At 43.9% G+C, this 72,089-nt stretch overlaps 1 long non-coding RNA gene across 1 annotated transcript; it reads right to left on the bottom strand.

Annotated features, from left to right (window-relative positions):
• Positions 1-43,178: 43,178 nt before the first annotated feature.
• Positions 43,179-62,265, bottom strand: LOC120991393. The gene is made up of 2 exons (XR_005776659.1): positions 62,191-62,265; positions 43,179-43,338 (listed from the first exon to the last, which is right to left on the bottom strand). It is a non-coding gene; the product is annotated as an uncharacterized LOC120991393 (long non-coding RNA).
• Positions 62,266-72,089: the final 9,824 nt, after the last annotated feature.

The raw sequence follows: 72,089 nt of genomic DNA, 5'->3' as shown, positions 1-72,089 counted from the left end.
AGAGTAATCTTAGAAAGATGAGTGAGAAGTATAAGCGTGTTGCTGATAAGAGACGTGTGCCTGGTCCGGACCTGAATGTGGGTGATCTGGTGTGGTTGTCTACAAGAAATATTAAACTGAAGGTTCCCTCCTGGAAATTGGGTCCCAAGTTTATTGGGCCTTATAAAATCTTGTCAGTCATCAATCCTGTTGCCTTCCGTCTTGATCTTCCACGGGTTTGGAAGATACACAATGTATTTCACAGATCTCTCTTAAAACCATATGTCCAGCCCACGGTACCCTCCTCTTTGCCTCCTCCTCCGATTTTGGTTGATGGCAATCTGGAGTTTGAGGTTTCCAGAATTGTGGACTCTCGCATTGTCCGCGGTTCTCTTCAGTACCTCGTTCATTGGAAGGGTTATGGTCCTGAGGAGAGGATGTGGGTTCCGGTGTCGGACATTAAAGCCACTCGTCTCATCAGGGCATTTCATAGGGCTCATCCTGAGAAGGTGGGTCCTGGGTGTCCGGAGTCCACCCGTAGAGGGGGGGGTACTGTCACTACCAGAGTTTTGAGACGTTCTCACAGCTCTGTTTCTCCACCCCTGTGATGATGTCACTACTAGAGCTTGGAGGAGTCCTCCCAGCTGTTCCTCCTGCGTTTGATTTCCCTGCCCTTAAATCACCCCTCCTCCTTTCTAGGTTGTGGATTATAGTTCTCATTTGAGTTGTAGCTCTTGCTTGAGTATCTTCACTTGTTAGCTATCATTTCACTGGACCTGTGTTCTGCTGCAGCAAGCACTCCGGATATTGCCAGCTGTCCTTGGATCCGTCTTCTCTGCGGCTGCAGCACCTTCAGCTAAGTGGGCAGACATTGTTGTGTACCTGTTTATTTTCTGACTGGATCTGAGGCGGCCACGGTTCCCTCCATATTCTGAGCAGGGCACCGGTGGCCGTGCACCTTCCACTATTGTAGGGGTTACAGTGGTCATCAGTCTTAGGTACGTGGGCACGCCCCGTTCCACCATTTGGATCCGGGCATGTGCTTTAGCAGCATAGGGAGAGCTTTGAGGGTCTGACAGGGGTTACCCTTTATCCTCCCTAGTTTGGGTCCGGTCAGTAGCTCTATTAACTGTGTATGCTTTTGTTGCTCACATACAGCCGTGACACCTGCTCCCTAATCCTGTCGTCCTGACCGAGCCGCCTTACATCTTCGTGCATCGCACAGCTGAGGATTTTCCCCATCCTCAGCCGTGACAGCCAGATTCTCTGTTACGGGACCTCTCTCCTCGGCCTGTGTGCCTGGGCCTAAATATCTGACAATGGACTGTTCCAGTGTTGGGTGACGTAAAGCCTGATTCTCTGCTATGACATGCAGACTGATTCTCTGCTGACATGAAGCCAGATTCTCTGTTACGGGACCTCTCTCCTCTGCCTGGGTGCCGGGGCCTAAATATATGACAATGGACTGTTACAGTGGTGGGTGACGTGAAGCCAGATTCTCTGCTATGGCATGAAGAGACTGATTCTCTGCTGACGTGAAGCCAGATTCTCTGCTATGGGACCTCTCTCCAATTGATATTGGTTAATTTTTATTTATTTTATTTTTATTTTTATTCATTTCCCTATCCACATTTGTTTGCAGGGGATTTACCTACATGTTGCTGCCTTTTGCAGCCCTCTAGCTCTTCCTGGGCTGTTTTACAGCCTTTTTAGTGCCGAAAAGTTCGGGTCCCCATTGACTTCAATGGGGTTCGGGTTCGCAATGAAGTTCGGGTCGGGTTCGGATCCCGAACCCGAACATTTCCGGGAAGTTCGGCCGAACTTCTCGAACCCGAACATCCAGGTGTTCGCTCAACTCTACTACCGACCAATTTTCCCAAAAAAGGCTATATCACAAACAAATTACACCACTGAATGGCTAATCAACGTAATTCAGTCCATAAAGAAGAAAGTCAACAATCACTCATCAATTTTCCGTATTCTTTTTCATATTAATACACCCCCAAAAAATAAATGTAACAATCACAATTTACCACAGAACGGCTAATAGGACTTATGTATCTATCCTATTAATACACCCTGTAAATGGCTGAACAATGGAACTTCACCACTCAATGGCAACTACAGGTATATTTTTTTTTTGCCACTAATATATGCCAAAAAGCGCTTTAGAACATATAACTGCACCGCTGAAAGGCAAATAATATATTTTTTTTGTGCCACTAATATACGCAAAAAAGGCCTTTAGAACAGATAACTGAACCGCTGAACAGAAAATAGGCCCTTTTTTTGCCACTTATACACACCAAAATAGGCTTTAGAACATATAAATGCACCGCTGAACGGCAAATAGGCCCTTATTTTTTTCCATTTATACATGCCACAGAAGGCTTTCAAACATATAACTACACTGCTGAACGGCAAATATATTTTTCTTTTGCCACTAATACACGCCAAAAAGGGCTTTAGAACATATAATTGCACCGCTGAACGGCAAATAGGCCCATATATTTTTCCACTCATACACGCCACAGAAGGCTTTAGAACATGTAAGTGCACCGCTGAACTCCAAATATATTTTTCTTTTGCCACTAATACACGACAAAAAGTCCTTTAGAACATTTAACTACACCACTGAATGGCAAATATATTTTTATTTTGCCACTATTACACGCCAAAAAAGGGCTTTAGAACATATAACAACACCGTTGAACGGCAGATAGGCCCTTATATTGTTCCACTTATACACGCCACAGAAGGCTTTAGAACATATAACTGCACCGCTGAACAGCAAATATATTTTTCTTTTGCCACTAATACACGACAAAAAGTCCTTTAGAACATATAACTACATTGCTGAACGGCAAATATATTTCTATTTTGCTACTAATACACGCCAAAAAAGGGTTTTAGAACATATAACTGCACCACTGAACTGCAAATATATTTTTCTTTTCCAACTAATACACAACAAAAAGGGCTTTAGAACATATATCTGCACCGCTGAATGGCAAGTATATTTTTCTTTTGCCACTAATACACGACAAAAAGGCCTTTAGAACATATAACTGCACCAATGAACGGCAAATATATTTTTATTTTGCCTCTATTACACGCCAAAAAATGGCTTTAGAACATATAACTGCACCGCTAAACGGCAAATAAGCCCTTATATTTTTCCACTTATACACGCCACAGAAGGATTTAGAATATATAACTGCACCACTGAAAGGCAAATATATTTTTCTTTTGCCACTAATACATGACAAAAAGGGCTTTAGAACATATAACTGCACCACTGAAAGGCAAATATATTTTTCTTTTCCCACTAATACACAACAAAAAGGCCTTTAGAACATATAACTACGCTGATGAACGGCAAATATATTTTTATTGTGCCACTATTACACGCCAAAAAGGGCTTTAGAACATATAACTGCACAGCCGAATGGCAAATAGGCCCTTATTTTATCCACTTATACACTCCACAGAAGGCTTTAGAACATATAACTGCACAGCTGAACGGCAATTATATTTTTCTTTTACCACTAATACACGACAAAAAGGCCTTCAGAACATATGACTACACTTCTCAACGGCAAATATATTTTTATTTTGCCACTATTACACGCCAAAAGGGCTTTAGAACATATAACTGCACCGCTGAACGGCAAATATATTTTTCTTTTGCCTCTAATACACAATAAAAAGTGCTTTAGAACATATAACTGTCACGCCGGTGACAGGTTTGAGGAGGTCTGAAAGAATATCTGCACATTAGTTATCTGACAGCCTCTTTTGGTTTCACTTTGTCTGTGTGTTGCGATGTTCGGTCCGCCCCCTATTCGTCATCATTGTGTAAACTTTGACCCTGTACCTCACAGTCAGCAGACACATTCCAGCCAATCAGCATCATACCCTCCCTCCCAGACCCTCCCACCTCCTGGACAGCATCCATTTTAGATTAATTCGGAAGCTGCAGTGTCACAAATTTGACAAAGTTGTAATCGCAATGCGATTAATACAGGTTATATTAATCGCATTGCGAATTCAACTTAGAGCTGGGTTCCTAATGGTTGTATTGATAGAATATAACGAAGATTGAGAATATAGTGCTATATTCGTTATATTCGGCAATTCTAGCAATACAACCATTAGGAACTCAGATCTAAGTTGTAATCGCAATGCGATTAATACAGGTTATATTAATCGTATTGCGAATTCAACTTAGAGCTGGGTTCCTAATGACCCTGTACCTCACAGTCAGCAGACACATTCCAGCCAATCAGCAGCTTACCCTCCCTCCCAGACCCTCCCACCTCCTGTACAGCATCCATTTTAGATTCATTCGGAAGCTGCGTTCTTAGTGAGAGGAGGGACAGTGTAGCTGCTGCTGATTTAATAGGAAAATCGATAGCTAGGCTAGTGTATTCAGTGTCCACTACAGTCCTGAAAGACTCATCTGATCTCTGCTGTAAGGACAGCACCCCAAAAAGCCCTTTTTAGGGCTAGAACATCAGTCTGCTTTTTTTTTTTTTCCTGTGTAATCTAATTTCAGTTGCCTGCCTGCCAGCATGTGTGTCAGGCTCACAGCGTATACTGTGCCCACTTGCCCAGTGCCTCCACTCATATCTGGTGTCACAGTAGCTTGCATTTAAAAAAAACAAAAAACTTTTTTGACTGTAATATAATAGCAGTCAGTTGCCGGCACGAGCGTGTGTTTCATGCCCTGCAAGTGCACAGAGTCACCAGTGCAACTCATATCTGGTGTCACATTCGATTCCATTTAAAGAAAAACAACAATTTTGACTGTGAATAAATAGTAGTCAGTTGCACACACGTGTTTGTGTGTTTAAGGCCCAGCTGCAAGTGCATAGTGTCATTTCAGCGCAACTCATATCTGGTGTCACATTCGATTCCATTTAAAGAAAAACAACAATTTTGACTGTGAATAAATAGCAGTCAGTTGCACACACGTGTTTGTGTGTTTAAGGCCCAGCTGCAAGCTCATAGTGTCACTTCAGCGCAACTCATATCTGGTGTCACATTCGATTCCATTTAAAGAAAAACAACAATTTTGACTGTGAATAAATAGCAGTCAGTTGCACACATGTTTTTGTGTGTTTAAGGCCCAGCTGCAAGCGCATTGTGTCATTTCAGCACCATTCATATCTGGTGTCACATTCGATTCCATTTAAAGAAAAACAACAATTTTGACTGTGAATAAATAGCAGTCAGTTGCCCACACGTGTTTGTGTGTTTAAGGCCCAGCTGCAAGCGCATAGTGTCACTTCAGCGCCATTCATATCTAGTGTCACATTCGATTCCATTTAAAGAAAAACAACAATTTTGACTGTGAATAAATAGCAGTCAGTTGCACACACACGTGTTTGTGTGTTTAAGGCCCAGTTGCAAGTCCATAGTGTCACTTCAGTGCAACTCATATCTGGTGTCACATTCGATTCCATTTAAAGAAAAACAAAAATTTTGACTGCGAATAAATAGCAGTCAGTTGCACACACGTGTTTGTGTGTTTAGTGCCCAGCTGCAAGCGCATAGTGTCACTTCAGCGCAACTCATATCTGGTGTCACATTCGATTCCATTTAAAGAAAAACAGCAATTTTGACTGTGAATAAATAGCAGTTAGTTGCACACACGTGTTTGGGTGTTTAGTGCCCAGCTGCAAGCGCATAGTGTCACTTCAGCGCAACTCATATCTGGTGTCACATTCGATTCCATTTAAAGAAAAATAACAATTTTGACTGTGAATAAATAGCAGTCAGTTGCACACACATGTTTGTGTGTTTAAGGCCCAGCTGCAAGCGCATAGTGTCACTTCAGCGCAACTCATATCTGGTGTCACATTCGATTTCATTTAAAGAAAAATAACAATTTTGACTGTGAATAAATAGCAGTCAGTTGCACACACGTGTTTGTATGTTTAAGGCCCAGCTGCAAGTGCATAGTGTCACCAGCGCAACTAATATCTGGTGTCACAGTAGCTTGCACGCATAGTACAACTTAACGAATCTAAAGAAAATTACAGGCAGAGGCAGGCCACCCCGCAGGGGCCGTCGTGGTCATGGTGCTGTGATTCCCTTTGGCCCTAGAATAATGCTTAGTGTTCAGAGGCCACGTCCACTGACCTCAAAAAGTTCTAAGGACATAGTTGACTGGCTAACACAGGACACCCAATCTTCTACAGCTTCCGCTCGGAACCTTGACGCACCATCCTCCTCCAGCTCAGCTTCGGGCACCTCTCAAGTTACCACTCGCCCGCCTGCCGCCACCACCAACACTAGCGCCACAGCCGCTTCACTTGATCTGTCAGAGGATTTATTTATACATCAGTTGGAAGAAATGAGTGATGCACATCCATTATTGCCAGAGGATGTAGATAACAGGGATATGTCTCAGTCAGGCAGCATTACACACATGGACGTACGGTGTGATGATGATGATGTTGTACCCGCTGCTGCTTCCTTTGCTGATTTGTCAGATACAAGTGAAGCAGTTGATGATGATGATGTGTCCGTGGATGTCACGTGGGTGCCCGCTCAAAGAGAAGAACAGGTGGAAAGTTCTGATGGGGAGACAGAAAGGAGGAGGAGACGAGTTGGAAGCAGGGGGAGGTCGTCACAAGGAGCTAGTGGCACAGTCAGACTGCATGCATCGGCACCCGGGGTCAGCCAGACAGCACGCCAATCAACGCATGCTGTTGCCACCACCAGAATGCCGTCATTGCAGAGCTCAGCAGTGTGGCATTTTTTTGGTGTGTCTGCCTCTGACAACAGCGATGCCATTTGCAACCTGTGCCAAAAGAAACTGAGTCGTGGGAAGTCCAACACCCACCTAGGTACAACTGCTTTGCGAAGGCACATGATCGCACATCACAAACGCCTATGGGATCAACACATGAGTACAAGCAGCACACAAACTCAAAGTCACCATCCTCCTCCTGGTCAAGCATCTTCAGCCACGTCAACCACTGCTGTCCTCTTTGCCCCCTCTCAACCGTCCGCCACTCCGTCTCTCGCCTTGAGCAGTTCCTGCTCATTTGCCCACAGTCAGGTGTCTGTCAAGGACATGTTTGAGCGTAAGAAGCCAATGTCACAAAGTCACCCCCTTGCCCGGCGTCTGACAGTTGGTTTGTTGGAACTCTTAGCCCACCAGCTTTTACCATACAAGCTGGTGGAGTCTGAGGCATTCAAAAAAATTGTAGCTATTGGGACACCGCAGTGGAAGGTACCCGGACGAAATTTCTTTGCACAAAAGGCAATCCCCAACCTGTACTCGATTGTGCAACAGGAAGTAATGGCATGTCTGGCACACAGTGTTGGGGCAAGAATCCAACTGACCACTGATACCTGGTCTGCAAAGCATGGTCAGGGCAGGTATATCACCTACACTGCGCATTGGGTAAACCTGCTGACGGCTGCCAAGCATGGAATGCGTGGCTCTGCAGAGGAGTTGGTGACACCGCCACGACTTGCAGGCAGGCCTGCTGCCACCTCCACTACTCCTCCTACTCCATTCTCTTCCATAACCTCCTCGGCTGAGTCCTCTTCTGCTGCTGCGTCTTGCTCCACATCAACGGCACCCCCCCAGCTCCCCAGGGGCTATTCCACATCCCGGATATGACCGTGTCTCGCCGTCTTGGGGTTGACTTGCCTAAAAGCAGAGAGTCACACCGGACCAGCACTCCTGTCCGCCCTGAACGCACAGGTGGATCAGTGGCTGACTCCGCACCAACTGGAGATCGGCAAAGTGGTGTGTAACAATGGAAGCAATTTGTTGGCGGCATTGAATTTGGGCAAGTTGACACATGTGCCGTGCATGGCACATGTGTGTAATCTGATCGTACAACGCTTTGTGAATAAGTACCCAGGCTTACAGGACGTCCTGGAGCAGGCCAGGAAGGTGTGTGGCCATTTCAGGCATTCCTACACGCCATGGCGCACTTTTCAGATATTCAGTGGCGAAACAATATGCCACTGAAGCGCTTGATTTGCGACAGCCCGACACATTGGAATTCAACACTCCTAATGTTCGACCGCCTGCTCCAACAATAAAAAGCCGTCAATGAGTATTTGTATGACCGGGGTGCTAGGACAGCCTCTGCGGAGCTGGGAATTTTTTTGCCACGTTAATGGACGCTCATGCGCAATGCCTGTAGGCTCATGCGTCCTTTTGAGGAGGTGACAAACCTAGTCAGTTGCACCGAAGGCACCATCAGCGACATCATCCCATTTGTTTCTTCCTGAAGCATGCCCTGCGAAGAGTGCTGGATCAGGCGGTAGATGAGCGTGAAGAGGAAGAGGAAGAGTTGTGGTCACCATCACCACCAGAAACAGCCTTATCAGCATTGCTTGCTGGACCTGCGGCAATGCTGGAAGAGGAGTCTGAGGAAGAGGAGTCAGAGGATGAATGTGGCTTTGAGGAGGAGTAGATAGACCAACCACAACAGGCATCCCAGGGTGCTCGTTGTCACCTATCTGGTACCCGTTATGTTGTTCGTGGCTGGGGGGAAGAACATACTTTCAGTGAGATCACTGAGGATGAGGAACAGGACATGAGTAGCTCAGCATCCAACCTTGTGCAAATGGGGTCTTTCATGCTGTCGTGCCTGTTGAGGGACCCTCATATAAAAAGGCTGAAGGAGAACGACCTGTACTGGGTGGCCATGCTACAAGACCCCCGGTATAAGCAGAAAGTGCCTGAAATGTTACTGAATTACCACAAGTCGGAAAAGATGCAGCAGTTCCAAAATAAATTAAAAAGTATGCTTTACACAGCGTATAAAGGTGATGTCACAGCACAATGGGAATCTAACAGGGGAAGAGGTGAAAGTAATCCTCCTCCTCCCACGACCACGCCGGCAAGGACAGGACGCTTTACAGACGTGTTGTTGATGGAGGACATGCAGAGCTTTTAAAGTCCTACGCATCGCCACAGCCCTTCGGGGTCCACCCTCAGAGAACGACTCGACCGACAGGTAGCAGACTACCTCGCCTTAACTGCAGATATCGACACTCTGAGGAGCGATGAACCCCTTGACTACTGGGTGTGCAGGCTTGACCTGTGGCCTGAGCTATCCCAATTTGCGATAGAACTTCTGGCCTGCCCCGTTTCAAGTGTCCTGTCAGAAAGGACCTTTAGTGCAGCAGGAGGTATTGGTCAAAAAATTCTAGGTCAAAAAAGTCTAGATTACCTCACCTTTATTAAGATGAATGAGGGATGGATCCCGAAGGGACTGACAGTGGGCTATACATTCGACTTAAAAAGGCCTGATGAGATGAGCTGCCTTGGGCTAAAAATTGTCCACACGCTGCTGTATTTTATCTCTGAATGCCGGATGACTTGCGTGACTTATCCGCCACCAACTAGGGTTTAAGCCGCAATGTTTTAGGGCACCTTCTGCCTGGGAAACATAAATTTTTTTTTTATTTTTCAGGCATGTGTACATGCCTAATTTTTCTGGCCTCTGGTGCTGCACTGTGGCTTTAAAAAAAAAAAAAAAAAAAAAAAGCACATACATGTGTCAATTCCCCTTCGTGATCGTTACCTTGTTGTGGTGAAGGGGCTTGCGTATCACAATGAAGCGACCACCTCTATGAGTGTGGTGGCAATGGCAATGTTGGCACACCCCAGATGAGATAAGGTCGTTGCTTCATTGTGAACAGACCAAAAGCGATCGGCTAGATAATTTTGCATAGAAAAAACATTAATTTTCTTTGTGATCATCTAAGGTGATCATTAAAGCCTACTAGGCCAACAATGGGCCCACACTGCAGAATCATTGTTTTCTTGGTCACTTAACTGTCACTGAACTACCTCAGCACGACCATAAGCTTTGAAAACCCCCATCGCCTGCAATCTCCCAAACGTGTGCACGAGCAGTCATCACTACACCAAGATTGACGCATAGAGGTATAAAATTTATGTCATGAGTGTGTCAACTATTGACAACTCTTTGCAGTTGTCTAAAATCTATTCCATACACGTCCCCTGATAGGGGACGTAACAGGGATTAAACTGATAGGAATAGTACTACTTAACACACCTTATAATAATAATAATAATAATAATAATACTAATAATACTAGTGGACGTAACAGGGATTAAACTGATAGGAATAGTACTACTTAACACACCGCTCCTATCTGGTGGCACAGTAGATTGCACGCGCAGTGCCCCAAATTGGACGTAGGAGGACCGACCAAGCATCTTTTCCCATCTCCCGGTTCCTAAAATCGATTCCATATACACGTCCCCTGATAGGGGACGTAACAGGGATTAAACTGATAAGAATAGTATTACTTAACACACCGCTCCTATCTGGTGGCACAGTAGATTGCACGCGCAGTGCCCCAAATTGGACGTAGGAGGACCGACCAAGCATCTTTTTCCATCTCCCGGTTCCTAAAATTGATTCCATATACACGTCCATGATAGGGGACGTAACAGGGATTAAACTGATAAGAATAGTACTACTTAACACACCTTATAATAACGCAGAGAGAGGCAACGCAGAGAGAGGAGTCTGAAGAAGAGGAGTCAGAGGTGGAAGGTGGCTTTGAGGAGGTGGAAGACCAACCACAGCAGGCATCCCAGGGGGCTTGTTGTTACCTTTTGGGGACCCTTGGTGTTGTACGTGGCTGGGTGGAGGAAGAGACCTTCAATGACATCAGTGAGGACAAGGAACGGGACATGGCTAGCTCGGTATCCAACCTTGTGCAAATGGGGAGTTTGCGGTTGTGCAAATGAACTGTTTGCGGTTGTTTGCGGTTCGTTAAACGGAGAGTTTGGTCTGTCACTGTGAAGCGGGCGTAACCCTTACACTACCTGATCGTTACAACATCATACCTGATGTTTTAAAGTACGTTATTCCAAACAATTTAGAAATGTTAGGTGATTTATGCCCTTTATGGATTAAAACCAGACTCTGCGTCAACTATGTAATTTTCCATGGGAGTTTTGCAATGGATCCCCCTCCAGCATGCCACAGTCCAGGTGTTAGTCCCCTTGAAACAACTTTTCCATCACTATTGTGGCCAGAAAGAGTCCCTGTGGGTTTTAAAATTCGCCTGCCTTTTGAAGTCTATGGCGGTTCGCCCGGTTCGCGAACATTTGCGAAAATTCGTGTTTTCCGTTCGCAAACGGAAAATTTTATGTTCGCGACATCTCTACTGGTATGTCCACACCCCCTGTTCAGGTGTGGATCATGTGACCTTCACCTCCCCCTATTTAGTCTGACTTTACCCATCACTCCTTGCTCTGGATAGCTTCATTTGGTTTTTGGAAGAGCTGGAGTGTGGTTCATGGTGAAGTCCTGTTCGTCCATCATCCATCAGCCTCAGAAGTTAAGTGTTCCGCTTGTTGTGTTTTGTATTCCCCCCCACCTTTGTTGTTTACTAGGCCTCAGCCATACGCTGGTTCCTTCACCAGGGAAGGAGCGGGTTGTCTCTGCCTGGTAATTACTATTAGGGCATCTGAGGGCCAACAGGGTTTTCTAGGTTCCTGTGTATGGGCATCTCTACCATTGAGAGGTGCCCATACGGATAGGAGTTAGGGCCAGGATCAGGGTTTTATAGGTGGTGACCCTTTTCCTTACCTAGCGGTGAGGCCTAGTGTCTTTTTCCTTCCTACTTGTTGTCCTTTGGTGTTCTCTCCTACAACATCCGTGACAATAACTGCACCGCTGAACGGCAAATATATTTTTCTTTTGCCACTGTACATGCCAAAAAGGGCTTTAAAACATATAACTGCACCACTGAATGGCAAATATATTTTTCTTTTACCACTAATACACGACAAAAAGGCCTTTAGAACATATAACTGCATCACTGAACGGCAAATATATTTTTATTTTGCCACTATTACACGCCAAAAAGGGCTTTAGAACATATAACTGCACAGCTGAATGGCAAATAGGCTCTAATTTTTTTCCACTTATACACTCCACAGAAGGCTTTAGAACATATAACTGCACAGCTGAACGGCAAATATATTTCTCTTTTGCCACTAATACACAACAAAAAGGGCTTTAGAACATATAACTGCACCGCTGAATGGCAAATATATTTTTCTTTTGCCACTATTAGACGCCAAAAAGAGCTGTAATTTTCTCACTTCACCGCACAACGGCTAATAAGCAATTTTTTTCCCACTAATACAAGCAAAAAAATGCTTTAAAACAGGGATGCTCAACCTGCAGCCCTCCAGCTGTTGTAAAACTGCAACTCCCACCATGCCCTTCTGTAAGCTGATAGCCTTCTGTAAGCTGTCCAGGAATGATGGGAGTTGTAGTTTTGCAACAGCTGGAGGGCCGCAGGTTGAGCATGCCTGCTTTAGAACATATAACTGCACCGCACAAGGGCAAATAAGACGTAGAAATATTTCATTGTAATAAACCCTGTTAATGGCTGTATCAAACAGCACTTGCACCCTAATAAGAATGGTTTGCTGGAATTACAGAGCTGTATAATGGCAATTTGGGTCCCCAGTCAGTGCAGCAAGGTATAATAGGATTGCTCCTATTACCCAGGCTGTAACCTCTCCTATTGAACCCTGTTTTACATAAATGCTGTGGAATTATTCCTCCCTATCCTTTCCCTACACCTTGAATAATATTTCCCTGCACTTGTAAATCTTTATTTATTTTTTTTAGCACAATAAAAAAAATAATATTACTGTCCCTAGCGCCTGCTGACATCTCTCCCTGCACTAAATATGCTGGTAAATGGCAGAATCCAAGATGGCTGAGGCTCTTTATAGGGCTGTGACATTACAGGGCTGGCTGCTAATTGCCTGCATGCATGGCATTATGGGTGATCCCTGCGTTCCCAGAATTTTTTGCTCCATGTCCTCACGGGTGCAGCAGACATTTTAGGAAAAAATGTGATTCGTTACAACGAAGCGTGAGGAAATTTGGATTCGGTGCAAATCAAATTTTTCCTTAAATTCAGATCGAATTCCATTTTGTCAACTTTGATTGGCTAATCTCTAATTATAATGCGTATATGACGTCACCCTTAGGACATCTTTTGCACCTAACTAATGCAGATCAAGGGCTTGAATCACGTGGTGAGTCTGGCACGACAGTGGTGTCTCAATATCCCCCAGATGTTAGGGTAAAGAGGTCTGGCCTGTTAAATTTGATTTCTGCTAATCCTTTTTTCTCATGAAAGATAGGCCCATTTCCAGATTGCAGCCTCATTGAGAACACGTGAATACTTGGCCTAGCCAAACAACCTATTGCTTTTGCAGATGTATAGCCTTAAGTGAGATATCTCAAGAACACATATTGACAGACATCTTCCCTTTTTGTTAAAATCTCTAAATTTCAATGGAATGTCAATTATTTAGATTTTTTTCTTCAATATTGAGAATTGCCAATCGGCAACCCTTATCTGCAAAAGATTTTTTTAGAATAGAATAGTGTTCATATCATCTTTCTATAGCAATACAAATTCAGATATTGAACATAAACCACCTAGCCAGAAGAATGTAATTAATATATGCTTGAAAGCAGTTACTTAAAATAATAATTTACGCTTCCCATTATGTTTTAATGGTAAGTGTAAATTTCTTTTTGAACCATGCTTTAACATTTTTTCTCCAGTTACATCAAAGAGTCTATAAATAAGTGATGCGCTCTGCCTGCCAGATTCTACATGCATACCAATTACCTCTGTTGGTTTCATAACACGTAGTCAGTACTTTAAACAACCTAGATAATATTGCCAGCTGAAATATTCAACATCTCCATCTTGGTATTCTGTCGCCATGCAGGAAATGCATATAATTAGTAATCAGTTTCACTGCTGGTAAGCTGAATGGCATGATGCATTTTGTATCCATTCACATGTCAAACCCAATTAGCATTCCAACTCAGTAGGTCGCAAACACACAGCTTGTCTTAGAATGGAAATATCTTCTATAATGCTGATGATAAGCATTTGTTAAAGTGTGTGCAAAGGGAATTATTATAGCACTGAAATAGTTATCTATCTATTTGTCTATCTGTACGCAGGAGTAATTCTGGTTTTGTGGTTGATTTGTCTATTTTCCTTTAAAAATTCTTATAAAATTCTCTGAATGTGTCTTCAGAGAATGACCAAAAAATTTGGACACAATTGTTGGTACACCTGTGTTAAAGTAAAAAAAAAAAAACACAATAGTCACTGAAATAACTTGAATTTGACAAAAGTAATAGTAAATAAAAATTTACTGAAAATCAGCTAATGAAAATCAGACATTGCTTTTGAATTGTGGTTCAACAGAATAACTTTAAATAACAAACTAATGAAACTGGCCTGGACAATAGTGATGGATTACAAGTCCAAACACAACTATTTCATTAAAAAAAAGTATATTTGCATGTCAAAGTTTTATATAATGCTATTATGTGTTTTATTATGCTATTATGTGCTGTTATTTAATTATGATTAACAGATCTCAAACATCCTTGTGACAGTGTACACAGCTTTTTCATGTTACCCACACAGGTTTGTGGAGATTTAAGGGGCATGCTCAACTGATTTCACACAACTCAAACGCACAATGGGCATTCTGGGGCGGAGGAATGATGGAGCCAGAACACTTGTACTATTGGTTGTGAGAGATCCTGCAGTGCTTTCAAATGATGCGCAGTGGGTGAAAAGGTGGCGGGGGGGGGCACGCGTCTGTTCACAAAAAGCTAGGTGTACAGTTATCCTAATAATAAAGCAAGTTGGCCTCCTTTTCTTCAACAGGAAAGCATTCACCCATTTTGCTTTGATATCAAAGGTCTAAAAGCATGGCTAGCAAATAATTAGAGATGAACGAAGTTTTGAAAAATTTGGTTTTGCCGATTCTCCGAAATTTGCCAAGAAATTTGATTAGTTACAAATTAATTTGTCACAAATTACTATAAATCAGTTATACCCATATATCACGGTGGTTGAGGGAATGCCTGGAGCGGGTGGCTGCAGTGAACCGCTCCATACGCGACAGTAACAGTGAAGGTAGTGGCCCCATATACTGTATAATATGTAGCACTTCAGCCACCTGTAACAAATGCAAGTCCACACCGTGAGCTCTGCTTAATCCAGCACTGACCGTCTTTCAAACATGCAGACTTGTGTGTGTATTCTTTTTACCTCAATGTGCCAATATTATATGTAAGTGAGAAGTATAGAAGTCATACTCACAAGTTGATGGTACAAAACTTTTTTTTTCTTTTTATTTCTTTGAATTATTCCAATATAAAATGGTACATCATGACAGGACAACATGCTAAGACAGACATCATTCACACCTTCTCCCCTCCATGCGATGTTTCAGGAGAACACGCCCCCTTACTCATGCATGTACCAGCAACTTGTGAGTTTGACTTTTATTGCTCACTCACATATAGTAGTGGCCCCATGACACAGTAGGGAGTGTGTCAGCAGGAGCAGTGATACCCATGGCAATGTATGACAACTGCCGAGGCACACTAACTGTATCACTAAAATAAAGATTAACTCTAAATGTTGATGCACTGCACACTGAGGCACATGGTAAATCACTGTCCCTGTAGTCTTCCTGCACTCTCCCTGCAGTCTCCTTGCACTTTTCCTCTCTAATGTAGTCCTACTAACAGTTTGCAGCAACACTGTTCCTAGTTCATGAGCTCTTGTCATGTCTCTCCCTATGCTCAAGACAATGGTTGAGACCACGCGGGATAAGGTTTTAAAAGTCATAATGTAACAACAGGCAAGTCAATAATTAGAACAAGAGTAATGAGGGCCCTGTTCACAAGAGCTTACAATCTATGAGGGGAAAGGGGTGACACAAATGGTAAAAGTGGTTGTTTTGTACAATGGTCCAGCAATCCTGGGAAAATAATGGAGTAGATATAAAGCTGCATGAGCCAGTCACCAGCTGATATCTGTAGTGCTTTTGGGTGCATGGGTGCAGTGGAGAGTTTGGTGGAAGATGAAGTTCTGGAAATGATGATACATGGGCTATATATGGAGAGGAGTTAGATCAGGGGATGTCATAGGCCACCCTAAAAATATGTGTTTTTAGGGACCGCCTAAAACTGTGTATATTGTGATTGAATCAAATTTCTTGGTAGGACATTTCTGGTGCAGCTCAGGAGAAGTTTTGGAACCGGGAGTGAAAAGTTTGATTATGGTTGATATCAGTCGTAAATCCTTTGCAGAATCATCAGATAGCTTGATTTTAACCCCTTAGGGACACATGACGTACCAGTACGGAATGTTTCCCCAGTCCTTAAGGACCCATGACGTATCGGTACGTCATGAGTTTAAAATGAGATTGCGGCGCTGCGGGGGTTAATCGAAACAGGGTGCCCGCTGAAATCATTCAGCGGGCATCCTGTCACAACGCCGGGGGGTCATATGACCCCCCCGTATCGGCGATCGCAGCAATCCGCAGGTCAATTCAGACCTGCGGTTTGCAGCGCTTTCTGCAGTTTCTGATCAAACTTTAAAATGCCCAAAATAAAGTTTTTTTCACCCCCCCTGCACCCCTACATGATTTTATGCCGGCGGGTGGTGAAGGGGGGGGGGTTGCAGGCGGTGTGGGCGGTGTGGCAGGCGGGATCGCGATCCCCCGCCCGCCTCCTCTTGAATATTCATTGGTGTCCAGTGGGTATGCCAGAGTGTCAGCACATTCTTGACACTCTGGTATAAACGGCTGACATCTGTGCTGTGATGTCAGCCGTTTAACCCTTTCCATACCATGGTCCGTACGGACCGCTGTATGTAAAGGGTTAACAGTCAGGGAGCTCCCTCTCCCATCGGGGGGCTGCTGTGCCTTTGCAGCCCCCAGACAGGATGGGGTCACAGAGGGAGGGAGCCCCCTCCTTCCCCTTCCCCGTCTGCTCAGTTGTGGCAGACGGAGAAGGTTCCCATGGCAACAGGACGCCTTCTCAGGCATCCTGCTGTCCATGGTGCTGAACAGATCTGTGCTAAAGGCATAGATCTGTTCAGACAAAGTGTAAGTAAAATACAGTACAATACACTATATAGTGTACTGTACTGTATTATACAGACATCAGACCCACTGGATCTTCAAGAACCAAGTGGGTTTGGGTCAAAAAAAGTTTAAAAAAAAGTGAAAAAAGTAAAGATAAAAAAAAAACACATTTATCACTGAATAAAAATTTAAAAAATAAAATACACTACACATATTAGGTATCAGCGCGTCCGTAACGACCTGATCTATAAAACGGTCATGTTACTTTCCCTGCACGGTGAACGCCAAAAAAATAAAAACTATGAGGAAATTGAAATTTTGCCCACCTTACTTCCCAAAAAAGGTAATAAAAGTGATCAAAAAAGTTGCATGTACACCAAAATAGTAGAATGTTTTGTCATCTTACATCACAAAAAGTGTAATAGCAAGCGATAAAAAAGTCATATGCACCCCAAAATAGTGCCAATCAAACCGTCATCTCATCCCACAAAAAATGAGACCCTACCTAAGATAATCGCCCAAAAACTGAAAAAACTATGGCTCTCAGGCTATGGAGACACTAAAACATGATTTTTTTTGTTTCAAAAATGAAATCATTGTGTAAAACTTACATAAATAAAAAAAATTGTATACATATTAGGTATCACCGCGTCCATGATAACCTGCTCTATAAAAATACCACATGATCTAACCTGTCAGATGAATGTTGTAAATAACAAAAGAAAAACGGTGCCAAAAAAGCTATTTCTTGTTACCTTGCCTCACAAAAAGTGTAATATAGAGCAACCAAAAATCATATGTACCCTAAACTAGTACCAACAAAACTTCCACTCTATACCGTAGTTTCTAAAATGGGGTCACTTTTTTGGAGTTTTACTATAGGGGTGCATCAGGGGGGCTTCAAATGGGACATGGTGTCCAAAAAAACTGTCTAGCAAAATCTGCCTTCCAAAAACCGTATGGCATTCCTTTCGTTATGCGCCCTGCCGTGTGCCCATACAGCAGTTTACGACCACATATGGGGTGTTTCTGTAAACTACAGAATCAGGGCCATAAATAATGAGTTTTGTCTGGCTGTTAACCCTTGCTTTGTAACTGGAAAAAAATATTAAAATGGAAAATCTGCCAAAAAAGTGAAATCTTGAAATTGTATCTCTATTTTCCATTAAATCTTGTGCAATGCCTAAAGGGTTAACAAAGTTTGTAAAATCAGCTTTGAATACCTTGAGGGGTGCAGTTTCTTATATGGGGTCACTTTTATGGAGTTTCTTCTCTAGGGGTGCATCAGGTGGGCTTCAAATGGGACATGGTGTAAAAAAAAAACAGTCCAGCAAAATCTGCCTTCCAAAAACCATACGGCACACCTTTCCCTCTACGCCCTACTGTGTGCCCGTACAGTAGTTTACGGCCACATATGGGGTATTTCTGCAAACTAAAGAATTGGGGCAATAAATATAGCATTTTGTTTGGCTGTTAACCCTTGCTTTGTTACTGGAAAAAATTGATTAAAATGGAAAATTTGACCAAAAATTTAAATTCTCTAATTTCATCTCCATTTGCCAATAACTCTTGTGCAACACCTAAAGGGTTAACAAAGTTTGTAAAATCAGTTTTGAATATCTTGAGGGATGTAGTTTCTAGAATGTGGTCATTTTTGGGTGGTTTCTATTATGTAAGCCTCACAAAGTGACTTCAGACCTGAACTGGTCCCTAAAAAGTGGGTTTTTGAAAATTTCTGAAAAATATCAAGATTTTCTTCTAAACTTCTAAGCCTTGTAACATCCCCCCCAAAAAAATATCATTCCCAAAATGATCCAAAAATAAAGTAGACATATGGGGAATGTAAAGTAATAACTATTTTTGGAGGTATTACTATGTATTATAGAAGTAGAGAAATTGAAACTTGGAAATTTGCAATTTTTTACACATTTTTGGTAAATTTGGTATTTTTTTATAAATAAAAATGATTTTTTTTAACTTAATTTTACCAGTGTCATGAAGAACAATATGTGACGAAAAAACAATCGCAGAATGGCCTGGATAAGTCAAAGCGTTTTAAAGTTATCAGCACTTAAAGTGACACTGGTCAGATTTGCAAAAAATGGCCAAGTCCTTAAGGTGAAATAGGGTTGAGTCCTTAAGGGGTTAAGGATGCACCTGTCTTTATGTAAGTAACCAAGCATATAGATTTTCATTCTCACCAGAATGCCTAAGGACCGAGTTCTTTCCAGCTCTGCCACCTACTGATATTTTTTGTGTCATCAAGGCCAGTGTCGCCATTATCATCATCAGTAGCACCTTTTTGCTCCTTCATAAGCGACTGCTCCTCCTCCTGCTGCTCTTCCTGTCTTCGAACTACATGGTATGATTGAGTAACATTTTTACTAACATGAGTATAAGTGCAATTTTTACAGTAAAATGTCTTTGAACTACACGTTCTGTTACAGTAATGTAACTCTAACACGAGTATAAGAATGTAATTTTTGCAGTAAAATGTCTTTGTACTACATGGTCTGTTGCACTAATGCTTTCACTAACATGGGTAAAACAATACAATTTTGCAGTAAAATGTCTTTGACCTACATGGTCTGTTGTAATAATTTCAATAACATGGGTATAAGAATGCTATTTTAGCAGTAAAATGTCTTTGAAGTACATAGTCTGTTTCAGTAATTCATTCATTAATACAGGTATAAGAATGACATTTTGCAATAAAATGTCTGAACTACATTGTCTGTTGGACTGTTAGATTAATGTGTTCACTAACTTGGGTATAAGACTGCACTATTTACTATAAAATGTCTTTGAACTACATGGTCTGTTACAGTAATGCTTTCACTAACATAGATATACAAATGTAATTTTTGTAGTAAAATGTCTTTGAACCACACAGTCTGTTGCCGTAATACATTCAGTAACACAGTAAAATGCTATTGCTTTAACTACCTGTTTTCTTGTAGTAATAATCAATGTATTCAGTAACATGGGTATAATGCACTAGAATAAACAATTAGAAGCAGTAATGCCTTTCCTGATCAAAGTAACTAAAATAAACACAATTATATTTCTCAGTTCTGTCACTATACTCTGCTTATAATGTCCCTATTTTCTCCTGCCTACAGCAAATGTCTCTCACTTTTTCCACATCCAAACATCTTGCCCATCACTCAGCCTCACTCCCTATCCTCTTTCCCACTTCCAACATGGCCGCGCTGCCCTCAATGATTCCCATACCAGCCTGACTACCAGAGGCACCTGATATCTTGCGAAACTAAGCTGGATTTTGCGTGCTTTTGCTTCCTGATACGCCTACATAGACGCTGCTTTTGGTGTCTCTCTCCTACATGCCTCCAACCTTCCCCACAGCGCCCACATGCTGTACTACGGGGACCACCTTGGTTTCCTCTTCCTCCCACTGGTAAGCCTTCTCTGCCGTCACTGGGGCGCCTCCATCCCCCCTTCTACTTCATACACTGCTCAAAAAAATAAAGGGAACACTTAAACAACACAATGTAACTCCAAGTCAATCACACTTCTGTGAAATCAAACTGTCCACCTAGGAAGCAACACTGAGTGACAATCAATTTCACATGCTGTTGTGCAAATGGGATAGACAACAGGTAGAAATTATAGGCAATTAGCAAGACACCCCCAATAAAGGAGTGGTTCTGCAGGTGGTGACCACAGATCACTTCTCAGTTCCTATGCTTCCTGGCTGATGTTTTGGTCACTTTTGAATGCTGGCGATGCTTTCACTCTAGTGGTAGCATGAGACGGAGTCTACAACCCACACAAGTGGCTCAGGTAGTGCAGCTTATCCAGGATGGCACATCAATGCGAGCTGTGGCAAGAAGGTTTGCTGTGTCTGTCAGCGTAGTGTCCAGAGCATGGAGGCGCTACCAGGAGACAGGCCAGTACATCAGGAGACGTGGAGGAGGCCGTAGGAGGGCAACAACCCAGCAGCAGGACCGCTACCTCCGCCTTTGTGCAAGGAGGAACAGGAGGAGCACTGCCAGAGCCCTGCAAAATGACCTCCAGCCGGCCACAAATGTGCATGTGTCTGCTCAAACGGTCAGAAACAGACTCCATGAGGGTGATATGAGGGCCCGACGTCCACAGGTGGGGGTTGTGCTTACAGCCCAACCCCGTGCAGGACGTTTGGCATTTGCCAGAGAACACTAATATTGGCAAATTTGCCACTGGCGCCCTGTGCTCTTCACAGATGAAAGCAGGTTCACACTGAGCACATGTGACAGATGTGACAGAGTCTTGAGACGCCGTGGAGAACGGTCTTTAGACTAAGACTTATTACTGACTAAGACCCTATATGAGACATAAATTTATCCTTTATGTCTACCTGCTTTTGCCTGTCTCTCTGTCTGTATCCCTATTCTCCAACTGTACTTATCCAACATAGGATAAATGGCCGTAAATATCTTTAAATTAGAACCGATTGTGGTTCATTATACTCAGCTATACTCTCGTTTGTCCGATCGATTGTATTTTGCAGAGTATCAAGAAGTAATTGACATCTGAACTGCTTCTCATCTCTTCTGCTGTTCTGTACAGCCTCCGCGATCTCGCGATATCTAATGCGAGCTCGCGCATGCGCAGGAGTGCGTTCCGTATCAGGCACTCTGTCTGCGCTCCAAGCCTCTTTTCCATTCCGCGATGTGCGCATGCGCTACGCTTACGTGCAGGCGAGTAAGCACGCTCATTGGCCCTCATTACCGACGGCAGTGGCGGGAATCAAGGCGTATTTAAACAAGGAGGATACACCAGGTTAGTTGGCGTCCCATATGCAGTCACTCTCATCTGAATACTGCATTTCTGTTTAACCTCTTATCAATGAGGTAGCCCACGAAGGGGCCAAATATCTTTGTGCACCTTATGACCATTTGACTGACCGTGTCAATTTTGGTCTGTAGGCTTGTCTGTTTTATCTAGGATTGACTTGCCTGTCATTACATCATCTCCCCTGATGAGCTGCCCTTTGTCCCGGCAGCGAAACGTGCATGTAGGGATTTGCCTATGCATATACAGGGACATTTAGTATTGTAGAATCAGGGACAGGTTCCGGACGGGGTCGTCCTTTTAAGGACGAGTGCCCTGTGGTCAGGCTGCTACCATACTTTTAGTATCAGGGTTTATAGTCAGACAGCTATAGGGTTTACTATAGGGACCCTACATGCATTTGTTTGATTTCATCTACTTCTCTTTTCCCTGCTATTCATCCGACCATCTATACAGGATGAACTACTACTGAAACATCGTGTGGAGTTGCTTCTGACGACCTTCCCTGGGTACCGGTAGGACACACTGGTTACCTACTCAGTGCCGCCGTGCACTTTTTATTTTTGATACTGGGATGACCATGGACCACTTCACCTAGCGGTCTATATCTATACTTATCCCTTGTATCTGATTTTTTTGCACACTAAATTTAGGATTTTATTTAGCATAAAAATTAAATGTTATGTTTTAGGATTATTCTCTCTGAATGTTGCTTATACCCCAGATAATCCAGAGCGCAGACACACCCAGATCTGACCGCTTTAATTCACTGATTTTTGATCATCTCTGTTGCACTAATGCTTTCACTAACATGGGTAAAACAATACAATTTTGCAGTAAAATGTCTTTGACCTACATGGTCTGTTGTAATAATTTCAATAACATGGGTATAAGAATGCTATTTTAGCAGTAAAATGTCTTTGAAGTACATAGTCTGTTTCAGTAATTCATTCATTAATACAGGTATAAGAATGACATTTTGCAATAAAATGTCTGAACTACATTGTCTGTTGGACTGTTAGATTAATGTGTTCACTAACTTGGGTATAAGACTGCACTATTTACTATAAAATGTCTTTGAACTACATGGTCTGTTACAGTAATGCTTTCACTAACATAGATATACAAATGTAATTTTTGTAGTAAAATGTCTTTGAACCACACAGTCTGTTGCCGTAATACATTCAGTAACACAGTAAAATGCTATTGCTTTAACTACCTGTTTTCTTGTAGTAATAATCAATGTATTCAGTAACATGGGTATAATGCACTAGAATAAACAATTAGAAGCAGTAATGCCTTTCCTGATCAAAGTAACTAAAATAAACACAATTATATTTCTCAGTTCTGTCACTATACTCTGCTTATAATGTCTCTATTTTCTCCTGCCTACAGCAAATGTCTCTCACTTTTTCCACATCCAAACATCTTGCCCATCACTCAGCCTCACTCCCTATCCTCTTTCCCACTTCCAACATGGCCGCGCTGCCCTCAATGATTCCCATACCAGCCTGACTACCAGAGGCACCTGATATCTTGCGAAACTAAGCTGGATTTTGCGTGCTTTTGCTTCCTGATACGCCTACATAGACGCTGCTTTTGGTGTCTCTCTCCTACATGCCTCCAACCTTCCCCACAGCGCCCACATGCTGTACTACGGGGACCACCTTGGTTTCCTCTTCCTCCCACTGGTAAGCCTTCTCTGCCGTCACTGGGGCGCCTCCATCCCCCCTTCTACTTCATACACTGCTCAAAAAAATAAAGGGAACACTTAAACAACACAATGTAACTCCAAGTCAATCACACTTCTGTGAAATCAAACTGTCCACCTAGGAAGCAACACTGAGTGACAATCAATTTCACATGCTGTTGTGCAAATGGGATAGACAACAGGTAGAAATTATAGGCAATTAGCAAGACACCCCCAATAAAGGAGTGGTTCTGCAGGTGGTGACCACAGATCACTTCTCAGTTCCTATGCTTCCTGGCTGATGTTTTGGTCACTTTTGAATGCTGGCGATGCTTTCACTCTAGTGGTAGCATGAGACGGAGTCTACAACCCACACAAGTGGCTCAGGTAGTGCAGCTTATCCAGGATGGCACATCAATGCGAGCTGTGGCAAGAAGGTTTGCTGTGTCTGTCAGCGTAGTGTCCAGAGCATGGAGGCGCTACCAGGAGACAGGCCAGTACATCAGGAGACGTGGAGGAGGCCGTAGGAGGGCAACAACCCAGCAGCAGGACCGCTACCTCCGCCTTTGTGCAAGGAGGGACAGGAGGAGCACTGCCAGAGCCCTGCAAAATGACCTCCAGCCGGCCACAAATGTGCATGTGTCTGCTCAAACGGTCAGAAACAGACTCCATGAGGGTGATATGAGGGCCCGACGTCCACAGGTGGGGGTTGTGCTTACAGCCCAACCCCGTGCAGGACGTTTGGCATTTGCCAGAGAACACTAATATTGGCAAATTTGCCACTGGCGCCCTGTGCTCTTCACAGATGAAAGCAGGTTCACACTGAGCACATGTGACAGACGTGACAGAGTCTTGAGACGCCGTGGAGAACGGTCTTTAGACTAAGACTTATTACTGACTAAGACCCTATATGAGACATAAATTTATCCTTTATGTCTACCTGCTTTTGCCTGTCTCTCTGTCTGTATCCCTATTCTCCAACTGTACTTATCCAACATAGGATAAATGGCCGTAAATATCTTTAAATTAGAACCGATTGTGGTTCATTATACTCAGCTATACTCTCGTTTGTCCGATCGATTGTATTTTGCCGAGTATCAAGAAGTAATTGACATCTGAACTGCTTCTCATCTCTTCTGCTGTTCTGTACAGCCTCCGCGATCTCGCGATATCTAATGCGAGCTCGCGCATGCGCAGGAGTGCGTTCCGTATCAGGCACTCTGTCTGCGCTCCAAGCCTCTTTTCCATTCCGCGATGTGCGCATGCGCTACGCTTACGTGCAGGCGAGTAAGCACGCTCATTGGCCCTCATTACCGACGGCAGTGGCGGGAATCAAGGCGTATTTAAACAAGGAGGATACACCAGGTTAGTTGGCGTCCCATATGCAGTCACTCTCATCTGAATACTGCATTTCTGTTTAACCTCTTACCAATGAGGTAGCCCACGAAGGGGCCAAATATCTTTGTGCACCTTATGACCATTTGACTGACCATGTCAATTTTGGTCTGTAGGCTTGTCTGTTTTATCTAGGATTGACTTGCCTGTCATTACATCATCTCCCCTGATGAGCTGCCCTTTGTCCCGGCAGCGAAACGTGCATGTAGGGATTTGCCTATGCATATACAGGGACATTTAGTATTGTAGAATCAGGGACAGGTTCCGGACGGGGTCGTCCTTTTAAGGACGAGTGCCCTGTGGTCAGGCTGCTACCATACTTTTAGTATCAGGGTTTATAGTCAGACAGCTATAGGGTTTACTATAGGGACCCTACATGCATTTGTTTGATTTCATCTACTTCTCTTTTCCCTGCTATTCATCCGACCATCTATACAGGATGAACTACTACTGAAACATCGTGTGGAGTTGCTTCTGACGACCTTCCCTGGGTACCGGTAGGACACACTGGTTACCTACTCAGTGCCGCCGTGCACTTTTTATTTTTGATACTGGGATGACCATGGACCACTTCACCTAGCGGTCTATATCGATACTTATCCCTTGTATCTGATTTTTTTGCACACTAAATTTAGGATTTTATTTAGCATAAAAATTAAATGTTATGTTTTAGGATTATTCTCTCTGAATGTTGCTTATACCCCAGATAATCCAGAGCGCAGACACACCCAGATCTGACCGCTTTAATTCACTGATTTTTGATCATCTCTGTTGCACTAATGCTTTCACTAACATGGGTCAAACAATACAATTTTGCAGTAAAATGTCTTTGACCTACATGGTCTGTTGTAATAATTTCAATAACATGGGTATAAGAATGCTATTTTAGCAGTAAAATGTCTTTGAAGTACATAGTCTGTTTCAGTAATTCATTCATTAATACAGGTATAAGAATGACATTTTGCAATAAAATGTCTGAACTACATTGTCTGTTGGACTGTTAGATTAATGTGTTCACTAACTTGGGTATAAGACTGCACTATTTACTATAAAATGTCTTTGAACTACATGGTCTGTTACAGTAATGCTTTCACTAACATAGATATACAAATGTAATTTTTGTAGTAAAATGTCTTTGAACCACACAGTCTGTTGCCGTAATACATTCAGTAACACAGTAAAATGCTATTGCTTTAACTACCTGTTTTCTTGTAGTAATAATCAATGTATTCAGTAACATGGGTATAATGCACTAGAATAAACAATTAGAAGCAGTAATGCCTTTCCTGATCAAAGTAACTAAAATAAACACAATTATATTTCTCTGTTCTGTCACTATACTCTGCTTATAATGTCCCTATTTTCTCCTGCCTACAGCAAATGTCTCTCACTTTTTCCACATCCAAACATCTTGCCCATCACTCAGCCTCACTCCCTATCCTCTTTCCCACTTCCAACATGGCCGCGCTGCCCTCAATGATTCCCATACCAGCCTGACTACCAGAGGCACCTGATATCTTGCGAAACTAAGCTGGATTTTGCGTGCTTTTGCTTCCTGATACGCCTACATAGACGCTGCTTTTGGTGTCTCTCTCCTACATGCCTCCAACCTTCCCCACAGCGCCCACATGCTGTACTACGGGGACCACCTTAGTTTCCTCTTCCTCCCACTGGTAAGCCTTCTCTGCCGTCACTGGGGCGCCTCCATCCCCCCTTCTACTTCATACACTGCTCAAAAAAATAAAGGGAACACTTAAACAACACAATGTAACTCCAAGTCAATCACACTTCTGTGAAATCAAACTGTCCACCTAGGAAGCAACACTGAGTGACAATCAATTTCACATGCTGTTGTGCAAATGGGATAGACAACAGGTAGAAATTATAGGCAATTAGCAAGACACCCCCAATAAAGGAGTGGTTCTGCAGGTGGTGACCACAGATCACTTCTCAGTTCCTATGCTTCCTGGCTGATGTTTTGGTCACTTTTGAATGCTGGCGATGCTTTCACTCTAGTGGTAGCATGAGACGGAGTCTACAACCCACACAAGTGGCTCAGGTAGTGCAGCTTATCCAGGATGGCACATCAATGCGAGCTGTGGCAAGAAGGTTTGCTGTGTCTGTCAGCGTAGTGTCCAGAGCATGGAGGCGCTACCAGGAGACAGGCCAGTACATCAGGAGACGTGGAGGAGGCCGTAGGAGGGCAACAACCCAGCAGCAGGACCGCTACCTCCGCCTTTGTGCAAGGAGGAACAGGAGGAGCACTGCCAGAGCCCTGCAAAATGACCTCCAGCCGGCCACAAATGTGCATGTGTCTGCTCAAACGGTCAGAAACAGACTCCATGAGGGTGATATGAGGGCCCGACGTCCACAGGTGGGGGTTGTGCTTACAGCCCAACACCGTGCAGGACGTTTGGCATTTGCCAGAGAACACTAATATTGGCAAATTTGCCACTGGCGCCCTGTGCTCTTCACAGATGAAAGCAGGTTCACACTGAGCACATGTGACAGACGTGACAAGGTCTTGAGACGCCGTGGAGAACGGTCTTTAGACTAAGACTTATTACTGACTAAGACCCTATATGAGACATAAATTTATCCTTTATGTCTACCTGCTTTTGCCTGTCTCTCTGTCTGTATCCCTATTCTCCAACTGTACTTATCCAACATAGGATAAATGGCCGTAAATATCTTTAAATTAGAACCGATTGTGGTTCATTATACTCAGCTATACTCTCGTTTGTCCGATCGATTGTATTTTGCCGAGTATCAAGAAGTAATTGACATCTGAACTGCTTCTCATCTCTTCTGCTGTTCTGTACAGCCTCCGCGATCTCGCGATATCTAATGCGAGCTCGCGCATGCGCAGGAGTGCGTTCCGTGTCAGGCACTCTGTCTGCGCTCCAAGCCTCTTTTCCATTCCGCGATGTGCGCATGCGCTACGCTTACGTGCAGGCGAGTAAGCACGCTCATTGGCCCTCATTACCGACGGCAGTGGCGGGAATCAAGGCGTATTTAAACAAGGAGGATACACCAGGTTAGTTGGCGTCCCATATGCAGTCACTCTCATCTGAATACTGCATTTCTGTTTAACCTCTTACCAATGAGGTAGCCCACGAAGGGGCCAAATATCTTTGTGCACCTTATGACCATTTGACTGACCGTGTCAATTTTGGTCTGTAGGCTTGTCTGTTTTATCTAGGATTGACTTGCCTGTCATTACATCATCTCCCCTGATGAGCTGCCCTTTGTCCCGGCAGCGAAACGTGCATGTAGGGATTTGCCTATGCATATACAGGGACATTTAGTATTGTAGAATCAGAGACAGGTTCCGGACGGGGTCATCCTTTTAAGGACGAGTGCCCTGTGGTCAGGCTGCTACCATACTTTTAGTATCAGGGTTTATAGTCAGACAGCTATAGGGTTTACTATAGGGACCCTACATGCATTTGTTTGATTTCATCTACTTCTCTTTTCCCTGCTATTCATCCGACCATCTATACAGGATGAACTACTACTGAAACATCGTGTGGAGTTGCTTCTGACGACCTTCCCTGGGTACCGGTAGGACACACTGGTTACCTACTCAGTGCCGCCGTGCACTTTTTATTTTTGATACTGGGATGACCATGGACCACTTCACCTAGCGGTCTATATCTATACTTATCCCTTGTATCTGATTTTTTTGCACACTAAATTTAGGATTTTATTTAGCATAAAAATTAAATGTTATGTTTTAGGATTATTCTCTCTGAATGTTGCTTATACCCCAGATAATCCAGAGCGCAGACACACCCAGATCTGACCGCTTTAATTCACTGATTTTTGATCATCTCTGTTGCACTAATGCTTTCACTAACATGGGTAAAACAATACAATTTTGCAGTAAAATGTCTTTGACCTACATGGTCTGTTGTAATAATTTCAATAACATGGGTATAAGAATGCTATTTTAGCAGTAAAATGTCTTTGAAGTACATAGTCTGTTTCAGTAATTCATTCATTAATACAGGTATAAGAATGACATTTTGCAATAAAATGTCTGAACTACATTGTCTGTTGGACTGTTAGATTAATGTGTTCACTAACTTGGGTATAAGACTGCACTATTTACTATAAAATGTCTTTGAACTACATAGTCTGTTACAGTAATGCTTTCACTAACATAGATATACAAATGTAATTTTTGTAGTAAAATGTCTTTGAACCACACAGTCTGTTGCCGTAATACATTCAGTAACACTGGTGTGATAATTTGCATTACTGCAGTAAAATGCTATTGCTTTAACTACCTGTTTTCTTGTAGTAATAATCAATGTATTCAGTAACATGGGTATAATGCACTAGAATAAACAATTAGAAGCAGTAATGCCTTTCCTGATCAAAGTAACTAAAATAAACACAATTATATTTCTCTGTTCTGTCACTATACTCTGCTTATAATGTCCCTATTTTCTCCTGCCTACAGCAAATGTCTCTCACTTTTTCCACATCCAAACATCTTGCCCATCACTCAGCCTCACTCCCTATCCTCTTTCCCACTTCCAACATGGCCGCGCTGCCCTCAATGATTCCCATACCAGCCTGACTACCAGAGGCACCTGATATCTTGCGAAACTAAGCTGGATTTTGCGTGCTTTTGCTTCCTGATACGCCTACATAGACGCTGCTTTTGGTGTCTCTCTCCTACATGCCTCCAACCTTCCCCACAGCGCCCACATGCTGTACTACGGGGACCACCTTGGTTTCCTCTTCCTCCCACTGGTAAGCCTTCTCTGCCGTCACTGGGGCGCCTCCATCCCCCCTTCTACTTCATACACTGCTCAAAAAAATAAAGGGAACACTTAAACAACACAATGTAACTCCAAGTCAATCACACTTCTGTGAAATCAAACTGTCCACCTAGGAAGCAACACTGAGTGACAATCAATTTCACATGCTGTTGTGCAAATGGGATAGACAACAGGTAGAAATTATAGGCAATTAGCAAGACACCCCCAATAAAGGAGTGGTTCTGCAGGTGGTGACCACAGATCACTTCTCAGTTCCTATGCTTCCTGGCTGATGTTTTGGTCACTTTTGAATGCTGGCGATGCTTTCACTCTAGTGGTAGCATGAGACGGAGTCTACAACCCACACAAGTGGCTCAGGTAGTGCAGCTTATCCAGGATGGCACATCAATGCGAGCTGTGGCAAGAAGGTTTGCTGTGTCTGTCAGCGTAGTGTCCAGAGCATGGAGGCGCTACCAGGAGACAGGCCAGTACATCAGGAGACGTGGAGGAGGCCGTAGGAGGGCAACAACCCAGCAGCAGGACCGCTACCTCCGCCTTTGTGCAAGGAGGAACAGGAGGAGCACTGCCAGAGCCCTGCAAAATGACCTCCAGCCGGCCACAAATGTGCATGTGTCTGCTCAAACGGTCAGAAACAGACTCCATGAGGGTGATATGAGTGCCCGACGTCCACAGGTAGGGGTTGTGCTTACAGCCCAACCCCGTGCAGGACGTTTGGCATTTGCCAGAGAACACTAATATTGGCAAATTTGCCACTGGCGCCCTGTGCTCTTCACAGATGAAAGCAGGTTCACACTGAGCACATGTGACAGACGTGACAGAGTCTTGAGACACCGTGGAGAACGTTCTGCTGCCTGCAACATCCTCCAGCATGACCGGTTTGGCATTGGGTCAGTAATGGTGTGGGGTGGCATTTCTTTGGAGGGCCGCACAGCCCTCCATGTGCTCGCCAGAGGTATCCTGACTGCCATTAGGTACCGAGATGAGATCCTCAGACCCCTTGTGAGACCATATGCTGGTGCGGTTGGCCCTGGGTTCCTCCTAATGAAAGACAATGCTAGACCTCATGTGGCTGGAGTGTGTCAGCAGTTCCTGCAAGATGAAGGCATTGATGCTATGGACTGGCCCGCCCGTTCTCCAGACCTGAATCCAATTGAGCACATCTGGGACATCATGTCTCGCTCTATCCACCAACGTCACGTTGCACCACAGACTGTCCAGGAGTTGGCAGATGCTTTAGTCCAGGTCTGAGAAGAGATCCCTCAGGAGACCGTCCGCCACCTCATCAGGAGCATGCACAGGCGTTGTAGGGAGGTCATACAGGCACGTGGAGGCCACACACACTACTGAGCCTTATTTTGACTTGTTTTAAGGACATTACATCAAAGTTGGATCAGCCTGTAGTGTGTTTTTCCACTTTAATTTTGAGGGTGACTCCAAATCCAGACCTCCATGGGTTGAAAAATTTGATTTCCATTTTTTTATTTTTGTGTGATTTTGTTGTCAGCACATTCAACTATGTAAAGAACAAAGTATTTCAGAAGAATATTTAATTAATTCAGATCTAGGATGTGTTATTTTTGTGTTCCCTTTATTTTTTTGAGCAGTGTAATTGTCTGCATACTACTTCATTATTGTCTGCATACTTCTGCATCATTGTCTGCATACTATTTAATTGTGCTACCCTCCATCTTGTACCATTATCCCCTTTTCCACTACATAATTGTCTGCATATCCAGCTTTTACCATGATATGTCCCCAACATCTTCTTGCCACAAAAAATATGCTGTATTCATTAGCTATGTGTTTTATTTATTTTGCAATATCTAAGCCTCACTCTGAATTATCTTCCTATTACGATCCTCATCTGCACCTTCAAGGTGATCCCACTGCAGGGAGTGCAGAATTATTAGGCAAGTTGTATTTTTGAGGATTAATTTTATTATTGAACAACAACCATGTTCTCAATGAACCCAAAAAACTCATTAATATCAAAGCTGAATATTTTTGGAAGTAGTTTTTAGTTTGTTTTTAGTTTTAGCTATTTTAGGGGGATATCTGTGTGTGCAGGTGACTATTACTGTGCATAATTATTAGGTAACTTAACAAAAAACTAATATATACCCATTTCAATTATTTATTTTTACCAGTGAAACCAATATAACATCTCAACATTCACAAATATACATTTCTGACATTCAAAAACAAAACAAAAATAAATCAGTGACCAATATAGCCACCTTTCTTTGCAAGGACACTCAAAAGCCTGCCATCCATGGATTCTGTCAGTGTTTTGATCTGTTCACCATCAACGTTGCGTGCAGCAGCAACCACAGCCTCCCAGACACTGTTCAGAGAGGTGTACTGTTTTCCCTCCTTGTAAATCTCACATTTGATTATGGACCACAGGTTCTCAATGGGGTTCAGATCAGGTGAACAAGGAGGCCATGTCATTAGATTTTCTTCTTTTATACCCTTTCTTGCCAGCCACGCTGTGGAGTACTTGGACGCGTGTGATGGAGCATTGTCCTGCATGAAAATCATGTTTTTCTTGAAGGAAGCAGACTTCTTCCTGTACCACTGCTTGAAGAAGGTGTCTTCCAGAAACTGGCAGTAGGACTGGGAGTTGAGCTTGACTCCATCCTCAACCCGAAAAGGCCCCACAAGCTCATCTTTGATGATACCAGCCCAAACCAGTACTCCACCTCCACCTTGCTGGCGTCTGAGTCGGACTGGAGCTCTCTGCCCTTTACCAATCCAGCCACGGGCCCATCCATCTGGCCCATCAAGACTCACTCTCATTTCATCAGTCCATAAAACCTTAGAAAAATCAGTCTTGAGATATTTCTTGGCCCAGTCTTGACGTTTCAGCTTGTGTGTCTTGTTCAGTGGTGGTCGTCTTTCAGCCTTTCTTACCTTGGCCATGTCTCTGAGTATTGCACACCTTGTGCTTTTGGGCACTCCAGTGATGTTGCAGCTCTGAAATATGGCCAAACTGGTGGCAAGTGGCATCTTGGCAGCTGCACGCTTGACTTTTCTCAGTTCATGGGCAGTTATTTTGCGCCTTGGTTTTTCCACACGCTTCTTGCGACCCTGTTGACTATTTTGAATGAAACGCTTGATTGTTCGATGATCACACTTCAGAAGCTTTGCAATTTTAAGAGTGCTGCATCCCTCTGCAAGATATCTCACTATTTTTGACTTTTCTGAGCCTGTCAAGTCCTTCTTTTGACCCATTTTTCCAAAGGAAAGGAAGTTGCCTAATAATTATGCACACCTAATATAGGGTGTTGATGTCATTAGACCACACCCCTTCTCATTACAGAGATGCACATCACCTAATATGCTTAATTGGTAGTAGGCTTTCGAGCCTATACAGCTTGGAGTAAGACAACCTGTATAAAGAAGATGATGTGGTCCAAATACTCATTTGCCTAATAATTCTGCACGCAGTGTATACCTATATACAGCCCAAAATACCCCTCTATAACCTTCCTATCTAGGATTCCAGCTTTGGACATCTATAGTAGCTCCATTACTGGCCACAGTCTTGCTATCTTACATACAGGCTCTACCTGTTACCAAACCTCCCCCCATCCAACCCTTTCTGCTGATACATCAGACTTTACTCACCCCTCCCCTATAGCAGACCAATCCACCTTTGTTTCTCCTTCCCTTATCACTAATGTGTTCTTCTTTCCTTTTAGTGACTCTTGTGACCAAGGTCCGTCAGTGACCGAAACGTCAAAGAAAATAGTAAACTTAACTATTGGCAATTGTTCCACTTTTTGCCTTCTTCTTTTGGAGGATTTATTATCATATAATAAAATAAACTTTATTTGGCATACAAGCCTCTAGTGTGAGGTGGTCTTTCTCTTATTGTATAATGTCCCTATCAGATTAGATTACTGACTTGTGTTTGTAATAGCTTTTTGCCAGACACTGCAGCAAGACATCCTTTCAAGCGGCAAGTTGAACAGGAAGAACCTGGATGCATACTGCTCCCTGATTGGCAAGACCCCCCCCCCCACTTCCGCCTTGTGTCAAGTGATCCTCCATCTTCCTCCTCCCTCATGCTTTTTCTTGGAAATATTCACAATAAAATAGCAGTCGGGGGTCCGTTTGTACGTAATTTATCTGAAACAAATTGTCAAAATTTCGGATTTGTTTGCTGATTAATTCTTTGGGAAACTCATAACAGATACGATTTATTTAAAATCTATTTATTAATTTCTATTCTGGCATTCTTCCTGTACCCATACCGATCTCTTCATATTGTTGTTTAACCAAATTTCTTGGGGTAGGGCATTCCAGAGAACTGGTGCGGCTCAGGTGAAATCTTGGAGCTGAGAGCGAGAGGTTTAATTATGGTGGATGTCAGTAGTAAATCGTTTGCAGAACGTAGAGCACGGGTAGGGTGGTAGACAGAGATGAGGGAAGAGATGTAGGGTGTGCAGCGTTGTGGAGAGCTTTGTGGGAACAAGCAGTTTAAATTGGAAAATTAGATTCTATACTGTATGGGCAACCAGTGCAATGACTGGCACAGAGTGGAGCCATCAGAGTAGTGGTTAGACAGATAGGTAATTCTGACTGCTGCATTAAAGATAGATTAGATAGGGGAAAGTCTGGTGAGGGGGAGCAAATGAATAGTTACAGTAATAGAAGCTGGAATGGATCAGGGCAACAATGAGAGTTTTTGTTGTTTTCATAGTGAGAAAAAGGCAGAATCTAGAGATATTTTTAAGTGCAGGCGACATTATTTATTCATTGCTATTCTGGCATTCTTGCCTACACCCATGCCAATCTCTGTACAACCCGGTCTCCTGTGATGATATCTTGTTCTATAGAACCGCTGCTGCGAGTCCGATGCAAAATCTGCATCAACAATTATTCCTGCAGGTTTTTATGTAGAAAATAACCTCCCCGCATAAATTAAAGGCATTTTCTGCATGAAATCTGAGCCAAATTTGCGATAAAAATCCACATGGCAGGTCAATTTGCATGTGCAAAATTTCTGCAATGTGTAAATGATATTTTGTCATTTTTATTTAGAATAGAAGCGGGAATATAGTATAGAATCTAATTTTCCAATTTAAACTGCTTGTTCCCACAAAGCTCTCCACAACGCTGCACACCCTACATCTCTTCCCTCATCTCTGTCTACCACCCTACCCGTGCTCTACGTTCTGCAAACGATTTACTACTGACATCCACCATAATTAAACCTCTCACTCTCAGCTCCAAGATTTCACCTGAGCCGCACCAGTTCTCTGGAATGCCCTACCCCAAGAAATTTGGTTAAACAACAATATGAAGAGATCGGTATGGGTACAGGAAGAATGCCAGAATAGAAATTAATAAATAGATTTTAAATAAATCGTATCTGTTATGAGTTTCCCAAAGAATTAATCAGCAAACAAATCCGAAATTTTGACAATTTGTTTCAGATGAATTACGTACAAACGGACCCCCGACTGCTATTTTATTGTGAATATTTCCAAGAAAAAGCATGAGGGAGGAGGAAGATGGAGGATCACTTGACACAAGGCGGAAGTGGGGGGGGGTCTTGCCAATCAGGGAGCAGTATGCAGCCAGGTTCTTCCTGTTCAACTTGCCGCTTGAAAGGATGTCTTGCTGCAGTGTCTGGCAAAAAGCTATTACAAACACAAGTCAGTAATCTAATCTGATAGGGACATTATACAATAAGAGAAAGACCACCACACACTAGAGGCTTGTATGCCAAATAAAGTTTATTTTATTATATGATAATAAATCCTCCAAAAGAAGAAGGCAAAAAGTGGAACAATTGCCAATAGTTAAGTTTACTATTTTCTTTGACGTTTCGGTCACTGACGGACCTATTTGGTTGATGTTGCATTTCCCTGTAGATTTTCCGCACAAAAATCCATGTGCAAATGTGTGTGCAATCTAACCTTTTTTCAGTCAAAGGCAGAAATGGATTCAAAAGGCCTTATACGTACTTCTCCTTCCTGCTGGATCCATTTCTGTCTTTGGTTAAAAAAGTTGCAGGAAAATCTGCCTCAAAACTGCCTGTGTGAACCTACCCTTGAAGGTTTAATGGGATATGCCTAGTAAGGGCATAAAGGTGTTAGGGTGGGTTCACATCACATTTTTGCCATCCTTTTGGCATATACAGAAAATTTATACGTTAACGGATGCCTCAGACTGATGCCATACAGTGGCAACTGTTCACCATAGTGTTTCATTGTAAAAACTCTTTTATATCCTTTTTTTCCCAATGTATATGTTAAACATATGCCAAAAATGTGATGTGAACCCACCTTTATAGTTTTAAAATGGCCAATCCTGCACTGGTATATGACGCCTGTCCACGCATTACATGGTTGGCCATTCATTTTCCTTGTAGTGCTGTGTTACAGCTGAATTACAGAGTAAGGGTCCATTCACACGTCCGCAATTTCGTTCCGCATTTTGCGGAACAGAATTGCGGACCCATTCATTTCTATGGGTCAGCACGATGTGCTGCCTGGACACGGAATTGCGGACCCGCACTTCCGGGTTCGCAATTCCGTTCCCGAAAAAAATAGAACATGTCCTACTCTTGTCTGCAATTGCGGACAAGAATAGGCATATTCTATTAGCGCCGGCAATGTGCGGTCCGCAAAATGCGGAACGCACATTGCCACTGTCAGTGTTTTGCTGATCCGCAGATCCGTGGATCCGAAAAACACACACGGATGTGTGAATGGACCCTTAAAGTTATCTTCTAGTGATTCAAGGGTTGTGGTGACTCTTTTAAGGTAAAACTGCTTGCCTATCGTTATATAAAGATATGCGCCTACTGCCAATTATAGGAGCACAGAATTATGGTATATAACCTACTCCCCCTCATCCTCAAGATGCTTGGATTTGGGAATTATGCATAGAGGTTGGGAAACTGCATAATAAATGCTTTTAGAGTCAAATTCTGACCTTAACAGAAGGGTCTTGATATTTCATTTTTATTTATTTTATGAAACATTTTCATTTATTCAGAAAAATATGTTATGTAAAGCAAGACAGCTGGTTGTATCCTAAACTTCGAAATGATATATTTCTTTTACTATTCTTAGTGCCTAGTGCCCTAGCTATTTCATGCACACTATAACAAAAGCCGAGAGGCAGAAAACTGCTCAATAAATTGAATGCAATGAAATCAATGCCATTGAAGCAACAGAAACTCTCTAGCATACATTCTGCAATGTTTCTTGGAATGATATGGGTGAATGCATCTAAACACAGTCAAACCAGTGGTCTTCAGGACTTGCAAAAATATCTCATCAATACTATTTTTTATGGAGCTATAGCTTTAGGGAAAGTAAGCCGATTTAAGGCACACATTAAACTATTGATAACTGAATGTATGGGCAGCTCCCACCAGATGATGTTTAGGGGAAAGATGGATCAGTCACACTGAACTTAAACATCCAATCCTTTTCTTCTCCTGGAAGATAAGCCACCAGAGATATCTGGCATTGTCTTAGTCCTCTCTCTCCATTGTAAACACATACAAGTTCAATGGAAAATGGGTGTGGGATTATTCCTGCTAGAAGTTTACTAATAAATTGACAACAGTCTACAGTAAAGGTACCACTGGGTGTTATCAGTAGCTGGTGTGTCTGACTCTATCCGATCAGTGCTGCTGGTATCAAACTAGCAGGGACACATCCCAAATAGTAACACCCATCTGTATCTTTACGGCAAGCTGCTGACCAGTAGAGATGTCCTGAACTATTCGCCGGCGAACATCGCTTGTTCGTGTTTGCCGCGGCGGGCGAACATATGCGATGTTCGGTCCGCCCCCTATACGTCATCATTGGGCAAACTTTGACCCTGTACCTCACAGTCAGCAGACACATTCCAGCCACTCAGCATACCCTTCCTCCCAGACCCTCCTACCTCCTATAAAAAAGCAAGGACGGCAGCCCTCTTAGATTCATTCTGAAGCTGCAGTGTTAGTTAGAGCAGGGAGAGTGCTGCTGAATTAATAGGGAAATCGTTAGCTAGGCCAGTGTTCTGTGTCCACTCCAGTCCTCAAAGACTCATCTGCTGTAAGGACAGCGTCCTGAAAGCACCCCAAAAAGCCCTTTTTAGGGCTGGTACATCAGTCTGCTTTTATTAATTTTTTCTATATATATATATATTGCAGTTGCCTGCCTGTGTGTGAGAGGCCACAGGCCCACAGACTGTACTGTGTGCACAGCACTCATATCGGGTGGCACAGTACCTTGCAGATAAAAAAAAGTCATTTAATTTTTCCTCTGTAATATAATTGCAGTTGCCTGCCAGTGAGTGTCAGGCCCACTGACTGTACTGTGCCCACTGCCCACCACTCATATAGGGTGGCACAGTACCTTGCAGATAAAAAAGTCATTAAATTTTTTCTCTGTAATATAATTGCAGTTGCCTGCCAGTGAGTGTCAGGCCCACTGACTGTACTGTGCCCATTGCCCACCACTCATATAGGGTGGCACAGTACCTTGCAGATAAAAAAGTCATTTAATTTTTTCTCTGTAATATAATTGCAGTTGCCTGCCAGTGAGTGTCAGGCCAACTGACTGTACTGTGCCCACTGCCCACCGATCATATAGGGTGGCACAGTACCTTGCACGCATAGTACCACTAATCTAAAAAAAAATGACAGGCAGAGGCAGGCAGCCCCGCAGGGGTCGTCGTGGTCGTGGTGCTGTGATTTCCTTTGGCCCTAGAATAATGCCCAGTGTTCAGAGGCCACGTACCCTGTACTCGAAAAATTCTGAGGACATAGTTGACTGGCTTACACAGGACACCCAATCTTCTACAGCTTCCGCTCGGAACCTTGACGCACCATCCTCCTCCAGCTCAGCTTCGGGCACCTCTCAAGTTACCACTCACCCGCCCGCCGCCACCACCAACACTAGCACAACAGCCGCTTCACTTGATCTGTCAGAGGAGTTATTTACACATCAGGTGGAAGAAATGAGTGATTTGCAACCATTATTGCCAGAGGATGTAGATAACAGGGATATGTCTCAGTCAGGCAGCATTACACACAAGGACGTACGGTGTGATGATGATGATGATGATGTTGTACCAGCTGCTTCTTCCTTTGCTGAGTTGTCAGATACAAGTGAAGAGGTTGATGATGACGATGTGTCCGTGGATGTCACGTGGGTGCCCGCTCGAAGAGAAGAAGAACAAGGGGAAAGTTCAGATGGGGAGACAGAGAGGAGGAGGAGACGAGTTGGAAGCAGGGGGAGGTCGTCGCAAGGAGCTAGTGGCACAGTCAGACTGCATGTATCGGCACCCGGGGTCAGCCAGACAGCACGCCAATCAACGCATGCTGTTGACACCACCAGAATGCCGTCATTGCAAAGCTCAGCATTTTTTTTGTGTGTCTGCCTCTGATAACAGCGATGCTATTTGCAACCTATGCCAAAAGAAACTGAGTCGTGGGAAGTCCAACACCCACCTAGGTACAACTGCTTTGCGAAGGCACATGATCTCACATCACAAACGCCTATGGTATCAACACATGAGTACAAGCAGCACACAAACTCAAAGCCACCATCCTCCTCCTGGTCCAGCATATTCAGCCATGTCAACCACTGCTGTCCTCCTTGCCCCCTCTCAACCACCCGCCACTCCTCCTCTCACCTTGAGCAGTTCCTGCTCATCTGCCCACAGTCAGGTGTCTGTCAAGGAAATGTTTGAGCGTTAGAAGCCAATGTCACAGAGTCACCCCCTTGCCCGGGGTCTGACAGCTGGCTTGTCGGAACTCTTAGCCCGCCAGCTTTTACCATACAAGCTGGTGGAGTCTGAGGCCTTCAAAAAATTTGTAGCTATTGGGACACCGCAGTGGAAGGTACACGACCGAATTTCTTTTTCACAAAAGGCAATCCCCAACCTGTACTCTATTGTGGAAAAGGAAGTCATGGCATGTCTGGCACACAGTGTTGGGGCAAGGGTCCATCTGACCACTGATACCTGGTCTGCAATGCACGGTCAGGGCAAGTATATCACGTACACTGCGCATTGGGTAAACCTGCTGACGGCTGCCAAGCACGGAATGCGTGGCTCTGCAGCGGAGTTGGTGACACCGCCACGACTTGCAAGCAGGCCTGCTGCCACCTCCTCTACTCCTCCTATTCCATCCTCTTCGCTAACCTCCTCGGCTGAGTCCTCTTCTGCTGCTGCGTCTTGCTCCACATCAACTGCACCCCCCTAGCTCCCCAGGGGCTATTCCACATTCCGGATACGACAGTGTCACGCCGTCTTGGGGTTGACTTGCCTGAAAGAAGAGAATCACACCGGACCAGCACTCCTGTCCGCCCTGAACGCACAGGTGAATCAATGGCTGACCCCACATCAACTGGAGATCGGCAAAGTGGTGTGTGAAAACGTAAGCAATCTGTTGGCGGCAGTGAATTTGGGCAAGTTGACACATGTGCCGTGCATGGCACATGTGTTGAATCTGATCGTACAACGCTTTGTGTATAAGTACCCAGGCTTACAGGACATCCTCAAGCAGGCCAGGAAGGTGTGTGGCCATTTCAGGCGTTCCTACACGGCCATGGCGCACTTTTCCGATATTCAGCGGCGAAAACAACATGCCAGTGAGGCTCTTGATTTGCGACAGCCCAACACGTTGGAATTCAACACTCCTAATGTTCGACCGCCTGCTCCAACAAGAAAAATCCGTCAATGAGTATTTGTATGACCGGGGTGCTAGGACAGCCTCTGCGGAGCTGGGTATTTTTTTGCCACGTTACTGGACGCTCATGCGCAATGCCTGTAGGCTCATGCGTCCTTTTGCGGAGGTGACAAACCTAGTCAGTTGCACCGAAGGCACCATCAGCGACCTCATCCAATTTGTTTTCTTCCTGGAGCGTTGCCCTGCGAAGAGTGCTGGATCAGGCCGTAGATGAGCGTGAAGAGGAAGAGTTGTGGTCACCATCACCACCAGAAACAGCCTTGTCATCATCGCTTGCTGGACCTGCGGCAACGCTGGAAGAGGAGTCTGAGGAAGAGGAGTCAGAGGAGGAATGTGGCTTTGAGGAGGAGGAAGACCAACCACAGCAGGCATCCCAGGGTGCTCGATTTCACCTATCTGGGACCCGTGGTGTTGTACGTGGCTGGGGGGAAGAACAGACCTTCAATGAGATCAGTGAGGATGAGGAACGGGACATAAATAGCTCGGCATCCAAAGTTGTGCAAATGGGGTCTTTCATGCTGTCATGCCTGTTGAGGGACCCTCGTATAAAAGGCTGAAGGAGAACAACCTGTACTGGGTGGCCACGCTACTAGACCCCCGGTATAAGCAGAAAGTGGCTAAAATGTTACTGAATTACCGGAAGTCGTGAAGGATGCAGCAGTTCCAAAACAAGTTAAAAAGTATGCTTTACACAGCGTATAAGGGTGATGTCACAGCACAACGGGAATCTAACAGGGGAAGAGGTGAAAGTAATCCTCCTCCTACCACGACCACGCCAGCAAGGACAGGACGCTTTACAGACATGTTGTTCATGGAGGACATGCAGAGCTTTTTAAGTCCTACGCATCGCCACAGCCCTTCCGGGTCCACCCTCAGAGAACGACTCGACCGACAGGTAGCAGATAACCTCACCTTAACTGCAGATATCGACACTCTGAGGAGCGATGAACCCCTTGACTACTGGGTGTGCAGGCTTGACCTGTGGCCTGAGCTATCCCAATTTGCGATAGAACTTTTGGCCTGCCCCTCTTCAAGTGTCCTGTCAGAAAGGACCTTCAGCGCAGCAGAAGGTATTGTCACTGAGAAGAGAAGTCGCCTAGGTCAAAAAAGTCTAGATTACCTCACCTTTATTAAGATGAATGAGGCATAGATCCCAAAGGGACTGACAGTGGGGGATGCATTTGACTAAAAACTAAAAAAGGCCTGATGAGATGTCTTGGGATAAAAATGGTCCCCACGCTGCTGTATTTAATCTCTGCATGCCGGATGACTTGCATGACTTCTCCGCCACCAACTAGGGTTCAAGCCGCAATGTTTTAGTATACTTTCTGCCTGGAAAGCATCGATTTTTCCGGCCGCTGCTACAGCGGCTGCAACAATATCTAATTTTTCAGGCATGTGTACATGCCTAATTTTTCTGGCCTCTGGTGCTGCACTGTGGCTGCAAAAACAAAACAAAAAAAAGGCACATACATGTGTCAATTCCCCTTCGTGATCGTTACTTTGTTGTGATGAAGGGGCTTGCATATCACAATGAAGCGATCACCTCTATTAGTGTGTTGGCAATGTTGGCACACCCCAGATGATAAGGTCATTGCTTCATTGTGAACAAACCAAAAGCGATCGGCTGGATAATTTTTCATAGAAAAAACATTAATTTTCTTTGTGATCATCTAAGGTGATTATTAAAGCCTACTAGGCCAACAATGGGCCCACACTGCAGAATCATTGTTTTCTGGGTCACTTAACTGTCACTGAACTACCTCAGCACGACCATAGGCTTTGAAAAACCGCTATCGCCTGCAATCTCACAAACGTGCGCACAAGCACAGTCATCACTACACCAAGATTGACGCATAGAGGAATAAAATTTATGTCATGAGTATTTCAACTATTGACAACTCTTTGCGGTTGTTTGCGGTGCGTTAAACGGGGAGTTTGGTCTGTCAGAGTTTGGTCTGTCACTGTGAAGCGGGCGTAACCCTTACACTACCTGATCGATACAACATCATACCTGATCGTATACACACACTGGATATTTTAAGGCATGTTATTCCAAACAATTTTGGAATGTTAGGTGATTTATGCCCTTTATGGATTAAAACCCGACTCTGCGTCAACTACATAATTTTCCATGGGAGTTTTGCCATGCCACAGTCCAGGTGTTAGTCCCCTTGAAACAACTTTTCCATCACTATTGTGGCCAGAAAGAGTCCCTGTGGGTATTAAAATTCGCCTCCCTATTGAAGTCTATGGCGGTTCACCCGTTCGCGAACATTTGCGTAAATTTGTGTTTGCCGTTCGCGAACGGAAAATTTGATGTTTGCGACATCTCTACTCATGTACCACCAACAACAGAATACAAAGTTATTTGCTGTCAGGGGATCGCCTGTCGGCTAATTTTTGGGGCCTGTAATGGACGACACTTACTTCTGTATCCTGTGAATGCCTAATGTACCACCAGCAACAGAATACAAAGTTATTTGCTGTCAGGGGAACGCCTGTCGGCTAATTTTCGAGGCCTGTAATGGCTGACACTTACTTCTGTATCCTGTGAATGCCTAATGTACCACCAGCAACAGAATACAAAGTTATTTGCTGTCAGGGGAACGCCTGTCGTCTAACTTTTGAGGCCTGTAATGGCTGACACTTACTTCTGCGAACACATTTAACAGACGTGTGAATGGACCCTATATGTATTTGACATGTAGTAACCGGCTGCTTTCAGTTCTGGCTGATTTAGGCCAAGCTATTACAGTAAAACCAAGCAATATTACAAAAAACAGAATACACGTTATAACTGTACAAATGATTTATAAAACTTAGTAGAAAAAAAAAAAATTAAATTAAGGCAATTTCTCCAAAAGCATGATAATCTCATGGACCTCCTTCATGGCCTTGCATTGCCTCTCCTCCATGCCCTTCAAGCGCTCATGAACGGCCCGCATATCATGGAGATGCGCCCTTTGCAGTTTGGCCAATTTGGCCTTCAATGTCTTCATTCCTGTTTGAATTTTTTTTTTAAATGAACATTATTTGCAACTCTTATTAACCCCTTAAGGACTTAGGACGTACCAGTACGCCCTGTTTCCCGAGTCCTTAAGGACCTAGGACGTACCGGTACGTCCTGTGTAGTTTTGATCACTGCCGCACGGCCGGCAGTGATCGGAACAGGGTGCCTATTGAAATCATTCAGCAGGCACCCTGTGACAATGCCTAGGGGGGTCCTGTGACTTCCCCGCATTGCCGATCGCTACAAACCGCAGGTCAAATCAGACCTGCGGTTTTTAGCGCTTATGCAAGTTTCTGATCCCTGCGGTCCGTGACTGCAGGAATCAGAAACCTCAAAGTGCCCATGTTTTTGAAAGTTAACCCCCCTGCAGCCCTCTGTGTTTTTTTGCCTGCAGGCGCAGCGGGGGGAGGATTGCGGGCGGTGCGGGAGGCGGGCGGGAGGCATGCGGCAGTGTGGGGGGCGGGTGCACGATCTTCCGCCCGCCCCCCGTTTATTTTCAGGATGGCCGAGCCGTTGAATCAGAGTGTCAGCTCACTGCTGACACTCCGATTCAAATGGCTGACATCTGTGCAGATGTCCGCCGTTTTAACCCCTTCCATGTCCGTAGGGGCCGCTGTATGGAAGAGGTGAAGAGGGGGGAGCTCCCTCCCTCTCCCATCGGGGTCTGCTGTGCCTTTGCAGCCCCCGGACAGGATGGGGTGACAGAGGGAGGGAGCCCAAGGTTCCCATGGCAACAGGACGCCTTCTCAGGCATCCTGCTGTCCATGGTGCTGAACAGATCTGTGCTAAAGGCAGAGATCTGTTCAGACAAAGTGTGAGTGAAATACAGTGCAGTACACTATATAGTGTACTGTACTGTATTATACAGACATCAGACCCACTGGATCTTCAAGAACCAAGTGGGTCTGGGTAAAAAAAAATGTTAAAAAAGTGAAAAAAAGTAAAAATAAAAAAAAAAACATTTATCCCTGATTAAAAATTTAAAAAATAAAATTCCCTACACATGTTATATATCACCGCGTCCGTAACGACCCGATCTATAAAATCATCATGTTACATTCCCCGCACGGTGCAAGCCATAAAAAATAAAAAATAAAAACTATGATGAAATTGAAATTTTGCTCACCTTACTTCCAAAAAAAGGTAATAAAAGTGATCAAAAAAGTCGTATGTATGCCAAAATAGTACCATTCAAACCGTCGTCTCATCCCGCAAAAAATAAGCCCCTACATGTGACAATGGCCCAAAAAATAAAAAAAACTATGGCTCTCAGACTATGGAAACACTAAAACAAGTTTTTTTGGTTTAAAAAATGATATTATTGTGTAAAACCTTAATAAATAAAAAAAAAAGTACACATATTAGGTATTGCCGTATCCGTAAGAACCTGCTCTATAAAAATATCACATTATTTAACCCCTCAGGTGAACAACGTAAAAATAAAAAATAAAAATGGTGTAAAAAAAGCCATAATTTTGTCACCTTACTTCCAAAAAAAGGTAATAAAAGTGATCAAAAAAGTCGTATGTACCCCAAAATCATACCATTAAAACAGTCATCTCATCCTGCAAAAAATGAGACCCTAACTAAGACAATCGCCCAAAAAATAAAAAAAAACTATGGCTCTCAGACTATGGAGACACTAAAATGATTTTTTATGTTTAAAAAATTATATTATTGTGTAAAACTTAAATAAATTTAAAAAAGTAAACATATTAGTAAAGTTGAGCAAACACCTGGATGTTCGGGTTCGAGAAGTTCGGCCGAACTTCCCGGAAATGTTCGGGTTCGGGATCCGAACCCGACCCGAACTTCGTCCCGAACCCCATTGAAGTCAATGGGGACCCGAACTTTTGGGCACTAAAAAGGCTGTAAAACAGCCCAGGAAAGAGCTAGAGGGCTGCAAAAGGCAGCAACATGTAGGTAAATTCACTGCAAACAAATGTGGATAGGGAAATGTATTAAAATTAAAAAAATAAAAATTAACCAATATCAATTGGACAGAGGTCCCATAGCAGAGAATCTGGCTTCACATCAGCAGAGAATCAGTCTCTTCATGCCATAGCAAAGAATCTGGCTTCATATCAGCAAAGAATCAGTCTCTTCATGCCATAGCAGAGAATCTGGCTTCATGTCAGCACAGAATCAGTCTTCATGTCATAGCAGAGAATCAGGCTTCACGTCACCCACCACTGGAACAGGCCACTGTCACACATTTAGGCCCCGGCACCCAGACAGAGGAGAGAGGTCCCGTAACAGAGAATCTGGCCTTATGTCAGCGCAGAATCAGTCTTCATGTCTTAGCAGAGAATCAGGCTTCACGTCACCCACCACTGGAACAGGCCACTGTCACATATTTAGGCCCCGGCGCCCAGACAGAGGAGAGAGGTCCCGTAACAGAGAATCTGGTCTTATGTCAGCACAGAATCAGTCTTCATGTCATAGCAGAGAATCAGGCTTCACGTCACCCACCACTGGAACAGGCCACTGTCACATATTTAGGCCCAGGCACCCAGGCAGAGGAGAGAGGTCCCGTAACAGAGAATCTGGCCTTATGTCAGCACAGAATCAGTCTTCATGTCATAGCAGAGAATCAGGCTTCACGTCACCCACCAATTGAACAGGCCACTGTCACACATTTAGGCCCCGGCAACCAGACAGAGAAGAGAGGTCCCGTAACAGAGAATCTGGCCTTATGTCAGCGCAGAATCAGTCTTCATGTCTTAGCAGAGAATCAGGCTTCACGTCACCCACCACTGGAACAGGCCACTGTCACATATTTAGGCCCCGGCACCCAGACAGAGGAGAGAGGTCCCGTAACAGAGAATCTGGTCTTATGTCAGCACAGAATCAGTCTTCATGTCATAGCAGAGAATCAGGCTTCACGTCACCCACCACTGGAACAGGCCACTGTCACACATTTAGGCCCCGGCACCCAGACAGAGGAGAGAGGTCCCGTAACAGAGAATCTGGCCTTATGTCAGCGCAGAATCAGTCTTCATGTCATAGCAGAGAATCAGGCTTCACGTCACCCACCACTGGAACAGGCCACTGTCACACATTTAGGCCCAGGCACCCAGACAGAGGAGAGAGGTCCCGTAACAGAGAATCTGGCATTATGTCAGCACAGAATCAGTCTTCATGTCATAGCAGAGAATCAGGCTTCACGTCACCCACCACTGGAACAGGCCACTGTCACATATTTAGGCCCAGGCACCCAGGCAGAGGAGAGAGGTCCCGTAACAGAGAATCTGGCCTTATGTCAGCACAGAATCAGCCTTCATGTCATAGCAGAGAATCAGGCTTCACGTCACCCACCACTGGAACAGGCCACTGTCACACATTTAGGCCCCGGCACCCAGACAGAGAAGAGGTTCATTCAACTTTGGGTTGCCCCGCAATATAATGGAAAAATGAAAATAAAAATAGGATTGAATGAGGAAGTGCCCTGGAGAAGAATAATATATTGTTAAGGGGAGGTAGTTAATATCTAATCTACACAAGGGATGGACAGGTCCTGTGGGATCCATGCCTGGTTCATTTTTATGAACGTTAGCTGGTCCACATTGGCTGTAGACAGGCGGCTGCGTTTGTCTGTAATGACGCCTCCTGCCGTGCTGAATACACGTTCAGACAAAACGCTGGCCGCCGGGCAGGCCAGCACCTCCAAGGCATAAAAGGCTAGCTCTGGCCACATGGACAATTTGGAGACCCAGAAGTTGAATGGGGCCGAACCAACAGTCAGTACGTGGAGGGGTGTGCACAGGTACTGTTCCACCATGTTAGTGAAATGTTGCCTCCTGCTAACACGTTCCGTATCAGGTGGTGGTGCAGTTAGCTGTGGCGTGGTGACAAAACTTTTCCACATCTCTGCCATGCTAACCCTGCCCTCAGAGAGTACCGGGGATCCAGCAGGGTGGCAACCCAGTAGTCCGCACACGTTAAAATGTGGGCAACTCTGCTGTCGTTGCGCAGGCACTGCAGCATGTAGTCGCTCATGTGTGCCAGGCTGCCCAGAGGTAAGGACAAGCTGTCCTCTGTGGGAGGCGTATCGTCATCGTCCTGTGTTTCTTCCCAGCCACGCACCAGTGATGGGCCCGAGCTGCTTTGGGTGCCACCCCGCTGTGAACATGCTTCATCCTCATCCTCCTCCACCTCCTACTCATCCTCGTCCTCCTCGTCCTCCAGTAGTGGGCCCTGTCTGGCCACATTTGTACCTGGCCTCTGCTGTTGCAAAAAACCTCCCTCTGAGTCACTTCGAAGAGACTGGCCTGAAAGTGCTAAAAATGACCCCTCTTCCTCCTCTTCCTCCTGGGCCACCTCCTCTTCCATCATCGCCCTAAGTGTTTTCTCAAGGAGACATAGAAGTGGTATTGTAACGCTGATAACGGCGTCATCGCCACTGGCCATGTTGGTGGAGTACTCAAAACAGCGCAACAGGGCACACAGGTCTCGCATGGAGGCCCAGTCATTGGTGGTGAAGTGGTGCTGTTCCGCAGTGCGACTGACCCATGCGTGCAGCAGCTGAAACTCCACTATGGCCTGCTGCTGCTCACACAGTCTGGTCAGCATGTGCAAGGCGGAGTTCCACCTGGTGGGCACATCGCATATGAGGCGGTGAGCGGGAGGGCCGAAGTTACGCTGTAGCGCAGACAGGCGTGCAGCAGCAGGGTGTGGAAGCGCGAACAGACGGCTCGCACTTTATGCAGCAGCTCTGACATGTCGGGGTAGTTGCGAATGAACTTCTGCACCACCAAATTCAGCACATGCTCCAGGCAAGGGATGTGCGTCAAACCGGCTAGTCCCAGAGCTGCAACGAGATTTCGCCCATTATCGCACACCACCAGGCCGGGCTTGAGGCTCACCGGGAGCAGCCACCACTCGTCGGTCTGTTGTTCGATACCCCGCCACAACTCCTGTGCGGTGTGGGGGCTGTCCCCCAAACATATGAGTTTCAGAACGGCCTGCTGACGTTTACCCCGGGCTGTGCTGAAGTTGGTGGTGAAGGTGTGTGGCTGACTGGATGAGCAGGTGGAAGAAGAGGAGGAGGAAGCTGAGTAGGAGGAGGAGGAGACAGGAGGCAAAGAATGTTGCCCTGCGATCCTTGGCGGCGGAAGGACGTGCGCCAAACAGCTCTCCGCCTGGGGCCCAGCCGCCACTACATTTACCCAGTGTGCAGTTAGGGAGATATAGCGTCCCTGGCCGTGCTTACTGGTCCACGTATCTGTGGTTAGGTGGACCTTGCCACAGATGGCGTTGCGCAGTGCACACTTGATTTTATCGGACACTTGGTTGTGCAGGGAAGGCACAGCTCTCTTGGAGAAGTAGTGGCGGCTGGGAACAACATACTGTGGGACAGCAAGCGACATGAGCTGTTTGAAGCTGTCTGTGTCCACCAGCCTAAATTACAGCATTTCATAGGCCAGAAGTTTAGAAATGCTGGCATTCAGGGCCAGGGATCGAGGGTGGCTAGGTGGGAATTTACTCTTTCTCTCAAATGTTTGTGAGATGGAGAGCTGAACGCTGCCGTGTGACATGGTTGAGATGCTTGGTGACGCAGGTGGTGGTGTTGGTGGTACATCCCATGTTTGCTGGGCGGCAGGTGCCAACGTTCCTCCAGAGGCGGAGGAAGAGGCCGAGGCGGCGGCAGCAGAAGAGGTAGCAGGGGGAGCCTGAGTGACTTCTTTGTTTTTAAGGTGTTTACTCCACTGCAGTTCATGCTTTGCATGCAGGTGCCTGGTCATGCAGGTTGTGCTAAGGTTCAGAACGTTAATGCCTCGCTTCAGGCTCTGATGGCACAGCGTGCAAACCACTCGGGTCTTGTCGTCAGCACATTGTTTAAAGAAGTGCCATGCCAGGGAACTCCTTGAAGCTGCCTTTGAGGTGCTCGGTCCCAGATGGCGGCGGTCAGTAGCAGGCGGAGTCACTTGGCGGCGGGTGTTCTGATTTTGCCCACTGCTCCCTCTTTTGCTACGCTGTTGGCTCGGTCTCACCACTGCCTCTTCCTCCGAACTGTTAAAGTCAGTGGCACGACCTTCATTCCATGTGGGGTCTAGGACCTCATCCTACCCTGCATCATCTTCCACCCAGACTTGATCCCTGACCTCCTGTTCAGTCTGCACACTGCAGAAAGACGCAGCAGTTGGCACCTGTGTTTCATCATCATCAGAGACGTGCTGAGGTGGTATTCCCATGTCCTCATCATCAAGAAACATAAGTGGTTGTGCGTTAGTGCATTCTATCTCTTCCACCCCTGGGGAAGGGCTAGGTGGATGCCCTTGGGAAACCCTGGCAGCAGAGTCTTCAAACAGCATAAGAGACTGCTGCATAACTTGAGGCTCAGACAGTTTCCCTGATATGCATGTGGGTGATGTGACAAAATGATGGGCTTGGTTTTCATGCGCCATCTGTGCGCTTACTGCAGAAGACTGGGTGGGAAATAATGTGAACGTGCTGGATGCACTGTCGGCCACCCAATTGACTAATGCCTGTACCTGCTCAGGCCTTACCATCCTTAGAACGGCATTGGGCCCCACAAAATATCGCTGTAAATTCTGCTGGCTACTGGGACCTGAGGTAGTTGGTTCACTAGGACGTGTGGCTGTGGCAGAACGGCCACGTCCTCTCCCAGCACCAGAGGGTCCACTAACACCACCACGACCATGTCCACGTCCGCGTTCCTTATTAGATGTTTTCCTCATTGTTCCCGTTCACCACAATTTTGAAAATGGCAAATTTGGGAATAGTTTTTCAACCCAGAACAAAAACTTTGCTTTTACCGTCACTACAAATAACTTGACCAGCTAAAACAGTACAGATTTGGTTGAATAGAAATGTGAGGCCTATTTTTTTTTGCGCTGTGTGACAGGTATACGTTTAATCACAGAATTAGACTTGTATCTGCACGGTAGCGTGTGTGTTAAGTTTTTCTGAATGACACTATCAGCACCTTGAATCTAAAATATCGTTTTTGGGATAGATTTCAAGTAGGCCTCATATAGCATAAACTACTTATTTTGAGAATGTCAAATTTGGGAATAGTTTTTCAACCCAGAACAAAAACTGTGCTTTTACGGTCACTACAAATAACTTGACCAGCTAAAACAGTACAGATTTGGTTGAATAGAAATGTGAGGCCTATTTTTTTTTTGCGCTGTGTGACAGGTATACGTTTAATCACAGAATTAGACTTGTATCTGCACGGTAGCGTGTGTGTTAAGTTTTTCCGAATGACACTATCAGCCCCTTGAATCTAAAATATCCTTTTTGGGATAGATTTCAAGTAGGCCTGATATAGCATAAACTACTTATTTTGAGAATGTCAAATTTGGGAATAGTTTTTCAACCCAGAACAAAAACTGTGCTTTTACGGTCACTACAAATAACTTGACGAGCTAAAACAGTACAGATTTGGTTGAATAGAAATGTGAGGCCTATTTTTTTTTGCGCTGTGTGACAGGTATACGTTTAATCACAGAATTAGACTTGTATCTGCACGGTAGCGTGTGTGTTAAGTTTTTCTGAATGACACTATCAGCACCTTGAATCTAAGATATCCTTTTTGGGATAGATTTCAAGTAGGCCTGATATAGCATAAACTACCTATTTTGAGAATGGCAAATTTGGGAATAGTTTTTCAACCCAGAACAAAAACTGTGCTTTTACGGTCACTACAAATAACTTGATTAGCTAAAACAGTACAGATTTGGTTGAATAGAAATGTGAGGCCTATTTTTTTTTTGCGCTGTGTGACAGGTATACGTTTAATCACAGAATTAGACTTGTATCTGCACGGTAGCGTGTGTGTTAAGTTTTTCTGAATGACACTATCAGCACCTTGAATCTAAGATATCCTTTTTGGGATAGATTTCAAGTAGGCCTGATATAGCATAAACTACTTATTTTGAGAATGGCAAATTTGGGAATAGTTTTTCAACCCAGAAAAAAAACTTTGCTTTTACCGTCACTACAAATAACTTGACCAGCTAAAACAGTACAGATTTGGTTGAATAGAAATGTGAGGCCTATTTTTTTTTGCGCTGTGTGACAGGTATACGTTTAATCACAGAATTAGACTTGTATCTGCATGGTAGCGTGTGTGTTATGTTTTTCTGAATGACACTATCAGCACCTTGAATCTAAGATATCCTTTTTGGGATAGATTTCAAGTAGGCCTGATATAGCATAAACTACTTATTTTGAGAATGGCAAATTTGGGAATAGTTTTTCAACCCAGAACAAAAACTTTGCTTTTACCGTCACTACAAATAACTTGACCAGCTAAAACAGTACAGATTTGGTTGAATAGAAATGTGAGGCCTATTTTTTTTTTGCGCTGTGTGACAGGTATACGTTTAATCACAGAATTAGACTTGTATCTGCACGGTAGCGTGTGTGTTAAGTTTTTCTGAATGACACTATCAGCACCTTGAATCTAAGATATCCTTTTTGGGATAGATTTCAAGTAGGCCTGATATAGCATAAACTACCTATTTTGAGAATGGCAAATTTGGGAATAGTTTTTCAACCCAGAACAAAAACTGTGCTTTTACGGTCACTACAAATAACTTGATTAGCTAAAACAGTACAGATTTGGTTGAATAGAAATGTGAGGCCTATTTTTTTTTTGCGCTGTGTGACAGGTATACGTTTAATCACAGAATTAGACTTGTATCTGCACGGTAGCGTGTGTGTTAAGTTTTTCTGAATGACACTATCAGCACCTTGAATCTAAGATATCCTTTTTGGGATAGATTTCAAGTAGGCCTGATATAGCATAAACTACTTATTTTGAGAATGGCAAATTTGGGAATAGTTTTTCAACCCAGAAAAAAAACTTTGCTTTTACCGTCACTACAAATAACTTGACCAGCTAAAACAGTACAGATTTGGTTGAATAGAAATGTGAGGCCTATTTTTTTTTGCGCTGTGTGACAGGTATACGTTTAATCACAGAATTAGACTTGTATCTGCATGGTAGCGTGTGTGTTATGTTTTTCTGAATGACACTATCAGCACCTTGAATCTAAGATATCCTTTTTGGGATAGATTTCAAGTAGGCCTGATATAGCATAAACTACTTATTTTGAGAATGGCAAATTTGGGAATAGTTTTTCAACCCAGAACAAAAACTTTGCTTTTACCGTCACTACAAATAACTTGACCAGCTAAAACAGTACAGATTTGGTTGAATAGAAATGTGAGGCCTATTTTTTTTTTGTGCTGTGTGACAGGTATACGTTTAATCACAGAATTAGACTTGTATCTGCACGGTAGCGTGTGTGTTAAGTTTTTCTGAATGACACTATCAGCACCTTGAATCTAAGATATCCTTTTTGGGATAGATTTAAAGTAGACCTCATATAGCATAAACTACTTATTTTGAGAATGGCAAATTTGGGAATAGTTTTTCAACCCAGAACAAAAACTGTGCTTTTACTGTCACTACAAATAACTTGACCAGCTAAAACAGTACAGATTTGGTTGAATAGAAATGTAAGGTGTATTTTTTAGGCGCTGGGTGACAGGGTCAACTTGCCCCTGATGTAGTATATGGCCAAAAAATAACCACACTATTGATAGTTAAATGCACTTGGGTGACACAGGCTCAGCCTGCACCTGATGTAGTATATGGCTAAAAATTAACCACACTGTTGATGGTTAAATGCACTTGGGTGACACAGGCTCAGCCTGCACCTGATGTAGTATATGGCCAAAAAATAACCACACTGTTGATGGTTAACCACCTCCGGACCGCTGTACGCAGATTCGCGTTCCGGAGGTGGCAGCCCTGCGCTCAGCGACGCATATACGCGTCATCTCGCGTGAGCCGGGATTTCCTGTGAACGCGCGCACACAGGCGCGCGCGCTCACAGGAACGGAAGGTAAGAGAGTGGATCTCCAGCCTGCCAGCGGCGATCGTTCGCTGGCAGGCTGGAGATGTGTTTTTTTTAACCCCTAACAGGTATATTAGACGCTGTTTTGATAACAGCGTCTAATATACCTGCTACCTGGTCCTCTGGTGGTCCCCTTTGTTTGGATCGACCACCAGAGGACACAGGTAGCTCAGTAAAGTCCCACCAAGCACCACTACACTACACTACACCCCCCCCCCGTCACTTATTAACCCCTTATTAGCCCCTGATCACCCCATATAGACTCCCTGATTACCCCCCTGTCATTGATTACACCCCTGTCATTGATCAACCCCCTGTAAAGCTCCATTCAGATGTCCGCATGATTTTTACGGATCCACTGATAGATGGATCGGATCCGCAAAACGCATACGGACGTCTGAATAAAGCCTTACAGGGGCATGATCAATGACTGTGGTGATCACCCCATATAGACTCCCTGATCACCCCCCTGTCATTGATTACCCCCCTGTCATTGATCAACCCCCTGTAAAGCTCCATTCAGATGTCCGCATGATTTTTACGGATCCACTAATAGATGGATCGGATCCGCAAAACGCATACGGACGTCTGAATGAAGCCTTACAGGGGCGTGATCAATGACTGTGGTTATCACCCCATATAGACTCCCTGATCACCCCCCTGTCATTGATTACACCCCTGTCATTGATCAACCCCCTGTAAAGCTCCATTCAGATGTCCGCATGATTTTTACGGATCCACTGATAGATGGATCGGATCCGCAAAACACATACGGACGTCTGAATAAAGCCTTACAGGGGCATGATCAATGACTGTGGTGATCACCCCATATAGACTCCCTGATCACCCCCCTGTCATTGATTACCCCCCTGTCATTGATCAACCCCCTGTAAAGCTCCATTCAGATGTCCGCATGATTTTTACGGATCCACTAATAGATGGATCGGATCCGCAAAACGCATACGGACGTCTGAATGAAGCCTTACAGGGGCGTGATCAATGACTGTGGTTATCACCCCATATAGACTCCCTGATCACCCCCCTGTCATTGATTACACCCCTGTCATTGATCAACCCCCTGTAAAGCTCCATTCAGATGTCCGCATGATTTTTACGGATCCACTGATAGATGGATCGGATCCGCAAAACGCATACGGACGTCTGAATGAAGCCTTACAGGGGCGTGATCAATGACTGTGGTTATCACCCCATATAGACTCCCTGATCACCCCCTGTCATTGATTACACCCCTGTCATTGATCAACCCCCTGTAAAGCTCCATTCAGATGTCCGCATGATTTTTACGGATCCACTGGCAGATGGATCGGATCCGCAAAACGCATACGGACGTCTGAATGAAGCCTTACAGGGGTGTGATCAATGACTGTGGTTATCACCCCATATAGACTCCCTGATCACCCCCCTGTCATTGATTACACCCCTGTCATTGATCAACCCCCTGTAAAGCTCCATTCAGATGTCCGCATGATTTTTACGGATCCACTGATAGATGGATCGGATCCGCAAAACGCATACGGACGTCTGAATGAAGCCTTACAGGGGTGTGATCAATGACTGTGGTTATCACCCCATATAGACTCCCTGATCACCCCCCTGTCATTGATTACACCCCTGTCATTGATCACCCCCCCCCTGTCATGCTGCATTCAGATGTCCGTATGATTTTTACGGATCCACGGATACATGGATCGGATCCGCAAAACACATACGGACATCTGAATGGAGCCTTACAGGGGCGTGATCAATGACTGTGGTGATCACCCCATATAGACTCTCTGATCACCCCCCTGTCATTGATCACCCCCCCTGTCATTGATCATCCCCCCTGTCATTGATCACCCCCCTGTAAGGCTCCATTCAGACATTTTTTTGGCCCAAGTTAGGGAATTATTATTTTTTTTTCTTACAAAGTCTCATATTCCACTAACTTGTGTCAAAAAATAAAATCTCACATGAACTCACCATACCCCTCACGGAATCCAAATGCGTAAAATTTTTTAGACATTTATATTCCAGACTTCTTCTCACGCTTTAGGGCCCCTAGAATGCCAGGGCAGTATAAATACCCCACATGTGACCCCATTTCGGAAAGAAGACACCCCCAGGTATTCCGTGAGGGGCATATTGAGTCAATGAAAGATTGAAATTTTTGTCCCAAGTTAGCGGAACGGGAGACTTTGTGAGAAAAAAATAAAAAATATCAATTTCCGCTAACTTGTGCCAAAAAAAAATAATTTCTATGAACTCGCCATGCCCCTCATTGAATACCTTGGGCTGTCTTCTTTCCAAAATGGGGTCACATGTGGGGTATTTATACTGCCCTGGCATTCTAGGGGCCCCAAAGTGTGAGAAGAAGTCTGGTATCCAAATGTCTAAAAATGCCCTCCTAAAAGGAATTTGGGCCCCTTTGCGCATCTAGGCTGCAAAAAAGTGTCACACATCTGGTATCGCCGTACTCAGGAGAAGTTGGGGAATGTGTTTTGGGGTGTCATTTTACATATACCCATGCTGGGTGAGAGAAATATCTTGGTCAAATGCCAACTTTGTATAAAAAAATGGGAAAAGTTGTCTTTTGCCAAGATATTTCTCTCACCCAGCATGGGTATATGTAAAATGACACCCCAAAACACATTCCCCAACTTCTCCTGAATACGGCGATACCACATGTGTGACACTTTTTTGCAGCCTAGGTGGGCAAAGGGGCCCATATTCCAAAGAGCACCTTTAGGATTTTTACAGGTCATTTACCTACTTACCACATATTAGGGCCCCTGGAAAATGCCAGGGCAGTATAACTACCCCACAAGTGACCCCATTTTGGAAAGAAGACACCCCAAGGTATTCCGTGAGGGGCATGGCAAGTTCCTAGAATTTTTTATTTTTTGTCACAAGTTAGTGGAAAATTATGATTTTTTTTTTTTTTTTTCATACAAAGTCTCATATTCCAATAACTTGTGACAAAAAATAAAAACTTCCATGAACTCACTATGCCCATCAGCGAATACCTTGGGGTCTCTTCTTTCCAAAATGGGGTCACTTGTGGGGTATTTATACTGCCCTGGCATTCTAGGGGCCCAAATGTGTGGTAAGGAGTTTGAAATCAAATTCTGTAAAAAATGACCTGTGAAATCCGAAAGGTGCTCTTTGGAATATGGGCCCCTTTGTCCACCTAGGCTGCAAAAAAGTGTCACACATCTGGTATCTCTGTATTCAGGAGAAGTTGAGGAATGTGTTTTGGGGTGTCTTTTTACATATACCCATGCTGGGTGAGATAAATATCTTGGTCAAATGCCAACTTTGTATAAAAAAATGGGAAAAGTTGTCTTTTGCCAAGATATTTCTCTCACCCAGCATGGGTATATGTAAAAAGACACCCCAAAACACATTCCCCACCTTCTCCTGAATACAGAGATACCAGATGTGTGACACTTTTTTGCAGCCTAGGTGGGCAAAGGGGCCCATATTCCAAAGAGCACCTTTCGGATTTCACAGGTCATTTTTTACAGAATTTGATTTCAAACTCCTTACCACACATTTGGGCCCCTAGAATGCCAGGGCAGTATAAATACCCCACAAGTGACCCCATTTTGGAAAGAAGAGACCCCAAGGTATTCGCTGATGGGCATAGTGAGTTCATAGAAGTTTTTATTTTTTGTCACAAGTTAGTGGAATATGAGACTTTGTAAGAAAAAAAAAAAGAAAAAAAATCATCATTTTCCGCTAACTTGTGACAAAAAATAAAAAGTTCTATGAACTCACTATGCCCATCAGCGAATACCTTAGGGTGTGTACTTTCCGAAATGGGGTCATTTGTGGGGTGTTTGTACTGTCTGGGCATTGTAGAACCTCAGGAAACATGACAGGTGCTCAGAAAGTCAGAGCTGCTTCAAAAAGCGGAAATTCACATTTTTGTACCATAGTTTGTAAACGCTATAACTTTTACCCAAACGATTTTTTTTTTACCCAAACATTTTTTTTTTATCAAAGACATGTAGAACAATAAATTTAGAGCAAAATTTATATATGGATCTCGTTTTTTTTGCAAAATTTTACAACTGAAAGTGAAAAATGTCATTTTTTTGCAAAAAAATCGTTAAATTTCGATTAATAACAAAAAAAGTAAAAATGTCAGCAGCAATGAAATACCACCAAATGAAAGCTCTATTAGTGAGAAGAAAAGGGGGTAAAATTCATTTGGGTGGTAAGTTGCATGACCGAGCAATAAATGGTGAAAGTAGTGTAGTGCTGAAGTGTAAAAAGTGGCCTGGTCTTTCAGGGTGTTTAAGCACTGGGGGCTGAGGTGGTTAAATGCACTTCGGTGACACAGGCTCAGCCTGCAACTGATGTAGGATATAGCAAAAAATAACCACACTATTGATGGTTAAAAGCACTTGGTGGTAGCTTGTGCTGGCGCACCACAAGCCACAAAATGGCCGCCGATCACCCCAGAAAAAAGTGATCTAAAAACGCTCTGGGCAGCCTAAAAAAAGTGAGCAAGTCGATATTAGCACTTCAATGATCCACAGCTGGAGATCGATCACAGAATGAAGTCTTTTGGAGGAGTTAATCTGCCTAATCTCGCCCTAATGTCGCAGCAGCAACCTCTCCCTATGCTTGAATCAGCAGAGTGACGTGCAGCGCTACGTGACCCAAGCTTATATAGAGGCTGGGTCACATGCTGCACTGGCCAATCACAGCCATGCCAATAGTAGGCAAGGCTGTGATGGCCTCTTGGGGCAAGTAGTATGACGCTTGTTGATTGGCTGCTTTGCAGCCTTTCAAAAAGTGCCAAGAAAGCGCCGAACACCGAACCCGAACCCAGACTTTTTCGAAAATGTTTGGGTTCGGGTCCGCGTCACGGACACCCCAAAATTCTGTACGAACCCGAACTATACAGTTCGGGTTCGCTCATCCCTACATATTAGGTATCTTTGCGTCCGTAACAACCTGCCCTATAAAAATAGTTTATGATCTAATCTGTCAGATGAACGTTGTAAATAATAAAAAATAAAAACGCTGCCAAAACAGGTATTTTTTGGCAAATTTACCATTTTAATAATTTTTTTCCGGTAACAAAGCAAGGGTTAACAGCCAAAAAAACCTCTATATTTATATCCCTGATTCTTTATTTAACAGAAACACCCCATATGTGGTCGTAAACCTCTGTACGGGCACACAGCAGGGCGCAGAAGGAAAGTAATGCCATATGGATTTTGGAAGGCAGTTTTTGCTGGACTTGTTTATTGACACCATGTCCCATTTGAATCTTTCTTGATGCACCCCTAGAATAGAAACTCCAAAAAGTGACCCCATTTAAGAAACTACACCCCTCAAGGCATTCAAAACTGATTTCACAAACTTTGTTAACCCTTTAAGTGTTCCACAAGAGTCAACGGCATATGGAGATGAAATTTCAGATTTTCTATTTTTTGTTACTTTGCTTCACAAAAAGTGTAATATAGAGCAACCAAAAATCATATGTACCCTAAAATAGTACCAAAAAAATCTGCCACCTTATCCCATAGTTTACAAAATGGGGTCACGTTTTTGGAGTTTTTTAGGGGTGTATCAGGGGGCTTAAAATGGGACATGGTGTAAATAAACCAGTCCAGTGAAATCTGCCTTCCAAAAACCACACAGCGTTCCTTTCCCTCTACGCCCTGACGTGGGGCCGTAAAGTGGTATACGACCACATATCAGGTGTTTCTATAAACCGCAGAGTCAGGGCAATAAATATAGAGTTTTGTTTGGCTGTTAACCCTTGCTTTGTTAGTGGAAAAAATTGATTAAAATGGAAAATTTGGCAAAAAATTGAAATTCTGAAATTTCATCTCCATTTGCCATCAACTCTTGGGGAACACCTAAAGGGTTAATAATGATTGTAAAATCAGTTTTGAATACCTTGAGTGGTGTAGTTTCTAGAATGGGGTCACTTTTGGGTGGTTTATATTATGTAAGCCTCACAAAGTGACTTCAGACCTGAACTGGTTCATAAAAAGTGGGTTTTTGAAAATTTCAGAAAATTTTCAAGATTTGCATCTAAACTTCTAAGCCTTGTAATGTCCCCAAAAAATAAAATGGCATTCCAAAAATGATCCAAACATGAAGTAGACATATGGGGAATGTAAACTAATTGCTATTTTTGGAGGTATTACTATTTATTATAGAAGTAGAGAAATTGAAACTTGGAAATTTGCTAATTTTTACAAAATTTTGGTAAATTTGGTATTTTTTTTATAAATAAAAATAATTTTTTTTGACTCTATTTTACCAGTGTTATGAAGTACAATATGTGACAAAAAAGCAATCTCAGAATGGCCTGGATAAGTGAAAGCGTTTTAAAGTTATCACCACATCAAGTGACACTGGTCAGATTTGCAAAAAATGGCCAAGTCCTTAAGGGGTTAAACCTTTAATTTGTGGTGCATATAACTTTATGATCGCTTGCTATTACACCTTTTTGTGAGAAAAGCTGTCCATAAAATTGCCTTTTTTAACAGTTGTAAATTTTTGTTTAAAAAGGTGTCCAACTAAGGGGTTATTTGGTATGATATTTTTTAGACAGCTGGTTGTTACAGGTGTGGCCAAACCTACTATTTTTTCATTATTTTATAGTAAATTGTCTTTTACACAATAAAAGCATTGTTGAACCAAAAACAATTCATGTTTTACTGTCTCCATATTTTGAGAGCCAAATTATTGATTTTATGTGGCAATTGTCTAACAGTTGGGTCTCATTTTTAACAGAATGCACTGACCAATTGTTACTATTTTGGGGGGCATATGCCTCTTTAGCTAGCTTGGTGTTGCACTTTTAGTGATGTTAGGTTGAATAAATTCATATTTTCGTTAAATCTTTTATTTATTTTTAAATTTAAATTGTTCACCGGAGGGGTAATATCATATGATATTTTTAGATAGACAGTCGATATGTAGACGGCGGTACAAAATATGTCTGTTTGTCTATTTTTTACCTTTTTTATTTTAAAAAAAAATTAAAGTCTTTATACACATTGACGATTTAAATCTCAATACGTTAGTTAGTGATCTTTATGATCATTATATGGTATATTAGTTAGTTATATTTCAGTATATTATAATTTTATTTTGTTTGTTAGTTAATGATAATTCAATTGAGTTTAATATTATTTATTTGTTAAATCAATGGTTTTAAAGTAGATTAAAGAGTTATTGGCCAGTGTTCTTTTTTTGTATTACTAGAGTGTATGTTGTCGCCTTATTGTCGGCCCTTTTAATGTTTATGTACATGTTATGGATACATAATCATATTGCTATGTGCACATACAGTTGCAAGAAAAAGTATGTGAACCCTTTGGAATGATATGGATTTCTGCACAAATTGGTCATAAAATGTGATCTGATCTTCATCTAAGTCACAACAATAGACAATCACAGTCTGCTTAAACTAATAACACAATTAAATGTTACCATGTTTTTATTGAACACACCATGTAAACATTCACAGTGCAGGTGGAAAAAGTATGTGAACCTCTAGACTAATGACATCTCCAAGAGCTAATTGGAGTGAGGTGTCAGCCAACTGGAGTCCAATCAATGAGATGAGATTGTAGGTGTTGGTTACAGCTGCCCTGCCCTATAAAAACACACACCAGTTCTGGGTTTGCTTTTCACAAGAAGCATTGCCTGATGTGAATGATGCCTCGCACAAAAGAGCTCTCAGAAGACCTACGATTAAGAATTGTTGACTTGCATAAAGCTGGAAAGGGTTATAAAAGTATCTCCAAAAGCCTTGCTGTTCATCAGTCCACAGTAACACAAATTTTCTATAAATGGAGAAAGTTCAGCACTGCTGCTACTCTCCCTAGGAGTGGCCGTCCTGTAAAGATGACTGCAAGAGCACAGCACAGACTGCTCAATGAGATGAAGAAGAATCCTAGAGTGTCAGCTAAAGACTAACAAAAGTCTCAGGAGTATGCTAACATCCCTATTAGCGAATCTATGATACGTAAAACACTAAACAAGAATGGATTTCATGGGAGGATACCACAGAGGAAGCCATTGCTGTCCAAAAAAAACATTGCTGCACGTTTATAGTTTGCACAATAGCACCTGGATGTTCCACAGCAGTACTGGCAAAATATTCTGTGGACAGATGAAACCAAAGTTGAGTTGTTTGGAAGAAACACACAACACTATGTGTGGAGAAAAAGAGGCACAGCACACCAACATCAAAACCTCATCCCAACTGTGAAGTATGGTGGTGGGGGCATCATGGTTTAGGGCTGCTTTGCTGCGTCAGTGCCTGGACCGATTGCTATCATCGAAGAAAAAATTAATTACCAAGTTTATAAAGACATTTTGCAGGAGAACTTAAGGCCATCTGTCCACCAGCTGAAGCTCAACAGAAGATGGGTGTTGCAACAGGACAACGACCCAAAGCATAGAAGTAAATCAACAACAGAATGGGTTAAACAGAATAAAATACGACTTCTGAAGTGGCCCAGTCAGAGTCCTGACCTCAACCCGATTGAGATGCTGTGGCATGACCTCAAGAAAGCGATTCACACCAGAAATCCCAAGAATATTGCTGAACTGAAACAGTTATGTAAAAAGAAATGGTCAAGAATTACTCCTGACCGTTGTGCACGTCTGATCTGCAACTACAGGAAATGTTTGGTTGAAGTTATTGCTGCCAAAGGAGGTTCAACCAGTTATTAAATCCAAGGGTTCACATACTTTTTCCACCTGCACTGTGAATGTTTACATGGTGTGTTCAATAAAAACATGGTAACATTTAATTATTTGTGTGCTATTAGTTTAAGCAGAGTGTGATTGTCTATTGTTGTGACTTAGATGAAGATCAGATCACATTTTATGACCAATTTGTGCAGAAATCCATATCATTCCAAAGGGTTCACATACTTTTTCTTGCAACTGTATTTACCCTCCTGCCGGGGGCTGGTGATCATCTCCTCTTCCTCCGAGTCCTGAGATGGGGTGGTGCTGGAAGGTACCGCACTTTCCACCCCCTTCACTTCTCCCACATCTGGTGGGGGTGGCTCAATAGGCTAGGAGGGTCCGGCCTCCACCTCCTCTTCCTCCTCTACCTCCACCGGTCGCCTTTTCCGAATGGAGGGTATAGGAACGTCTGTGATCACAAAATGTTCAGATTTTAGATAAACAACTCCAAAATCTTAAGAACATTTGATATAAAGATATTCCAATATGGAGGGATCTATATATAATTGCAGTGGCTGCCAGCTTTATGATGCATAACTCAATCAAAAATTAACAGTATGAAAAAAGACATCCCCTCCACAGTGTCTTGATGGAACAATAGGGCGAGAGGAGACCCATGGGATGGGATTATCTCCTCAGTGTATCATAGGATGATATAATTCTCTACACCAAAGTCGGATACTTCTTAATCCCATCACTAACACAATAGGACAAAGGGACAAATAAACCAACACATTCATTTGGAGTCTTTGAGCAGAGTTAACCCTTATTGTGTTTATGGATTCACACCATGCTACTTTAATGGGGAATATGAAAAATGTGGCCTATAAACTCAACCAAAAATTTATGGTTTATAGTTCCCTCTCAACCAAATAGGTCGGAGTGGGGGTCTCCATAGTCCTGTGTCCAAAGCCTGTAGGAATGAGGCTAGGCCTCAGGCTTCTACTGCAGACACAGTGATGGTTCAGTCCGTCACTTGTCTGGCACAAAGCCAACAACACATCACATCACCTAAAGAACATCATCCCTACAATGAAACATGGTGGTGGCAGCATCATGCTGTGGGGATGTTTTTCAGCAGCCGGGACTGGGAAACTGGTCAGAGTTGAGGGAAAGATGGATGGTGCTAAATACAGGGATACTCTTGAGCAAAACCAGTCCCACTCTGTGCGTGATTTGAGGCTAGGACAGAGGTTCAGCTTCCAGCAGGACAATGACCCCAAACACACTGCTGAAGCAACACTTGAGTGGTTTAAAGGGAAACATATAAATGTGTTGGAATGGCCTAGTCAAAGCCCAGATCTCAATCCAATAGAAACTCTGTGGTCAGATTTAAAGATTGCTGTTTACAAGCAAACCATCAAATTTGAAGGAGCAGAATCAGTATTGCAAGGAGGAATGGTCAAAAACGCCTGTGGTAAGATGTGGCAACTGCTCATAGAGACTTATCCAAAGCGACTTGGAGCTGTGATTGCCGCAAAAGGTGGCTCTACAAAGTATTGACTTTAGGGGGGTGAATAGTTATGCACATTAACCTTTTCTATTATTTTGTTCTATTTAAAAGAAGGTCAAAGTTGTGGGCATGTTCTACAAATTACATGATGGAAATCCTCAAACAATCCATGTTAATTCCAGGGGGTGAGGCAACAAAAAAAAGAACAAAGTCAAGGGGGGTGAATACTTTTGCTTAGCACTGTATACATTACAGAGTGTTGGCAAAATATACAAAAGTTATTTACGTATGTAGCTGGGCATTTGTTGTCCGGGATTCTTTTAATGAACTGGGGCTGCCTTCTTTTCATGTCTGACCATTTTTTTTAAATGGCCAGACGGCGGTGTGTGCGACCCATTTTGCTCCACATTTCATAGGCCAACTGCCGCACGATCTTCTGTTTCTCGGCGTGGGATCGGGTGCTGTCGTAGCCCTGAACCAACATCTGCTGCAAGAGAAAAATGCAAGCATATAATCCCCATTTTTAACAATAATAGTATGGAAAAAAATGTTGTCAAGTAAACGGAAAAAAGTATTTAATGCTTTGAGGTGGAAATATTAGATTTAGGCCGCATGCACCGCCAGTATTTGATGGTTCATTTACAGTTACCCAGGGTGCATCCCGGGGAGACGAACCAGCTGTACACCCCATACCGTACCATCACTTCACTAGACAGGTACATCTCTGCTTAGCTGGACAATATCTGATAGCTCAGACCCCACCCACATACAGTCGTAATACAATCCCATCTTCTAACCGTAACAGTAAGGCCACATGCACACGGGCGTGTTTTTTCCAAAACTACGGACCGTACAGACCCGTCCTGCCGTCCTGCAGAGTAAACAAGCGCACGGCGTCATTGGTTGCTATGACGCCGTGCGCTTCCAGGCCACCACCCCTGTACTGTGATACACTTGTATGATCTATACAAGTGTATTACTGTACAGTGGTGGCGGCAAGAAGCGCACGGCGTCATAGCGAGTTAGCATTAGCAACCAATGAAGCCGTTCGCTCGGCCACTCTGCAGGGTAACCTATCATAGTGGGTGCAATGTCACAGTAATACTTAGTGCAAAAATCAATAATATCTAGTGAGACCTTATAAAATGTGAAGTTTGGTGCACTTAAGAAAATTTTAAATCGCAGAAGGTCGCACTGGCTATTTTTTTATAACACTCTTTATGCATATAAAGCGATTGTTCAGACATGCAGGTGAAATGTAATCAAATACACTACTTTAATGTAAGATTACTTACAGTCACCAGGAGTTCTTCCTCTTCCTCGTTGAACTTCGCTCCAACCATCGCATCCATTTGCTAGTCGGTGTAAACCAGTTCCTGTACGCCACGCCTTCAGAACGCATGTGATCTTGTGATTAATACTTTGCTGAAATTTCGCCGATAAAAAAAAATGCTTGCAGATCGTTAAATCGCTTAATACTTCTGGTATGTCAGTCTCCATGTTGTGGGACTATGTGTGCGCATTTACTAAGTATTTTGTGGCTGCAAATATGACCTGGAGGTTTCTCATATTTGCATGCCATTAAAATGAATGGGACCCGCCGTGAAACTGCGGTTCGCAAACATTTGAGCGAGTTCGAGCGATCGCATTCGCGAACCGTCCAATCTGATGTTCGTCCATCACTAGTGGTTATTAATGGTACCCACTCAGATTGGTCCACTGTCACTAGTGGAGTACCTCAGGGGTCAGTATTGGGCCCTATTTTCTTCAATATATTTATTAATGATCTTGTAGAAGGCTTGCACAATAAAATATAAATTTTTGCAGTTGACACTGAACTGTGTAAATTAATTAACACGGAAGAGGACAGTATACTGCTACAGAGGGATCTGGATAGATTGGAGGCTTAAACAGATAAGTGGCAGATGAGGTTTAACACTGACAAATGTACGGTTATGCACATGGGAAGGAATAATGCAAGTCACCCGTACATACTAAATGGTAAAACACTGGGTAAAACTGACATGGAAAAGGACCTGGGAATTTTAGTGAACAGCAAACTAAGCTGTAGAAACCAGTGTCAGGCAGCTGCTGCCAGGACCAATAAGAATATAGGTTACATTAAAAGGGGCATAGATGCCTGTGATGAGAACATAGTATTGCCACTTCACAAATCACTAGTCAGACCACACATGGAGTACTGTTTACAGTTCTGGGCTCCTGTGAACAATATAGCAGAGACATACAGACAGATGTAGCAGAGCTGGAGAGGGTTCAGAGGAGGGCAACTAAAGTAATAACTGGAATGGGGGGACTACAGTACCCTGAAAGGTGATCAAAATTAGGGTTATTCACTTTAGAAAAAAGACGACTGACGGGAGATCTAATAACTATGTATAAATATATCAGGGGTCAGTACAGAGATCTCTCCCATCATCTATTTATCCCCAGGACTGTGACTGTGACGAGGGGACATCCTCTGCGTCTGGAGGAAAGAAGGTTTGTACACAAACATAGAAAAGGATTCTTTACGGTAAGAGCAGTGAGACTATGGAACTCTCTGCCTGAGGAGGTGGTGATGGTGAGTTTACAGGCTACAGCTACTAGAGAGGGGTCGTTGATCCAGGGAGTTATTCTGATTGCCTGATTGGAGCAGGGAAGAATTTTATTTTCTTCTTAGGCCTCTTGCACACGAACGTGTGCACCCCGTTTCTGTATTGCGGACAACATTTGCGGATCCGCAATACACGGGTGCCATTCCGCATCACAGATGCGGACCCATTCACTTAAATGGGTCCGCAAATCCGGAGATGCGGAATGGTGCGGAACGGAAGCACGGAATGAAACCCTACGGAAGCACTACAGATTGCTTTTCGTGGGGTTTCGTCCCGTACTTCCGTTCCGCAAAAAGATAGAACATGTCCTATCTTTTTGCGGAACGGCCAGATCGCGGACCCATTACAGTGAATGAGTCCACGATCCGTTGTGGCAGCCCTACGGACTGTGTTCGTGCAGCACGACCATGGGTTACACACGTTCGTGTAAAAAAGGCCTTAAAGAGGACCTTTCACCGATTATTACACTATGAACTAACTATACAGACATGTAGAGCGGCGCCCGGGGATCTCACTGCACTTACTATTATCCCCGGGCGCGGCTCCGTTCTCCCGCTATGCCCTCCGGTATCTCCGCTAACTAAGTTATAGTAGGCGGAGATTCCAGTCACTAAGTTATAGTAGGCGGAGATTCCAGTCACTAAGTTATGGTAGGCGGAGTCTGCCCTTGTTCTGCTGTAGCGCTGGCCAATCGCAGCGCAGAGCTCACAGCCTTGGAGGTTATTTTCTCCCAGGCTGTGAGCTCCGCAATGCGATTGGCCAGCGCTACAGCAGAACAAGGGCAGACTCCGCCTACCATAACTTAGTGAACGGAGATACCGGAGGGCATAGCAGGAGAACGGAGCGGCGCCCATGGATAATAGTAAGTGCAGTGAGATCCCCGGGCGCCGCTCTACATGTCTGTATAGTTAGTTCATAGTGTAATAATCGGTGAAAGGTCCTCTTTAAGTGGGGAAATTGGCTTCTACCTCAGTTTTTTTTTTTGCCTTCCTCTGGATCAACTTGCAGAATAACAGGCCAAACTGGATGGACAGATGTCTTTTTTCGGCCTTATAAACTATGTTACTGTTACTATGTTACTAAGCCTTCTTGCATCCTAATTTTTTTTAATTATATTAACAAAATGATGCCAACATAAAGTACACTATCTGTCTTTGAAGCAGAGAAATTTAGAAGCATTTTTTTTACATTTTCTGTAAATTTGGGATTTTGTTTTATAAATAAAGGTCAAACATGTTGACTCAAATTTGCCACTAACTTGAAGTACGATGCATCATGAGATAAGTAAAAGCACGTGACATTTCAAATTTGTAGAAATTTGGCTTGGTTCTTAAACCCTTTCTACCCTGTGCCAGTTTTCAACCTTCTGTCCATGCCATTTTTTTCAAATCTGACGTGAAGAGAAGGCCTCCCACCAAAACTCACTGATCAGCAAGGAGCTCATCAAAGTTAACAATGAACAAGCTCCAAAAATCAGCAGTAGAGATGGAAGTATCAATCCATAGGACAACTATTTTTATGCTGCTGCAGCCTCCCCTTTGATTGACAGGGCTGGACAGTAGCATACTCCATGTGTTTTGGGAGTCTGCCACATGCTGTTTGACAAAATCCAAAAGAGCATGATGATCCCTACCAAGCAGTATGCCTGATGTAATAGGGTTGATCATGCTGACAGGGCCTCTTTATTCCAACCGAAATACCCCTTTCATTTTCTTGTGGTCAAAACAATATAGATTTTCCTACAGGGACAATATGCATAATAAAAAATTCCTGTGTACTGTCATTTTATATGTTTTTATACCTTGAACATCCATCAAATTAATTTGCATCTGCATATTTGAACAGCCTTTCCATTATCCTCAAGGAAAAATCCAGGTCTGCGGCCCTTACTCCCAAAGATGTTTTTTGTTCTGGTACATAATTTCTATGAACCATAATATCCTTTAGATTTTTCACTCTCCTTGCTCTCACTGTAAGTTTGTCTGTAAGGCTGGGTTCACACTAGAGCGTTTTACAGCGCGTTCAAACGCGCTGTAAAACGCTCAACACATGAAAACCAATGCTTCCCTATGGCCCTGGTTCTCACTTGAGCGTTTTACAGCGCGTTTGAACGCGCTGAAAAATGCCCTACGCTCAAACAAGTTCTTGAGCTTCTTTGGGGCGTTTTGACGCGCGTTTGTGGCCATAGGACACTGCAGTCAATCACACAAACGCGCGTTTACTATTGCAAAAAACGCACATAGAAACGCGTGACAAAAACGCGCGTTAAACGCGCATATCAAATACGCTCAGGTCTGAACCCAGCCTAAGTAAATCCTTTCAGGTAGCTTCAGCTTTCAAAATTTTTACAGTTTTTCTGAAAAATTTTCAAAATATCTCCCCATTGTTTATTATTATTAGAGATGAGCGAATCGAAGCTGATGAAGTGGAATTCGTTCCAAATTTCAGGAGAAATACGATTCGCACCGAATGCGAATTTCCTCGCTCTTCATGGTAACGAATTACATTTTTTCCTAAAATGGCTGCTGCATGTGTGAGGACATGGAGAAAGGTATTTTGAGAAGGCGGGATCACCCATAATGCCATGCATGTAGCCAATCAGCAGCCAGCCAGCCTTGTGATGTCACAGCCCTATAAATAGCGGCAGCCATCTTAGATTCTGCCATTTTACAGTGTACTTAGTGCAGGGAGATATGTCTGCAGGCGCTAGGGACAGTGATAGAAAAAACGTCATTGTGCTAAAAAAAACGATTTACAAGTGCAGGAAAAGATTATTCAAGGTGTAGGGAAAGGATACGAAGGAATCAATCCACAACATTTCTGTTGAACATGGTTCAGTCGGGGAGGTTACAGCCTGGGTAATAGGAACATTCCTATGACACCTTGCAGCACTGACTAGGGATCGAAATTGCCATTATACAGCTCTGTAATTCCATCAAACCGTTCTTTTTAGGCTGCAAGTGCTGTTTGATACAGGCATTAACAGGGGTTATTACAAGGAAATATTTCTATGTTTTATTTGCCCTAGTGTGATGCAGTTATATGTTCTAAAACATTTTTTGGCTTGTATTAGTGGAAATAAAGGGCTTATTAGCCGTTGTGTGGTGAAGTGCAAAATTTTTAGCCCTTTTTGTTGTGTATTAGTGGCAAAAGTAAAATAATTTTGCCGCTCAGCGGTGCAGTTTTCTGTTCTAAATCCCTTTTTTTCCGTGTATTAGTGGAAAAAGAAAAAATATATTTGCCCCTTAGCGGTGCAGTTATGTGTTTTAAACCCCTTTTTTGCGTGTATTAGTGCAAAAAGGAAAAATATCTTTGCCTCTCAGTGGTGCAGTTATCTGTTTTAAAGCTCTTTTTTGCGTGTATTAGTGGAAAAAGAAAAAAAATTTTTGCCGCTCAGCGGTGCAGTTATCTGTTTTAAAGCCCTTTTTTTCGTGTATTAGTGGAAAAAAGGGAAAATATATTTGTCGCTCAACGGTACAGTTAGGCCTCATGCACACGACTGTTGTGTGCATCCGTGGCCGTTGTGCCATTTTCAGTTTTTTTTCGCGGACCCATTGACTTTCAATGGGTCCGTGGAAAAATCGGAAAATGCACCGTTTCGCAGCCGCATCCGTGAACCGTGTTTCCTGGCCGTCAAAAAAATATGACCTGTCTATTTTTTTGACGGACAACGGTTCACAGACCCATTCAAGTCAATGGGTCCTAGAAAGAACACGGATGCACACAAGATTGGCATCCGCGTCCGTGATCCGTGGCCGTAGGTTACTTTCATACAGACGGATCCGAAGATCCGTCTGCATAAAATCTTTTTCAGAGCTGAGTTTTCACTTTGTTAAAACTCATATCCGACAGTATATTCTAACACAGAGGCGTTCCCATAGTGATGGGGACGCTTCTAGTTAGAATATACTACGAACTGTGTACATGACTGCCCCCTGCTGCCTGGCAGCACCCGATCTCTTACAGGGGGCTGTGATCCGCATAATTAACCCCCTCAGGTGCCGCACCTGAAGGGGTTAATTGTGCGTATCATAGCCCCCTGTAAGAGATCAGGGGCTGCCAGGCAGCAGGGGGCAGACCCCCCTCCCTCCCCAGTTTTAATTTCATTGGTGGCCAGTGCGCCCCCCCGGCCCCCCCTCCCTCTATTGTATTAATATCATTGGTGGCCAGTGCGCCCCCCCCCCGCCCCCCCTCCCTCTATTGTATTAATATCATTGGTGGCCAGTGCGGCCCCCCTCCCTCCCTTTATTGTATTATCATTGGTAGCCAGTGTGCGGCCCCCCCTCCCTCCCTCTATTGTATTATCATTGGTGGCCAGTGTGCACCCCCCCAGCCCCCCCTCTATTGTATTAATATCATTGGTGGCCAGTGTGCCCCCCCCCTTGATCATTGGTGGCAGCAGAGAGTTCCGATCGGAGTCCCAGTTTAATCGCTGGGGCTCCGATCGGTAACCATGGCAACCAGGACGCTATTGCAGTCCTGGTTGCCATGGTTACTTAGCAATATTAGAAGCATCATACTTACCTGCTGCGCTGTCTGTGACCGGCCGGGAGCTCCTCCTACTGGCAAGTGACAGATCATTAAGCAATGCGCCGCACAGACCTGTCACTTACCAGTAGGAGGAGCTCCTGGCCGGTCACAGACAGCGCAGCAGGTAAGTATGATGCTTCTAAACTGGGACTCCGATCGGAACTCGCCGCTGTCACCAATGATAGGGGGGGAGAGGGGAGGCCGCACACTGGCCACCAATGATATTAATACAATAGAGGGGGGGCCGGGGGGGGGGGCGCACACTGGCCACCAATGATAATACAATAGAGGGAGGGAGGGGGGGCCGCACACTGGCCACCAATGATAATACAATAGAGGGAGGGAGGGGGGCCGGGGGGGGCCGCACACTGGCCACCAATGATAATAGAATAGAGGGAGGGCGGGCCAGGGGGCCGGGGGGGGGGGCCGCACACTGGCCACCAATGATATTCAAACTGAGGAGGGAGGGGGGTCTGCGGCACCTGAGGGGTTAATTGTGCTGATCACAGCCCCCTGTAAGAGATCGGGTGCAGCCAGGCAGCAGGGGGCAGTCATGTACACAGTTCGTAGTATATTAGTATATACCATGGGAACGCCTCTGTTTTAGAATATACTGTCGGATATGAGTTTTCACGATGTAACTCAAATCCGATGGTATATTCTAAAGGCATTCCTGTAACGGGGTTCCGAAGGTGCACTCGGTCCTCCATTGCCCGCAGAATTGTTGTTTAGCTTTGGGAATGAGGATCTGTGTTTGACCTCATTCCCAGGGCGGCTTTACTGCTGGCTGGCTCCCTGCTCCTAAGTCTGCCTTGAGTGCCGAGCTGATCATTTGGTGCTCAACTGGTTGGTCTATCGGTCATGTGACGCTAGCCACGTCACATGACCCTCACTCCCCACTATAAATACAGGCAGCCTGCTAGCCACAGGCTGCCTGTTAATTTATAGGTTCCTTGCTATTTGTTGGACTACAGAATACTCACCTGATTCCGTTCCCTGACGATCCTTTTGCCTGCTCCTCCTGTACTGCGCATCCGTCCTAGTATTGTGACCCCGGCTCCCACCTGACTACTCTCTTAGGACTCCTCTTGTACTTCTCTACTCTCCTGGCATTTGACCCCGGCTTCTCCTGACCATTCTTTGCTTAACCCTTTGTACAGCGTAGCTCTCTTGGTTCTGACCCGGTCCGTTCATGTTCCGTATTTTGTCTTGTCTGTCTTCCCTGCACGTATCCTAAGTTAGGGATTGACGTCCAGTTGTCCCCTGTCATCAGGACTCGTGAGGCAAGTAGGCAGGGCCAGGGGTGAGGGTGGAGCACAGTGGTCACTATCCTTCCCCCTGTGTGTGTGTGGATGTGACTGTTACAGATTAACAGGCCCAATAACTACTGTATCATGAATCCTCTTACTACCCTGACTGACCATGTCTCTAACTTGACACAGAGGGTGCAGGAGCTAGGAGAGAAACTCCGTTCTTGTGAGTTATGGCAAGGTTCTTCCCCTCCTC

This window comes from Bufo bufo, chromosome 2 (assembly GCF_905171765.1).
Source record: "Bufo bufo chromosome 2, aBufBuf1.1, whole genome shotgun sequence".
Classification (NCBI taxonomy): domain Eukaryota; kingdom Metazoa; phylum Chordata; class Amphibia; order Anura; family Bufonidae; genus Bufo; species Bufo bufo.
This window is presented reverse-complemented; position numbering and strand designations above follow the sequence as displayed.